The sequence below is a fragment of the Rutidosis leptorrhynchoides genome, chromosome 1 (assembly GCF_046630445.1).
Source record: "Rutidosis leptorrhynchoides isolate AG116_Rl617_1_P2 chromosome 1, CSIRO_AGI_Rlap_v1, whole genome shotgun sequence".
Lineage (NCBI taxonomy): Eukaryota > Viridiplantae > Streptophyta > Magnoliopsida > Asterales > Asteraceae > Rutidosis > Rutidosis leptorrhynchoides.
Genome location: NC_092333.1, coordinates 549356583 through 549428671, shown reverse-complemented (window position 1 = coordinate 549428671; position 72089 = coordinate 549356583). Strand labels below are relative to the sequence as shown.

At 32.2% G+C, this 72089-nt stretch overlaps 2 long non-coding RNA genes across 3 annotated transcripts; one reads left to right on the top strand and one right to left on the bottom strand.

Annotated features, from left to right (window-relative positions):
• The first annotated feature begins 38163 nt into the window (after positions 1-38163).
• LOC139879182 (uncharacterized) lies at positions 38164-39089 on the top strand. Its single transcript, XR_011770040.1, has 3 exons — positions 38164-38290; positions 38402-38454; positions 38966-39089. It is a non-coding gene; the product is annotated as an uncharacterized lncRNA (long non-coding RNA).
• Positions 39090-39276: 187 nt separating this feature from the next.
• LOC139879166 (uncharacterized) lies at positions 39277-40230 on the bottom strand. 2 transcript variants are annotated; one of them, XR_011770029.1, is made up of 3 exons: positions 40077-40230; positions 39913-40002; positions 39277-39400 (listed from the first exon to the last, which is right to left on the bottom strand). It is a non-coding gene; the product is annotated as an uncharacterized lncRNA (long non-coding RNA). The 2 variants fall into 2 exon arrangements; XR_011770023.1 differs by having other exon boundaries at positions 39913-39965.
• Between the last annotated feature and the right edge of the window lie 31859 nt (positions 40231-72089).

Below are 72089 nucleotides of genomic sequence, written 5' to 3'. Positions count from 1 at the left end.
AAAAGGATGTAACACTGAATCCTCTAATGTATCTGTATAACTATCGAAATATATATCTATCTGTTCTTTTATATATATAATGCAACAACTTGTTTCTTTTATATATCTTAATCTGTAATTAAATTTTAATATATAAATATCACACCTTAATAATTATGTAATATTTAGTAGCTATATATATAATGATATGATGAATATTTAATATTTATTACAATATGCATATAGAAATGATCATGTATATAAATATATATATATATATATATATATATATATATATATATATATATATATATATATATATATATATATATATATATATATATATAATAACAGTATTATTATTATCTTATATACTAAATTACATCATGAATTCGTATTTTATCATTTTAAATTATTATATATACATTTTATTTATATATACATGTATATATATTTAATTTCAACAATTGTTCGTGAATCGTCGTAATGGTCAAAGTTTAATTGAATGTATGACAATAGTTCAAAAATATTGAGACTCGGTCTAACTGACTTTGCTTATCGTGTCAAAATCAAATATAAATCAAGTTTAAATTTGGTCGAAAATTTTCAGGTCATCACAGTACCTACCCGTTAAAGAAATTTCATCCCGAAATTTGAGTGTGGTCGTCATGGTTGACATTTAGTATGTTTTCATGACTCATATGAGTAGGAATTTAGTGTTTTATCATCTATGAGTGATATGGATAAAACAAATCGTTTATGTGAGGAGTACGAGTGAAGCTATCACAAAATAGTGGAATAAGGAAAACAAGTTTTGTCATAACTTTGACACGTCATGGTTGAATTTAGAAATTAGGGTGCGTCTTAACTTTTGACGTTGCCTTGGTTGAATTCCGGAATTCAAGGGATTTAAAGAAAATCTTGTAAATCTATAAGATCTGATTCTTTGGTGAATAAGGAAATCGGGATCTCTCTAATTAAATGCGGAGATCTGTCTTGATTACTCTGTCTGGTATTTCCATTATAAATTAAACTCTTCCGTTCCATTATTCTCACCATTCCTATAATTTCTTTCTTAGTTCATACATCCAAAAGATCATGAAAATGTTTAATCTAGTTCTAATCCTTGATATTTTCCTAATTATCATTTCTGTCATCCTTCTTTTCAATCTTTCACCAGAAAATTTTTTTTACTTCTACTATTGCCTTGGGGTGATACTATTCCTAATTATACCGTGTCTTTATATTGCTATTCGTATTAATATCCACGGTTTGTAACTTCCGTGTTGTTATTGGGCTTTATATTTTCTCTTATATTTTGGAGCTCTTTGCCTTTTGATTATCCTCTCGACCTCTAGTAGACCGAGTAACGGTCCAGAATTCATAGGTATAGATTTTCGAATGATCATAATGTTCTAGCAGGAAGGAACATAATAGCACGGTTTGATTTGGTAAATTACCAGAATCACTGAGAATAGAACCATCAAGAATATATTTTCTTGATATGTTTAGAAGTTAATCAGAATGAAAGAGTTATGTAACATGACTCATGATGATGGTATGATCTACTGTGAACCATCATCAGGTTTCATTAGAAACTCAGCATGACTTACTGTAATATAATCACGTTGGCCAAGCGCCATTATATTATACTAACCCATGCTTCAATTCCCTACACTTCTCCACAATTCATTCCTAATTTATACTTGAGTTTTACAGAAGTTTCCAGTATAATGGAATACAGAAAACACGAAGAGGTAGATAATTTCGGACAAGAATATTTATGAAAATATCCTCAGAAGTATCGAAGATATTTTGGAATTTCTAAGTTCGAAGGTTGATGAAGAAAAATTTTCCCGCAAGATTTTAACATGACTTCGGAGCAAGATATTCTCTAAAGATTTCATCGGATACAGAATTACCTGGATTCTTTGAATATAGGGTTTGGTTATTGTATTTGTCCCTGGTCTCCTTCTTAGTTAGCTCAATCTGTTTTTCAGTACCAAATCTTCTATCGAGCATTCCCAACATTCCATTCTTTATTATCAAACTTTTGGCCATTTAGGCCATCTACAATTTTGCTGTTTCCTCTGAATTTAATGCAGCCATATCTGAATCGTCGATTATCAATCCGAGGTGGTTTCAGGAGAATTGTATTTTTAGATGATTAAACGCGGATGGTAATATGGTGGAATATAAAAGGTTCCCCGTTAACAATAATGTTGTTTCAAACGAAAAGTCGAAGTTAACTGGATGGAGCTGTGACAAAATTAGCTACCTTGAAAAGGGATTGTAAAGTTATTTTGGGTAATAATAACGCTAAAGGAATCAGCACAGCTACGTGTTAAACTTTTACTCAGTTTCCGAGGGTTTTTCAGGTGTATAACTATATGCATCAATCTTTTCTTCCGTAGATGAAGTGCGGCTGGTTCATGCTCTCGTTCGAGGTGTTTTCAAGAATCGTGAAAGGTTTGAACGCAGATTGTAATCGTCAAGATACGAATGAGGTTTAAGATGAAATCAAGTGGCAAACTTGAAGAATTATTTAGTTTCATATGTTATAATCGGTATTTTAATTCATTTTAATTGCCCAAAGTTAGCAGTCCAATAGTCCAATTGTCCAATAATCCAATATATTCATACATAATTTAATATATAATATTCGAATTAATTAATACGTTTCGTGACCCGTATACGTCTCAGACTCGATCACAACTCAAACCATATATATTATTGTAGAATCAACCTCAACCCTGTATAGCTAACTCCCGCATTACTGCATATAGAGTGTCTATGGTTATTCCAAATAATATATATAGATGGGTCGATATGATATGTCAAAACCTTGTATACGTGTCCCGATATTTAAAAATGCGTAAAAATAAATAACAGAAATTAAATGACGATAAGTAAAATTGCGAGAATGTAAATTGCGATAAATAAAATGTAACCAGTTAGCTAGGAACAGTTAGCTAGGAACAGTTAGCGTGGATTCTTAACAATATTTCAATTAGTTAGTTCGTTTGTTTCTAACAAATTTTACTTTGTCCGATGTTTTCTTCATTATGCCACTTGTTGGATTCTGATAGATCAAAATCCAAATATGAAATTGAATGAAAATGGTTATTCTGTGGTGAACGGATACGTATATCGGTGGATGTAAGTAGGATAGTAAACGACTGTTGAATCAGCTTCGAAGAATGTACATTGTAACTTATTAATGTGAAATCTGAATATTCCTCGGGTATTACCTACCCGTTAAAATATTTTCACAGTTAACACTTTGTACTAAAGAATTTTTAATTACAATCTTTATGAAAACATATATACATATATATTTTCTTCAGATGCAATCATGGATTTAATGAGTTAATATGATATTAACTCATCAGATTTACCGTTAGAACAAGAATATATAATCTCTAAAACATTAGAAGTTACATAATCACTATGTCGAACTAAGATAAATGATGTAGAACGTCATGTAGAACAATGATTATACTCGAGGTACAGAATGAAATGTCGAAGCTGGTGACGCGAATGTTGTTCTTGGTGGTACTAGTGCTGTTGGTGCTGAGGCTGGTGATGTTACTGGTGTTGATGATACTGCTAGTGCTTGCAAATTGTGTACCGTGCTCTCTAAAGTTAACACTCGAGCTCGGAGTTCTTTAACTTCTTCTACTAACCCTGGTTGGTTATCAGTGTGAGATAGAGGTCGGATATCTTCTCTAGTTCCGTTAATGGTAGCCTCAAGACGAAAAATTCTTGCAAAAAGGGTATAAACGGTGTTGCGAACAGGTTCACTGGTGAGCGGGTCGAGTACTCCAAGGTTAGGTGGTAGATTCGGTTCATGATATGGAGTACCTTCTTCCCTTCTCCATAGGGTGAGTATTTCGCGAACCCATCCCCACTTTCTAAAGAAATCGCGGTAGTTGATCGGTTGGTGCGCTCCCGTCACGCTATCTTCGGAGTCAGAAGAACTTGGTCGATTAGTAGAGGCCATCGTACGCGATCACAGAAAAGATTTTTGGTATGAAAAGCTTAGTGACAGCAAATGATAGTTGGATGGTATTCTCAATGCATAATATGCCTAGATATATATAGTACCAGGATCCCTTAAATTACGGAGAAATTTACGGAAGATATCAGGCAAAGTTTACCGTAATAGATACGCTAAGATATAAATTTGTCTATACACTATCTATGCAATAAAGGCAGTAAGGCATATCTAGACTTAGGAATGATTAGCAGGAAATTTTCCACTAGGAATGATATACAATACTTATAATATGCAGCTAAGGTCGAAGTCCAGACTCGCTAATGCATCCTAACAACTATCAGTTAGACACACTAATGCAAGACCTGGTTCACTAGGACCAACGCTCTGATACCACCTGTAACAACCCGTCCTAATCCACCTGGACGAAGTCATCAACATTTGGTTCCATTGCGATGATCGACTCCAAATAATGTCCTTAAAATGAGCAAATGCACAGCGGAAGACTTAATTCGTACCTGAGAATAAACATGCTTAAAAGTGTCAACCAAAAGGTTGGTGAGTTCATAGGTTTATCATAACAATCTTTTTAATATATTAATAGACCACAAGATTTCATAATCATAAACATAATACACTCGCAAGTGTATGTAAAGCATTCTAAGTGGTTGAGCACTTGGTAACCATACTTAACATTTAATCAATGTCGCATATTCCCTTTATTATGAAATCTCACTACACTGTACCAAGTGTAGTCACCAAAACGAAGTACTGTGCAACCGTTGAATACTGGTCGTCCAGTCCGGTTGGGGTTGTCAGGCCCGATAGATCTATCAACAGGATTCGCGTTTACAATACCCATGTAAATAGTAGTTACCAAGCTACAGGGAAATATGCCAGTGGTACAACTCAACGTAGAATATATTTTTAAGTACTTGCGTCTATTTTGTAAACATTTATAAAAGCAGCGCATGTATTCTCAGCCCAAAAATATATATTGCAAAAGCAATTAAAAAGGGAGCAAATGAAACTCACCAAATTGTATTTTGTAGTAAAAATACATATGACTATATTGAACAATGCAGGGTGGCCTCAGATTCACGAACCTATATCTGTAATATATATTAAAACATATAATCACATAATTCCATTTATTAATTATATGATATTTATTTAACTATCTTTATTGTTTAATAATCATACTCAATTCTATTTTTAAGAGATATATATATATATATATATATATATATATATATATATATATATATATATATATATACTTGTTTGCTTATATATTATATTTTTAATTATGTGTTACATATATTTATTTTGTAAAATATTTAATATTTGTACATATAGTTACATTAATATATGTATACATATAGTTAGTATTATATAAAAAAAATCAGTAATTTGTTATAGGTAATATTTCTATAATTAATGTCAATATGTTCATCCTATAATCTTATGTAATACTAATATAATTATATTATGTATCCAATATATTATTATGTATCTAATATTTATTTGAATAAATGATGTTAATAATAATAATAGTAATAAGTATCATGTTAATGATAAAAATAATAATAATAATAAAAAAAATAGAATAATAAAACTACCTCCATGTAATGAGCTCTTTAAAGAAAAATAACCAGCACCGCCCGGGATCGAACCCAAGACCTCTCGCTTAACCATCAACACTCCTATCCATCCATCTGTTTCTCTATTTTCGTTTTAAACATGATTTTAATTTTATTTATACTATATTTCGGTTTCTCCATCTTATCCTTAATTTCTAATCATCATCTAATCTTTATCATCATCATAATACATTTAACATCATCATTATCATCTTACGATCATCATATTCACCCTATATATCATCATCTCTTTTCATAACATCCTCATCATCGACATCATGTCTTCCACCATCTTTATCATAATCATTCAACTTGCATACGTAGGATATAAACCAAAACAACAGAAATCGATTAGCTGTAATTGAACATGAGGCTAGTGGAGTTTTGACATGGCCCATGAAAGGACCCGTTCATATACATTATAAACGATTCACAATAGTTGATTACATTGCGAGGTATTTGACCTCTATATGATACATTTTACAAACATTGCATTCGTTTTTAAAAGATAAACTTTCTTTACATCGAAAATTGACAGGCATGCATACCATTTCATAATATCCACTATCCAACTATAAATTGATTTAATAATAATCTTTGATGAACTCAATGACTCGAATGCAACATTCTTCAAAATATGCTATGAAAGACTCCAAGTAATATCTTTAAAATGAGCAAATGCACAGCGGAAGATTTCTTTAACACCTGAGAATAAACATGCTTTAAAGTGTCAACCAAAAGGTTGGTGAGTTCATTAGTTTATCATAATCATTTATTTCTATCATTTTAATAGACCACAAGAATTTCATTTCCAGTTCTCATAAATATACGTCCCATGCATAGAGACAAAAATAATCATTCATATGGTGAACACCTGGTAACCGACATTAACTAGATACATATAAGAATATCCCCTATCATTCCGGGATCCTCCTTCGGACATGATATAAATTTTTAAGTACTAAAGCATCCGGTACTTTGGATGGGGTTTGTTAGGCCCAATAGATCTATCTTTAGGATTCGCGTCAATTAGGGTGTCTGTTCCCTAATTCTTAGATTACCAGACTTTAATAAAAAGGGGCATATTCGATTTCGATAATTCAACCATAGAATGTAGTTTCAATTACTTGTGTCTATTTCGTCAAACATTTATAAAAGCGCATGTATTCTCAGTCCCAAAAATATAAAGGGTAAAAAGGCAAATGAAACTCACCATACTGTATTTCATAGTAAAAATACATATAACGTCATTGAACAAGTGCAAGGTTGGCCTCGGATTCACGAACCTAAATTAATTATATATATTTATGTGTTGGTCAATATTTGTCTAACAAATTAGGTCAAGTCATAGTGTACCACAATCCTAATGCTCGAGACTAATATGCAAAAGTCAACAAAAGTAAATTTGACTCAAAATAATTTCCAAAAATCTATACATGATTAATATATAGTTTAAATATCGTTGTTTTATATTTTTAAATATTTTTAAAAGATTTATTAGAGTAAATAATATAATTTATTTATTAATAAATAAAATTTTATATTAAATTTATATAATAAAATATACTTTTATATATATTAAGTAATAAAATTTATAGGGTTCATTTAATATCATAAAGATAATATGATAGGTATTATTAAAGTAAATTATTACACGTAGTAAAATATGTTTGTATCACATATTTATTTGATAAAATAATATCTATAATGATAGTAAGTAAAAGCTGTATTATTTTGTAATAATAATTATTATTATAAAAATATCAATATTTATAATTACTAAGATGACATTATGATAAAACGATAATTCTAATTATGATAACTTTAATATTTATGATAATTTTTAATATTATCTTTAAAATAATAATTCTATTTAAAATAATAATAATAATAATGATATTTTATAGTAACAATGACATTTCTATTAAAATGATAATTTTTGTTAAAATGATAGTTTTAATACTAACGATACTTTTAATAATAATAGTAATGATAAAAATAATAAGAACGATAATTTTATCTAAATCAATATCTTATAATATTTTAATTTCATCATGATACTCTTACTCATTATTTCCTAATCGTTTCGTTTAATAGCTTTTAATCGTCTTTTATATCGTGTTCATAATAATGATAATAATAGTAATCAAAATAATTAGGTGTTACAAATATTTGTTTTAATTACACTAATATTAATAATGATAGTTACTATAACATTATTAACAATAATACTAATAATTATCTTAATGATAATATAGTAATAATAATAACAATAACAATAACCATTTTTAAATAATGATATATATATTAATAATGATAATAATAATAATAATAATACTAATAATAATAATAATAATAATTGGATAATAATAATAATACTAATTATAACTTTAACGATAATAACGATAGTAATAATAAAAAAAAATAACAATTTTTAATGATAAATCCCTTTTATTGATAAAGATAATAATAATGATAATAATAAGATAAAACTAGAACGACGATAAAAACGACGATAATAATAATCATTTTTAATAAAAATATCGAAAATTCAATTGATTATAACTTCTAATCCGTTCATCGAAACCATTCAATATCTAAAGGAAAAGTTCTTAATTTTTCGCTAGCTTTCCAAGGACATGCATATCTTATACCTTATCTCAACCGCAAGTGTAATTAATTCAAGATTCAACCTAACCTGTCTAAGGGCAATATCAAAAGTACAAGCATGCATAATCCTAAATACTCGAGCACTAGTCAGGGATACACTATTAGTATGTAAAAGTTAAATTATGAGTACTCACGTATAAATATTGAGATTCAATATTGCAGGAAAGGTACGTAGACTCAACGGAAATGATAAACACTATATTGACCTCATGAGCATACCCATGAACCATACTCAATCACCTCCATAGCTATAACCCATAATTTCCTTAATCCTATCCTACTCGAAAAACAATTTCGAAATCACTCGGACAGCACTCCGTCGTAATATTTTATGTATACTAAAATATCTTGAAATAATACGGTGTAAATATATATATGTAAATCGATTGAGAGAGTTTAGAGAAAAATATTTTCAAGTTTCTATGAAATAATGAAACCTATTGAATTCTATTTATAATAGATTTTTGAATTATTAAAGTGAATTATTAAAGTATGAATTATTAAAGTGAATTATTAAAGTATGAATTATTAAAGTAAATTATTAAAGTATGAATTATTAAAGTGAATTATTAAAGTATGAATTATTAAAGTGAATTATTAAAGTATGAATTATTAAAGTGAATTATTAAAGTTAAAGTAAAGTAAAAATAAAGTAAAGGTAAAGTTTAAGTATAGTAAAAATATAAAACTATGTATGTATAATACGCGTATAAATATATATAATATTAATTTAAATCATTATATATATTTAATAAAATAAAATATAAATATCGTTATCTTTATCTTTATCATACTAATTAAGTAATGAGTTGTCAAAAGTGGTACTAGATATTTATAAAAGTTATATACGTTTTAATAATAAAGTTCTTTTTAAACTGAAAACGTTTTTGTACGTTTGAAACTAAATAGATCAATCGAGTCTTTATGAGATTCAATCTTCCACTATCCTTTGTCTAGTTCTCAATGATTGACAATTTGTTCTTATTTATAAATCACTTTACCATTTTCCGAATATTGTTAAAATGGAAAGATTTCTCAAATCAACGTGGGCCTTTCAACAGAGACTTGTAATCATAATCCAATATATCTGATAATTCAATCATTTGATCTTATCTTCTAATTCCATTGATAAACATTTTGAAACAGATACAATCATATAAAGTATTTAATCTAATATTTTGTTTACGTTTCAAGTTATAATATATATACACATATACATATATAATCATATTCGTTTAATGGTTCGTGAATCGTTGGAACTTGGTCGAGGTTGAATGAATGTATGAACATAGTTTAAAATTCTTGAAATTTAACTTAACAAATATTGCTTATCGTGTCGGAAACATATAAAGATTAAAGTTTAAATTTGGTTGGAAATTTCCGGTGTCGGAAACATATAAAGATTAAAGTTTAAATTTGGTTGGAAATTTTCGGGTTGTCACAGCCCAACCAATTATAAAACTTTACGGCCCAATTAGATAGTGAAATGTGGTAGCTCAATAAGGAGAACTGAAATTAGCAGCCCAACGTTTTGATTAGTTCAAAAGAACACTCGCTCGTTTAACTGTTTTTTTTTTGAGAAACCGAATACGTGGTACCCATAACAATCAAACACGATGTATATGTTTTCCTTTATTTATCAAGTTGCCAAATATTAAATTATCAATTTGCATAAAGGGTTATCATTGTTAGGTTGTGTCGGCCATGAAGCCTTTACATTATAATTATTTAACTAAATCATCACCCATCTTTATCTCCAACACACTATATCATCACTTTCATCTTTGGTTTTACAATAAACGGGAACCGAAGCAAAATCACGTACAGCAATAACATTTTAACGGATTTTGTTTGGATGTGATTCGAATAATAGAAAAAAAATATATGCATATAGCAGCGTAACAGCATGGGTAACGCCACAGCAGCAACAGTTTAACAGGAAACAAATAAACAGGAAGTCGAGTAAATGACTTACGGTGTTTGTTACAGAATATATATAGCAGCAGTAGACTATTACAGTGGTGATTTTGTTTGGTGGTTTATGGTGAAAGAAAATAGAAGAGAGAGGAAACAACAACTAGATGGAGATGTGATCATAGTGGTTTGTAAGGATGGTTGTGATTGAATGGTTCTATTAGTAGCCAGAAGGTAAAAGGGTTTTGGTGATGGTGGTAACAGTTTTTAAACATACGTCAAGGATGGGAACAAACGGAGCAGAAGTAGTAATAGTATTTAGTAACTAAATATGGGGTTGAATGATAATGTTTAAGTGTGTTAATGGTAGTCGTCGATGGTGATTATAGAAACAGGAAACTGTGGTTGTGATTATGATTTGATGCGGGTTTGGTTTATTGGTTGATGAACCGAAGAAGGTGATCGATGAAGGATGATGAGAGTGGTGGTTTGAGGTTTCATAAATGAGAGTGAGAGGGGGAAGAGTAATGGTTATCGTGAGGGTGTTCGATAGATTTATCACAGAGAATAGAAAGGGTTGTTAGATGGTTGTTTGTCTAGTAATTGGTTTGATTATACATAAAGAAGGTAGTATCGACATATTCTGGCCAAAGGTAAGAAAACAAAAAAAAATATATAGCAGATCAAGAAAGCTACATAATCGTACCAATTTGTTGGGTTAAATTCAATGATCGGATCAGAAGTCCAAATTAGTCACAGTTGAAAAGGATGTAACACTGAATCTTCTAATGTATCTGTATAACTATCGAAATATATATCTATCTGTTCTTTTATATATATATAATGCAACAACTTGTTTCTTTTATATATCTTAATCTGTAATTAAATTTTAATATATAAATATCACACCTTAATAATTATGTAATATTTAGTAGCTATATATATAATGATATGATGAATATTTAATATTTATTACAATATGCATATAGAAATGATCATGTATATAAATCATATATATATATATATATATATAATAACAGTATTATTATTATCTTATATACTAAATTACATCATGAATTCGTATTTTATCATTTTAAATTATTATATATACATTTTATTTATATATACATGTATATATATTTAATTTCAACAATTGTTCGTGAATCTTCGTAATGGTCAAAGTTTAATTGAATGTATGACAATAGTTCAAAAATATTGAGACTCGGTCTAACTGACTTTGCTTATCGTGTCAAAATCAAATATAAATCAAGTTTAAATTTGGTCGAAAATTTTCAGGTCATCACATGTACCAATTATCATTCCAATTAGTTATCTCAATTTGCGATTATAATTTTAAGTTAGTTGTAGTAATAAGGATAGGTTAGTCAAGTGTTTTAAGTTTTACAAGTTTCTTTTATTTTTCCGTCACCTTTTATTTTTCAACTATTTTTCTTTTTCGACCTTTTTCGACGAACTCTTTTTCTTTCTTATTTCTCGCTATTCTAGTTTTAGGACATAGATTTTTATTCTACTTCTTATCTAAATTTTCTTAAAATTACGAAAATTTATTTTAAGTGGTTAAATTGATAGACATCAAAATTTTCTGGTTCGTAGTAATAGTTGGATTTGTACGTGGACCGGGTTATTGGAGCCAAACAGTCCTCAATTATATTGAGACCAAACGAATCCTGCCCCTCTGCTGCATCTTTTGGCTATTCGAAACGTGGGCAAAATCAGAAAAGTCTATTGATTGGATAACTTATTATAATTTTTCTTTCCTTTTAAAAACTAATAGGATATTCAGTGAATGCATCGAGCAAGACGTTCACCACCTTTTGTACGTTCACCACCTGTAACTAGATCAAGACATTTAGCAAATATTACTGCCGTTGATTTTTCTTTAGAATCGTCATCCAGTCGACCAAGTACTTCAGTTCAAATTTCCGATAATCCATTTTTTGTACCCGACCTCACAATTGAGAATCCGGAGAATATTCAGGAACGGTTCGTAGATCCTGAACCACTAAACTTTCCCCCGGAACCACCAATCATTCAAACAGAGATTGTTGAGGAACGAACCATTAAATCAGAATCATCTAGTGATACCTATTCAACAAATTCAATTATGGAGAATCTGGAACCTTTAAGTATGGAAGACCGAATGAGAGCTAAACGCACTGGCCAAGGTCACGCAATTACTCATCCAGACATTAATGCGCCAGATTATGAAATCAAAGGACAAATTCTACACATGGTGACTAATCAATGCCAATTTAGTGGTGCACCGAAGGAAGATCCAAATGAACATCTACGTACCTTTAACAGGATCTGCACACTATTTAAAATCCGAGAAGTGGAGGATGAACAGATATATCTCATGTTATTTCCCTGGACTTTAAAGGGAGAAGCCAAAGATTGGTTGGAATCGTTACCTGAAGGGGCGATTGATACATGGGACGTATTAGTTGACAAATTTCTTAAACAATTCTTTCCTGCATCTAAAGCCGTAAGACTTCAAGCAGAAATTGTTACGTTTACACAGAAGCCAAATGAAACTCTATATGAGGCGTGGACAAGATATGGAAAGTTATTAAGAGGATGTCCGCAACATGGTTTAGACACCTGTCAAATAGTACAAATATTCTACCAAGGATGCGACATCACTACAAGGAAAGACATAGATATAGCAGCTGGTGGTTCTATTATGAAGAAAACCGAAACTGATGCTTACAAAATTATTGATAACACTGCTTCCCACTCACATGAGTGGCACCAAGAAAAAGATATCGTTAGATCATCTAAAGCAGCTAGAGCCGATTCTAGCCATGACTTAGATTCCATTTCCGCAAAGATAGATGCTGTGGAGAGACGAATGGAAAAGATGACTAAAGATATTCACTCAATACGAATTAGTTGTGAGCAGTGTGGAGAACCACATTTGACAAAAGATTGTCTCAGTATTGAATTAACAATGGAACAAAGAGAGAATATTTCATACATAAACCAAAGGCTTGGAAATAATTATCAGAATAATTATCAACCGCCAAGACCGATTTACAATCAAAACCAGAATTATAACCGAAATATTCCATACAACAACCAACAAGGTCCTAGCAATCAACAAGTATCCAATAATACTTACAATCAGCAAAGACCTAATTTTCAAAACAAACCACCACAACAAACCGATGATAAAAAGCCGAATTTAGAAGATATGATGACAAAGCTAGTTGAAACTCAAACGCAGTTTTTCACATCTCAAAAACAAACCAATGAACAAAATGCTCAAGCATTTAGAAATCAACAAGCTTCTATTCAAAATCTGGAACAAGAAGTAAGTAACCTAGCAAGGTTAATAGGTGAAAGAAAACCGGGAAGTCTACCTAGTGATACAAATGCTTACCCCCGGAATGAAACAGCTAAAGCCATTACCACAAGAAGTGGTACAACACTTAAACCACCTGAAATACCTGTAACTTCTGATGAAGCTATTCCTACTCCACAAGAACCACAACCTGATCAAGATAGGGAAAAAGAACCGGTAGTTGAAAAGGTTAATGAAGATAACACAGCTAAGGATAAACCTTATGTTAAACCATACCAACCACCACTTCCTTACCCGAGTAAAATGAAGAAAGAGAAACTTGAAGCCGAGCAATCCAAATTCTTGGATATGTTTAAACAGATAAATGTAAATCTTCCTTTCATTGATGTGATTTCAGGAATGCCTAGATATGCTAAATTCTTGAAAGATCTAATTTCAAATAGAAAGAAAATGGAAGAACTCTCGGCTGTTACTATGAATGCTAATTGTTCAGCAGTGCTGTTGAATAAGATACCAGAAAAATTATCTGATCCAGGAAGTTTCACAATTCCATGTTTTCTGGGTAGTCTTAGTTCAATAGAAGCATTAGCAGATTTAGGTGCTAGTATAAATCTAATGCCGTATTCACTATACACTAAACTAGACCTTGGAGAATTGAAACCAACCAGAATAAGCATACAACTAGCCGATAGATCAATAAAATATCCTAGAGGGATAATGGAGAACATGCTAGTTAAAGTTGGTACTTTAGTATTTCCAGTAGATTTTGTTGTTTTGGACATGGAAGAAGATTCTCAAGTTCCTCTCATATTAGGAAGACCATTCTTAAACACGGCTAAAGCAATGATAGACGTGTTCGGTAAGAAACTGACCCTAAGTATAGAGGATGAGAGTGTTACCTTTTCAGTTGATAGAGCAATGCAACAACCACAATCTGCAGATGATACATGTTATTATATTCAAACTATAGATGCACATGCAGAATTATTAGAAGAATTTCCAGAATTACAAGGAACAGGAGAATGTTCTTTAGGAGAAGGTAATGAACCAATTGATGAAGCTGAAATGTTAGCTACACTTATAGCTAATGGATATGAACCAACAACAGAAGAAATTCAAATGCTAAAAGAAGAAGACAGATATCGATATAAATCATCGATAGAAGAACCTCCGAAATTAGAATTAAAGCCACTTCCAAACCATTTGGAATACGCTTATTTACATGGTGAACCTGAATTACCTGTAATAATATCGTCTTCTCTTACTGAAAATGAGAAATCACAACTCATTTCTGTGTTGAAAGCTCATAAACCAGCCATTGCATGGAAGATTCATGATATTAAAGGAATAAGTCCTTCGTATTGCACACATAAAATCCTTATGGAAGAAGGTCATAAAACGTATGTGCAACGCCAACGAAGACTAAATCCAAATATGCAAGATGTAGTTAAAAAAGAGATTATTAAACTGCTAGATGCAGGTTTGATATATCCAATTTCTGATAGTCCATGGGTAAGCTCAGTTCAATGCGTGCCTAAGAAGGGTGGCATGACTGTCATTACAAATGAGAAAAATGAGCTTATTCCTACTAGGACTGTAACAGGATGGCGTGTATGTATTGATTATAGAAAATTAAATGACGCCACCAGAAAAGATCACTTTCCCTTACCTTTCATAGATCAAATGTTGGAAAGATTAGCCGGAAATAGTTACTATTGTTTTCTAGATGGATTTTCCGGATATTTTCAAATTCCAATAGCACCCGAAGATCAAGAGAAAACCACATTCACGTGCCCTTATGGTACTTTTGCTTACAAACGCATGCCATTTGGACTTTGTAACGCCCCTGCAACCTTTCAAAGGTGTATGATGGCGATTTTTCACGACATGATAGAAGAATGCATGGAAGTTTTCATGGATGACTTTTCAGTCTTCGGTGATACATTTGAATCATGTCTAGTTAATCTGGAATGAATGCTTATTAGATGCGAACAATCAAATCTAGTACTTAATTGGGAGAAATGCCATTTCATGGTTAAAGAAGGCATCGTTCTTGGTCATAAAATTTCAAAAGAAGGAATTGAAGTGGATAGAGCTAAAGTAGATGTAATTGCTAAACTTCCACATCCCACCAATGTTAGAGGAGTTAGGAGTTTTCTAGGGCATGCCGGTTTTTACCGACGTTTCATAAAAGATTTTTCTAAAATTGCCACTCCTATGAATAAACTCCTAGAAAAGGATGCTCCATTCATCTTTTCAGATGAGTGTATCAAATCTTTTAATATTCTTAAAGAAAAACTTACTAATGCGTCGATCATGATAACACCAAATTGGAATCTACCATTTGAACTAATGTGCGATGCAAGTGATTTTGCAATGGGAGTCGTTTTAGGACAAAAGATTGAAAAACGATTTCAACCTATATATTATGCTAGTAAGACGTTACAAGGAGCACAAACAAACTATACAACTACTGAAAAAGAACTCCTTGCTATTGTCTTTGCTTTTGACAAATTTCGATCATATCTCGTTCTAGCAAAAACGGTGGTCAATACCGACCATTCTGCTCTTAGATACTTATTTTCAAAACAAGATGCTAAACCAAGATTAATCCGTTGGATCTTACTCTTACAAGAGTTTGATATTGAAATCCGAGATAAAAGAGGAGCAGAAAATCTCGCCGCTGATCATCTTTCTCGTCTTGAAAATCCTGAGTTAGAAGTTCTAAATGAATCGGCCATACAAGACAACTTTCCTGATGAATATCTATTGAAGATAGATTATAATGAAATCTCATGGTTTGCAGACTATGCAAACTACTTAGTTTGTGGATTCCTTGAGAAAGGATTATCGTACCAAAAACGAAAGAAATTCTTCAGTGATATAAAACACTATTTTTGGGAAGATCCACATCTGTTTAAAAGTTGTCCCGATGGAATAATACGCCGATGTGTATTTGGAGATGAAGCTAGTAAAATATTAAACCATTATCACACAGGACCAACAGGAGGGCATTATGGGCCTAAACTAACAGCAAGAAAAGTTTATGATGCTGGATTCTATTGGCCTACAATTTACAAAGACGCACACCTACTTTGCAAATCCTGTGATGCTTGTCAAAGGGCCGGAAAAATAAGTCAACGTGATGAAATGCCACAAAATGTCATCCAAGTATGTGAAGTATTTGACATTTGGGGTATTGACTTTATGGGTCCATTTCCAAAATCTCATAATAATCTATATATACTCGTAGCCATTGATTATGTATCTAAATGGGCGGAAGCACAAGCTCTCCTAACTAACGATGCACGAGTTGTAGTCAACTTTTTAAAACGTCTTTTTGCAAGGTTTGGAACACCGAAAGCTTTAATAAGTGATCGGGGTACTCATTTCTGTAATAATCAACTTGAGAAAGTTCTTAAAAGATATGGAGTAACTCATAAAATCTCCACCGCATATCATCCACAAACAAGTGGACAAGTTGAAAATACCAACCGAGCTTTAAAACGTATTCTAGAGAAAACCGTAGGATCAAATCCGAAGGAATGGTCCATTAAATTGGAGGATGCACTCTGGGCTTTTAGAACAGCCTACAAAACTCCAATTGGAACCACACATTTTAGACTTGTTTATGGAAAAGCATGTCATCTTCCAGTAGAAATTGAACACAAAGCATTTTGGGCTTTGAAGACATGTAATCTTGATTTACATGAAGCTGGACGTTTGCGATTAAGTCAACTAAACGAATTAGAAGAATTAAGGCATGAAGCATACGAAAATTCGTTAATCTATAAAGAAAGAACGAAGAAATGGCATGATAAAAGAATCAGAAGTTCAAAAGAATTTAAAGAAGGAGACAGAGTTCTTCTTTTCAATTCACGATTCAAGCTATTTCCTGGAAAATTGAAATCAAGATGGTCTGGGCCATTCATAGTCAAAAGAGTTTTCCCATACGGAACGATAGAATTGATAAATTCAAATGGGATTGAATTTAAAGTTAATGGTCACAGAGTTAAACATTACATACATGGTCCGATGGAAGTTGATAATGAAGTTAATCATAATTTCACCACCCAAGAAAACCTTCAAAATGAAAACATAAATATGTTATCAACAACATATGAAAAATCAAAACTGGAATATAGGGAGGATTCAAATTTGAGTGATGAAGAAGAATTCCTATACAAACCTCCCATTCCAAGAAACGAAGAAAAATGTGAACAAGAAATTCAAATAGAAATGAAAGAACCAAGGAAAGAACACCCGAAAAAGGTTTACAAACCAACTCGACTTACTAAAGCAGGAGACCCGGGTGAATTTATCATTTCTTGCTTACTTAATGATGGTGCTGTATATAATGGACTCGCAGATTTAGGAGCAAGTGCAAATATTATGCCTCTTTCCTTATACAAAAGATTAGGCATGGGTAAATTAAAACCAACCAAAATAGGTGTTCAATCATTTGACCAAACCATTAAGCACCCGGTAGGAATAGCAAATAATTTACTTGTTAACGTGGGAAGTTTGACCTTTGTTGCAAACTTCATAGTGATTAATATGGAGGAAAACCTTGATATTCCTCTAATTCTAGGTCGCCCATTTTTAGCAACCACCGAGGCATTCATTGATGTAAGAGAAGGTAGAATAACACTTAGGGATGGTGATACATCGATCACCTTTGTGAACCAAAAGTTTAGATCTCCACAAACCAAAACTGTTAGACCAATAAAAACGCATAAGTGTGGGGAAGATGAAGAAACACTTAATGATGATCCAATCACAAAGAATGCCGTTGATGATACGAAATTAGATGAACCCATTTTTAACAGTTCAACGAAGAAACTTTATAAACGGATTCACGATGCTAAGATTAAAGGAAACTTTAAGTTATATAACCGATTAATATCCAATTTATCGTCAAAAGAAAAGGCAATGTTAGTTGAATTTGTGAAAGTTACGGAGGAAATCAACAAATGGATTGAAGTAAAAGTCAAAGATATACAAGTTGTTGATGATTCAATTGAAAATAATGTTAATCACAATTTCGACACCACAGCTGACTAAGTGTGGGGAGAATCAAAGGGGTTTATGTATTTCTGTTAGAGTTAGATTGTCTGTTTTTGTGTAGTTCTCGAAAATGGAACCCGAATGGTCTTTCCCTAGCAGACCCTAAAGAACTAGTCTTCTCCCCCCATTCTAAATTTTTATTTTTTTTAGGTTTTTACAAAATGAAGACTGCCTGTGAACTAAACCATGGTCTAATGCTACACGCTTTGATCACTAAACGTAATAATGACATACTACCGAGTGAACTAGTATCAGTAATCAGAGAAAGAATGGACGGAGTTAGAAAAGAATCCAGATGCGAAGATAATAAGTTACAATTTGGTAAAGGAAAATCAAAATCCGCAGCGAAAAGAAGAGCACGACACCTAGAAAGATGTCACAAATGCGGAAAATGGTCACATGGAGGTAAATGTTCAAATAATCAAACCTATTCAAACACCGAATTTGTTACTTTATGCAGAGATGGACCATTCATATGTTTAGAAGAAAAGACACTGAATGCTCGAGGTTACGCCTATGTAGCTATGGAAAACCAATTAAACCGACTATCTTATGAATGGGATAGATCATATAACTAAGAAATCTATTTCACAGGTATGTCTGTACAGTTTTTATTTTATTTTTATTTTATTTTTAACCTTTTGATAATAAACGCTAATTTGTTCGCTAAAAAGTATTAAATTGGTATTGAATAAAATTAGGTTTGGCGACCGAAATTATTGATATCATTCAAAAATTTATTACATCACTGCGAAATTTAACGTTTATTCTTAAGGTATAAATATCTTTAATCAATCAACCCAAAATATTTCAAAAATTCGTCATGAGTTAAATTAGGTCTTGGAACCGAAATTACTTTACCGAAAAGAGGGGCGCATATTTCTGATAATATTTGATTGATTAAAGTGGGATAAAAAGCCAAAAAGATTTTTAATTTTATTTTTACCATGTTTTTAAAAATTAATATTTAAATCTTAAATTAATATTTTAAACTTTGTAAAATCAATATTTTTAAAATTGTAAATATTTGAAAAATTAAAATAAGTTTGGTGTGAATTTTTAATATGAATTTTTAATTTTTAAAAATATGAATTTTTAATTTTATGCATTTTAAATTATAAGTTTGGTGTGAATTTTTAATATTAATTTTGAATTTTATATTTAAGTTGTGTGAATTTAAAAACAAAAATTTACTTTATCTCATTAAGTTAAAAATATGATTTTTAAAATTCGTCGTAAGTTGAAGACTAGGTCTTTGAACCGAAATTGCTTTACCCAAGGGAGGGACGAGAACTTTTATTATCATTATTTTTAATCTTATTGAATTAAAGTATGCCAAAAACATTAAAAAAACCAAAAATCTTAGCTTTTAAAACAATCGCTACAAAAAGACAAATTTTAAAATTTTGTCGAGGGACAGACTAGGACATCGATCCGAAACGACCTCGTCCTAAATAACAAGGGAAACAAAATTTTAAAATTAAGTACTTAATTGTTTTATAAGTTAATGATTATAAAAAAAAAAATAGCAAACTCCGCGACTCGCGGAGTTTGGAGGTTTAATCCCCGCGAGTCGCGGGAGGACCAATTTACAGAAAAAAAAATATAACGCAAGAACTGATCAGTCCAACCCACAACACAAAACACATACTGCGAAATACTGCTCGAAAATACACGAAAAACACCCCCAAAAATCACAATTTTTAACCGTTAATCATCAAATCTTTTACTAAAATCATGTTGAGAATGATGCTATCTAGGAATTACTCAAGAAAAACGGTAAATTTCTACACCTAAACACCATTTAATCCGAAATTAGTGTTCTTGAGCAATTTTTTTTCCCCAATTCGATTTTGATGCTTTTTAGTGTAATTAAGCTTAAATTGTTTATATATTATGTTTGTATAACCTAGATTGATGCTGTTTAACATGATTAGAAGCCTTAAACTTCAAATTTTGAGTAATCTAGAGTTTGTGTTCTTGAGCAAATTTGGGGCTTTTTGATATAAACAGGTTATGGCCGATTTTTGTCATGAATTGTTGCTAAATTAAGTAGTGTAACATGTCTAGGTAGTTAAATGATACAAACTTTGAGCCTAAACATGATTTTGAGAATTAAAGTGGACTTTTTCAAGTCTAAAATTCATGAACTTGATTTTTGAGAGATAATGCCATTTGAAACTTGTTTAATTGCTAGTAATGATTATTTTGACATGTTATTTGAGTTGAATGCCTATGAACTTGACGAACATTTTCGTATATGCTTATTTGAAAAAGTGTAGATTTGATGAAAATATGAAAATGAGCTTAAGTTTGATATAAATTGATCATGTCACTGTAATTATTTTGATTGATGATTTTGCTGACACTAATGCATATTTGGATGCACAAAAATTGTGTTTGATGTGTTTTGCAGACTGAAAGGGGTGAATCTTCATCCCAAGCCCGCAATGCTCCTGCTGAGAATGTGGAACAACAGGAGGTGGATAACTACTACAAGCAGGATATACCTCATCCAGTCATGACCTTTTCTAATATGCACTTGGAAGAGTTGCACCCGAACCTGAGATTTGACAGACTTTGGATAGATTATCCAAAATACCAAAGGGGTTTGCATACTCTTCATTCTAAGGTTGTTGAGGTACCAAGGGTCATAGAATGGGGACCCTTAGAAGCTGTAGAATTGGCCGGGCCAATTAGGGAATTACTTGTATAGAGGTATGGTAATTCTACTTTTAATGACTGGGTACGTTTATTCACCATGCGTAGACCTGTATATAAAGTATGGTGTGAAGAATTGTTGTGTAGTATAGAGTTGAATGATCGGGTAGCTAGTTTAACCGATCGTTCTTTTATTAGATTTTTGTTAGGCGGTTCGATGCGCCACATGTCTTTACTAGACATGGCTCAGGCTTTACGTATATATACGCCTGAGGAGTTAGCATCTGCTGATTGTAGAGGGTTGATACTAAATGGTAGAAAGATTGATGAAAATTTTGATACACACGGTGTGTGGAGTCAAATGACAAGCCATCACCGTTTCAAAGGGGGAAATTACTCTTATTTGGATATAGATAAAGCTGAATTAAGAGTAATTCATAGGTTTTTAGCTAATTCGATTACACAAAGGGGTAAGAACAAGGAAAAAGTAAATGAACAGGATTTGTTTTACCATATGTGTATTCGAGACCCACAAAGCGCTGTAAGTATACCGTATTGTGTGGGTTATTATTTATCAGCTATGGTTCGGGGGATGAGACCGCATAGCATAATAGGAGGTGGTATTTTTATTACTTTGATTGGTGAATATCTCGGTGTGGATATAAGTCGGGGGGGATTATTAGTGGAAGTACCAGAACCCCGTGATACTATAGGTTTAAATGTATACCATGGTGCGAAAGTTTTGAAGAGGCGAAATAACGCCGCAGTACCATACCATGGTAGACATCCACAGGTTGAGAGAAACCAACAGCAAGGTAATGTAGGAGGGGGGAATGAGATGCAAGAAATGCAAAGGTTTATAGCTTCTCAGGAGTACAAAAATGCTAGACAGAGAGCATTTGAAGATTGGCAAGTTCATCAGAATCAAATCATAGCTCATTGCCAACATATAGGTAGAAACTATATTCCTACACCGAAACCCATCTTCCCTCCCTGGTCTATAGAGATGTAGCCACCGTATCCTACGTATAACCCTGCCGAAGCATTCTATAGCACCTATGGTTATGCCTGGAACCCCTATTGGTATCAATATCATCCCTAGTCTACTTATTATATTTTTTTTTTTTTGTAATTTGTAATGATTGATACGTTTAATACTTTTGTTAATATTGTAATAGTTTTTATAATTGTCTAACTTTTATTCTTAGATTTTAATAATTTTTGAATGTGGGGTAATATACCAAACTTCAAAAATATGTATATATATTTGCAGTTTATCTTATGTACACAACAGAGTAAAACAACGCATTTTCAAAGACTGGCATTAAGTTCAGCAAAAGCAACTAATTTTGACGACAAGATGCAAAATATATGTGAAATAACAACAAGACGGAATGAACAAATGATGTGCACCATTTATCATTCAGCAAACAAACGCCAATATATTTGGAAACTTTGGTAAAAATTTAATCATTTTCACACAAATCACCCTCAATAATTTAAATTCTTACTGATTTCTTGCAAATGAGGGCATTGCAAGATCTTAAGTGTGGGAAGGGGTTAAATTCTTTCGGATTTTAAAATTTTTATCTTAAACACTTGGTTACCATTAAAAATACTAGTAAAGCAGTAGTTGTATTAGAATCTAGTGCTCTCTGATAATAAAGAACAGCCCTAGTCTTATATACTGACTACCCAATTCTAGTAAAATTTTTAAAAAAATTTTCAATTAAATGAACTCAAAATCATGTTTATACATATTTATGAATGATAAAACTAGGTTTTAACACCGAAATTATTGTTACCTCGGAAAGGACGATAAAAAGGAAAATAAAAGCCAAGTGTGGGAAAATTTACCAAGTTATCTTAAACATATGTCACATATATCTGTAACAAATAACTGAAAATACTTTTGCTTTGGACTAAACTAAACTGTTTTACCCGATGAAAGAAAAGAAAGATGGATCTACACGATGAATCAATTCCATCATTAAAAGGAAGTAAAGTCTTCCGAGAAAGACACGCGCTTCTTGATTTAGGTCATGAAGTTGTCGTCCAGACCAGCTGTAGGTTGACGAAAAATTCAGAAAAGTCATCACTAAAATCAGCAGGAAATCCACGGACCTCAGCATTAAACAGGGTCGCCAAGTGGTCAGATTTATCCTAACCATGAGAAGGATTTATCTTGTACAATGGGGGGCACCATGCAAATTAGCTGGATAAGACTAATGAATCAGATCCCCAGAAAGGATAATCTCCTTAAAGATTAAAAATCAGCTTTTAAGACTGATATTACTCAATCCTAGAGATTGACCTTAAAGATTGAGAATTCAAACTCATGGAATTCAATGATATCTAAACTCGAGCTTGAACGAGAAAATATTTTGATCAAAATTACAAACCGATTTGTTTTCTGAAAACCCTATTTTCAATGCGTTCATTACCATTGAACGTAAAATCCTAGGAATTCACCTGGAATTCATTAGGTTACCTGAACCAAATCGGGTGTCAACCGTAAGAACGGTGGTTGCATAGTGGTCAAAGACAGGACCTTGTGCCAGACCGAAAAATTATAAGGGTGAGCCTTACTATTGCTCCTACCAAGGATAGTAATTGCGTCCGACACGTTATAGACCATAATTAAAAGCATGTCAGGGGACATTGCCTTAATAGTTACTTGTTCAACGCTTTCCTTTACAACCGGACAGTAGTTTACCGAAAGGTAATATACGGGACAAGTAAACTGGACGTGTTGCTTTCCAAATACAAGGTTAGCAAGTGGGTGACACAAAACCATAAGTTTTGAGCTAAAATTTTCAAATCTGAAACCCACCAAACCCACAAAAATATTTTGCAAACACCGGTAAAGGGTTATTCCGGAAAACTTATCTAGGGTAAAAACTAGATTTAATTTTCAAAAGATCAAATGTTTTCATAAAGATCCAATTTCCTTAATGGATCTAAATTTTTATAGTCATGTGGGACTGTAAACCATATCGTTACTACCATTGTTTATACCGCCGTATAGAAAATCACTGATGTACAAAGTGTGAAGAATAAAGAAGTGATTCTAGTATTTCAAGACGATATTGCTTGAGGACAAGCAACGCTCAAGTGTGGGAATATTTGATAATGCTAAAAACGAACATATATTTCATAGCATTATTCCTCAAGGAAGACAAGCTTTTAGTTGCAATTGTTCTATTTACAAGTGATATTCGTTTAAATAATAAAAGGTGAAGACAAAAGACAGATTCGACGAATTGAAGACGCAAACGAACAAAAAGCTAAAAAGTACAAAAGACAATCAAAGAGGTTCCAATTATTGACAAGAAAAACGTCTCGAAATTACAAGAGTACAAGATTCAAAACGCAAAGTACAAGATATTAAATTGTACGCAAGGACGTTCGAAAATCCGAAACCGGGACCAGAGTCAACTCTCAACGCTCGACGCAACAGACTAAAAATTACAAGTCAACTATGCACATAAATATAATATAATATTTAAATAATTCTTATAATTATTTAATATATTATATTTATATTTAAAACCGTCGGTAAACAAAGAGCCAAGCTTGTGTGAGCTGTAAAAGTAAACTCCGCGACTCGCGGAGTTTGAAGGCAAAAATGCCGCGAGTCGCGGAGCCCCAAAAGTCGAAAATCCCTATAAAAGCAAACGAATTCTGATCGCAAAAATCACCAAAAATCCATCCATCTCTCTATCTATATCGTATATATTTATTTATATTTTAATTTTAATTTTAATTTTAATCCTAATAATAAGGGTATGTTAGCGAATGTTGTAAGGGTGTAAGTCGAAATTCTGTCCGTGTAACGCTACCCTATTTTTAATCATTGTAAGTTATGTTCAACCTTTTTATATTAATGTCTCGTAGCTAAGTTATTATTATGCTTATTTAATCCGAAGTAATCATGATGTTAGGCTAATTACTAAAATTGGGTAATTGGGCTTTGTACCATAATTGGGGTTTGGACAAAAGAACGACACTTGTGGAAATTAGACTATGGGCTATTAATGGGTTTTATATTAACTAAACAATACCTTGTTAATTTAATATACAAACTTATAATTTGATGTATTTATATATAACCACATACGCTTGACTGGGTACGGTGGGCGGGATATCTATAAATACCAATAATTATTCATTTTACCGGATACGGAACTGGATTAATAGTTAATAAACTTGTTGAAACAGGGGTGAATTACATTCAAGGGTAATTGGTGTAATTGTTAACAAAGTAGTAAAACCTTGGTTTACACGCAGTCGATAACCTGGTGTATTCATTAAACAAAGTATTAAAACCTTGTTACAATTCGAATCCCCAATTAGTTGGAATATTTGACTTCGGGAATAAGAATAATTTGACGAAGGCTTTCGCTCTTTATATTTATGACTGATGGACTATTATGGACAAATCCGTATGGACATATTAAATAATCCAGGACAAAGGACAATTAACCCATGGGCATAAAACTAAAATCAACACGTCAAACATCATGATTACGGAAGTTTAAATAAGCATAATTCTTTTATTTCATATTTAATTTCCTTTATTTTATATTTAATTGCACTTCTAATTATCGCATTTTTATTGTTATTGTATTTAATTGCACTTTTAATTATCGTACTTTTTAATTATCGCAAGTTTATTTTATCGCATTTTTATTATTCGCAATTTCATTATCGTTATTTACTTGCCGCTTTAATTTAAGTCTTGTATTTATTTTTAATATTTTACATTTGGTTTTAACTGCGACTAAAGTTTTAAAATCGACAAACCGGTCATTAAACGGTAAAAACCCCCCTTTATAATAATAATATTACTTATATATATATTTGTATTTTTATAAAAGTAAACTAATATAGCGTTAAGCTTTGTTTAAAAAGATTCCCTGTGGAACGAACCGGACTTACTAAAAACTACACTACTGTACGATTAGGTACACTGCCTATAAGTGTTGTAGCAAGGTTTAAGTATATCCATTCTATAAATAAATAAATATCTTGTGTAAAATTGTATCGTATTTAATAGTATTTTCTGTAAAAATATAAGCTATTTTATATACTACTCTGCTAAAACATCAGGTGTACAAGGGAGATTTGCTATTTTAAAAACTCCGGAACGAGTTATGAGTGTCAACAAAATGAGAAGGATAATGTATTATTGTATTGTTTTACACAACAAGATACAAGAAGATAATGGGCTTGCATTATCTTCACGGGAAGGAGAATGGCTCAATCAAGAAGAAAATATGCCTCGCCGAAATATAAAGAGTAGAGTGAGGGATTGTCGATCAAGAGAAAAGGAAATTGTCGATAGATCCGTATACGATCAACTACGTGAGGATCTAAAGGAGCATATTTGGGGGTTTCCAACCAACTTTTGGTTCTACAAACTAGATGTTATCTATGTTTAATGTTTTTATTTAATGTATTTTATAAATTTTTAGGATTGTTATGTTATTGTAATGTTTATTTTTTTTAAAAATTATTGTAATTTTAATTACTTATGAAATTTAAATTATGATGACGTTTTTTTATTAATATTATGTAGTATCATAATTAATTTTTAAATTTATTTTTTAATACATTTAAGTATTTTATTTAAAAAATATAATCAAAATTAAATGTCACGTCACAGTTATCTAATTTTACAAACTCCCCCATTACAACTCCTTTATCCCTCCATCATTGTCATGTCAGCGTGATCACCCAAAAAGTACCTTTATCCACTCCACATCACGGTCACTATTATCTATGGTCTTAGAGTTGATAGGATGAAGTCAACTAAGGAAGTCAACTTTTGTAGTGGAGCCATATAGATGTCATTGGCTCTTAGAGCACATGGGTTCGGTGTCTAACAGGAGGTGTCGTCAGAGTTCATTTCCAGTGTTCATTTTAATTATTATTTTAATTTGAATACTTTTATTCCTATTTAATTTATTCTAAATAAAAACAATATTTAAAATAAATAAAAAATCAAATAAAAAAAGGTCCAATCTAACCCAAGCCCAATTTAACTCTAGCCCAATTTAACCTAGCCCAGTTATTCTTCTTCAAAACTCATGCCTTCTTCTTCCTCAATTCTCCTGCATTCCAGCAGCCTAAAAAAAATAAAAATAATTAAGTTTTAGAACACAAATGAGATATTAAATATGGGAAACAGGCCGTTAACATTTAAATATGCTCGAAAAAGTCATCAAAAATCAAAGAAAATTAGAAAAATCCATCGTCGACTATGCGGCACTAGCTCACCGACGGTGGTGAGCAATGCCGGAGCGTTGTCGCGTTTTAGTCCGTCCCCGCCATGGATTTCTGAAAATGTCGGAAAACATGACACCCGGTGCTCTTATGGTTTTGATTTATATGATGTAATATATATATATATATATATATATATATATATATATATATATATATATATATATATATATATATATATATATATATATATATATAGGGGCAGGATCAATGTGGAAGTAACCAATCGGGGGGAAGCGGGGGGAGCAAAATTTTATTTTATTTTTCGTTTTTTTGGAATTTTTTTTTCCGGCATCAAGATCACACGAAAATATGAACATTTAGAAGAGACACTTCATGATGAATGTTATTATTTAGGCGGGAAAACGATCAACAAAAATAACATTCAAGATAATATTGTTCGTGAAGAATATAAACGTTTTTTTTTCTTCATGTTTTGTGAAGTAAAATTTAGCTCGATTTAGAGTTTAGGGTTTAGGGTTTAGGGTTTAGGGTTTAGGGTTTGGTGTTTTGGGTTTATTCCATAAACCCAAAACACCAAACCCTAAACCCTAAACCCTAAACTCTAAGCCGTTCGTGTTAAAAACTCAATCTAAATCCTAAATCTAAACCCTAAATCTAAACCCTAAACCCTAAATTTCTAAACCCTAATATCTAAACCCTATAAACCCTAATATATAAACCCTAATATCTAAATCCCAATAGCTAAAACCTCAATATACGCTCGAAAAACACGATAATTGTTATATATTACTTCTTCGAGCGTTTTCCCGCCAAAATAAAAACATTTATCAAAAAGTGTCTCTACTAAATGTTCATATTTTCATCTCATCTATAATGTTCGTGAACAAAGTTTTTTCAAAAAACGAAAAAAAAAAAGTTTTTGCTTCCCCCCGCTTTCCCCCGATTGGTTACTTCCCTCTTGATCCTACCACTATATATATATATATATATATATATATATATATATATATATATATATATATATATATATATATATATATATATATATATATATATATATATATATATATATGAGCTCGTGCGTTGTACGGTGGATAAAATAATTGTGCAAAATTAATTGATTTTTTCAAACAATTATTATTTTGAGTTTAAGAGTCCGTATTGTCTATAAATTTTAAAAATTAAGAGTCTGTGTGATGTTGACAAATTTTAAATGTGGTGTTGACAAACTTTAAATATGATTTTAGGTGGTATTAGTAACTTAACGTCTACAATTTTTTTATTTCTCACCATTAATATATTTTTAATTATATATAAATTATATACTACGTAATATTTAGAGAAAATATGAGTCTGTTGAAAATTTGTCATGGAACATGTCACATAAAAACACGTTAATAAAATAGATGCAATGCCAACGAAGCATTGCTTCAATGGCATCCCCTTCACCTTGTGTGTTGGGGTTGAGGGTTAGGTCATGGGTTCCAGCCTTGCTCTGCCCATCCTATTAATTAATCTGTCTGAAATATGGATATCCAGATTGACCTCGGAGGATTTTCTCCCGGGTCCACCTGCCCCTCGGGATGGTTAAAGGATCGGGTTCCTGTAATGCGATTCGGGTTTCCTCCCAAACGCGTGTGTGTGCAAATGATGAGTGTTGAAATAAATGATACACTAATGGCAAATCTTGCCGTTCAAAAAAAAAAAAAAATAGATGCAACATATACGGAGTATATTATTTTAGCTTAAACAATTTGAATGAACTTTGATAATCAGAATTTCTCTACTCTCAACTTTAGCACCTGCAATTTGCTCAAATAATAATAATAATAGATTGAAAATTATAGTTAGAAACTTAATGTTACTCCCTACCTAAATCTTCTATCTTACTAATCCGGTAACATAAATCCACGTGGCGAGCATACAGATCCCCTCAGCATTTATTTTTTTCTTAGAATTTTGAATTAAAAAAATCATTAATTTTGTATAGCTGACGCGTGTTCGCTTAAATCAAGCCTTAGTGGGCGGTTTCAAGTTTCTGAGAATAGCATCTTCCTCACTCCTCAAACCCTAATTTCCAATCTTCCATCGCTTTGTTATACGATTAATCCAGAATCGATTAATTTTCAATCTTCCACGGGCTCATAATTCAATTTCTAATCTTCCAGAATCGATTAATTCATCGCGTTGTTATACGATTTCATTGTATTCCAATCTGTCACGATTGGGGTCATTCAAAAATCAAAATTAGGCTTCATTCAACTTTTTTTCCAAATTTTACATCGATTCATTCCATCTAGGATTCCAAATCGTTTCTTCTTTTCTCAAAAAAAATCTACTCATCACCCTCATAAAATGTATCGATAATTCGTATTCTATATTCGATTGCAAAGATGAAGCTTTAAATCGGTCTAATCACCATAATTGTAAAATCAATCGACAATGACTCAAAATCAGTATGCTATACGCGAGGAAGGAACATAGTATGATCGATCTTCCATTTATATACGGTATGTTTTAGGGTTTACAATTAGGGCTTAGCGTGTTATACCTAATTAATCGTTCTGTTAAATTAGATATCAAAGTTGCAATTATTGATTTACGATTTCACATACCATCGGTTGATCATTACCAATCAAAGCATGTCTGTTTCTTTATCTTTTTTTGCTTTGTTAAATTGCAAGGAAATATACATTCTAACAGTTAATAAATTTTCGTATAAGGTATGTGATTGAACATATTGAAAGAATTTTTTTAAACATAATTATCAATTTTTAATGTTTTTTCCATCTTTACTATTTATTAATGAATATTGATTATTTACGGTTTGGGGATTACACTCGATATCGGTAATGGATATATATGCTTTAATTACTCGGTTTCTAGGTTATGTATGTGCATTATCATTATGTAAGATTTTTAATAGTGAATTGTGTTAGTATTGTGAGTTTAAATCTTTTTTGTATGTGTGTTTTCAGGAGGTTTCGATTAATCATAAATTGTATTGTATTTTTTTAAATGAAAATGGTGTGATTATGATTATGTACTTTGTTTATTGAAATTGAATTGAATCAAGTCAATGTGATTATGATGATAATCTGTTAGTATGAACAATTGATAGGCGAATTGTGTTTGTGTTTTTGTACTCAAAATTGGATGTGTAAATGTAACCGTAACTAGCCTGCATTGCATACGGTGAGGTGATAGAGGTTGCAGACTTGCGAGTTTGGTTGTCGTTTACCAATTATTGATCTAAAAGTTATGATGAAAAATGTAAGAAAAGATTCGAATTTTATGAAGGTTTTAAGGTTAAGCGTTGGGACATGTAATGATAATGGACTGATAGGTTCTTCAGATAATAATTAATTGCATCCGCATATTGTTGGAAGTATTATGGGTCACTCAAGACTAACCCATTTTGATAATTCTATAGATTTGAGTCTCTTCATAATTATCATGTTCTCTTTTGCATTCAAGCTGTCTAACATCGGAGATGTCTGATTTCTTACTTTCAGTCGAGGATATGGAAAATGATGATGTTTTGATGATAAACCTGAAGGTATATACGATTCTGTATGTCAATTTTGCAAAAATAGTGGTGGTGTTTTTCCGTTTAAATCTAATTCCTTTGTAATTTAACTTAATTTCATGCATTAATTTTTAAAAGTGTATTAGTAATGATTATTGGTGTTCACTATATACTTTGTGTCACTTCTCCATAAATGAATGTTACTTGCGATGGAAACTGTATGCTATATGTTCATTCAACCATTGAATGGGGACTTGACACTCCATATATGGTTGTTGGGAATCTCTTGGTATTTAAATAAGAGCTCGATATGAGGTATAGGAGCATCAGGTCAATCATTCCTCATCCTGAGATTTTTAAGGGCCACACCACGTCTAACAATAGGTAAGCTTCTATTTGTCGATGATTATTTTATTGTTTGGGTAGAGGTGGAAAAATAAGTGGGCCGGGAGTGGGGCAGCGGGTTAAAGCCTATATTAATCGTGGTGTAAGGTTACACCTACATTCATGGTTGTAAAACTCGGCCAACTCGGCCGAGTAATCGGCGATTACTCAGTTGGAAGAACAAAACGAGTAATTGGTGTCTAACTCGTCCAATTACTCGGTCAACGCCGGTCAACGGTGGTCAAACGGTCGTCAACGGTATCGGAAAACTCAGTGAAAAGATGAAGGAAAACAGGAGACGATTTGATGTGTTTGTTTGTTTAGAAAGAACGAATTGAAGGAACATACCTGTAATGTCTCGATTTCCATTCATGAAGACTCTTAAACAAATAATTTAGGGTTTGGTGAATGAGCTAAGGTTGAAGAAGAAGAAGGGAAGATGTAGCGTTAGGTGAAGAATGATGCGGCTGATTGATTAGGGTTTCTAAAATAACACTCATTTTATTATTTTTTAATTTACATTTAAATCCCCTAAAGTTTAACTGTTATAGATTTTAACACCTTAAGTTTAGTTTTTCTTTCTTCTTCATTATCAAATAGATACAAATCTAACCCCTCCAATTAAAACAAATATTTATATGTAACTAAACTTTACATATTTAACATATATATTTATAAAATTTTATATATTTAACATATATATTTATAAAATGTTTGTTTATAGCTAATAATATATTGAAAATATTTAGTTATATTAGAAAAGTCAACAAAAGTCAACATCCGAGTACTCCTCCGAGTTCTCCCCGAGTAGCCGATTACTCCTCAAAAACCTCCGGCCGAGTACTCCCCAAGTCGCGAGTTTTACAACCTTGCCTACATTTGTGTATGGTTAGCAAGTTGGAAAACATGAACTTCACCATCTACACAACATGTACAGTTCAAAAATTTTCATTTTTACATTGAATTTATATGAAGTACTCCACTTGCAGTTAGCCAACTTAAAAATATTATTTTAATTATTGGTGTAGTTTTATTCATTATACGAATCAATCATATATTGTTTGTAACAATTCTATAAGATGATCAACTTCAGGTGGACCAAGTTTAATGCATGCATCACAAAACCTATTTCTAAATATTCAGTCTTTGGTTTTCAACAACACCAAAATGATCGAGAGTATTGAATTTGATAATTATCAAACATTGTCTGTGCTTTATTCCTTAACATATATTCTAAATCATGAGATTTTGTGTGTTGTTTTGCATAATGACATACTGCAGAATCTCTATAGCATAAAGAATTCACAGACTCCTACTTTTATCCCGTCATCTCAACAGAAAACACTGTTCTCATGTTGTACAAACAAGGGTAAACTAACATTTCCTTGCTTTAAGTTTGAATAACTATATTTATATCAATGTACTGTTGTACACGAGTATTGCATTAACCTTTAAATTTTAAAACATGTTTGATGATAGGCGCATCAGATACATTCAACAATCCGATGCTCCAATCCCGACAGTCAGGCACTGGAAGAGGCTCACTATGCAAAACATCACACGTCCATGTTGTACCATTCATTTTTCAACCACTTGATGTCAACAGAAGATGGCTTGATAGCATTATTGGTTAGTTAATGGCAACTCCCAATAACAAGGAAGCAACACCAACTCACATGTCAGATATTAAATTGGTCCCAACGGGTCAGGTTAGTTGGAGTTGGGAAACGGGTCGAAACGGGTCATGGGTAAAATGAGTTAGATTTTTAAAAAAATAAAATTTGTATTAAATTATTTTAGTTAATTTGTATCTACTATATATACCACATGGTGTGAATTACATGTGCATTTGTTTGTTTTGTTTTTTTGTTAATGAAAGTCGTTGTGGTTTGGGTATCTAACTCGGGCTCCTGGATACACATTTGGTCTAAAGGTCTAATTAGGTCTAAAGGTTTAATTAGGTGTAAAGGTCTAATTAGGTGTTGTTTATACAGTTTGTTCATGATGAGTTTTTCGTGGATCAAATAGTACCTCTTCACCTATCAAACTTGAAATTTGGTACATGCAGGGAGCAATATGGGAATTCCAATCTAAGTATATCAGGTACAGTTACAAATTTGTATTGTTTCTCTGTTGTTTTTAATACAATGGTGTGTGTTTAATTTTTTATGGTGGTTTTTTAGTAGTCGTGTCTTCGATTTGTCGCTTTCTTTTCACAAATTTCCTGCTCAAAGGTAATTTTAGATTGTATGCTTCATGTTTTTCTTTTTTATGACTTAACAAGTTTTAGAGTTTCATAAACAAGGTTTTATGACTTCACTTGATTTTTGGCAATAGTGTCGAGAATCAGACATGTTACATTATTAGTCTAAAGTACTTACATTATTGCATGTACCTGTAATTGCATCACTCCCCTAATTGTGCGAAAAATAACATTTACGAATATTATTTTATAGAGCTGGTGAAAAGGGTTAAGGGTACCATTAAAGCTGGTGCAGGTAATCGTTCTAAATGTTGAGTAACTTCTTAAACGGGATAGGGTCCAAATGGGTCATTGTACATATTAAAATTCAGGTGACATATTTATCTTGCAAACTACTTCTATTCCACATTCTAATTTACTTTATAATAATTATTAACCTTAAAACTGGCACTTATAAAGGCTTATTTTATGAAACCATGGATTACAGTACTTGTGAAACATACCTTGGAGCTTTTTGATTAACCAACATATGTAAGTTTTTTTTTTTTTCTTTTTTTATTTGATCTATTTATAATTTAGTTTATTAGTTTTTTGTTTGTGTGTTCCTCCATCCCTTTTGCATACGTTCATTAAATTATGTTTATTACGGTTTATAAATTTTACATATTATTATTGCAGTAATATATCTATTATCTACATATTTACATTCGATAATGTATGTGTTTGCATATTATTTGGTGGGTATTGTTTCATAAGTTTTTAATTTATACAGGGTGATACCTTCGTCTTCAACAATCCGATGAACTAGATGTAAATGATACCACATGCTAGGGCAACTGATGATGACAATAGATTTTTTGAGATATCATACGCTTTTTGTTAAGATCGTTTTTCCCTTCTCATATTTTTTATTTATTGTTCATTTAGATTTGGGTGTTAATTTTTTTGTTTACTTTCTTATTTCTTCTTTATAAAAGTTTAAATCTTTGCTTTGGTGATGAATGATACCGTAATTGATGTAGCATAAACGTTCCAGTTTGTTTGATTAAGAGTCACCGTGCAACGCACAGGCTCTTAAAGTAAAGATTTAGTTAGTTTTGTTTGAAATTATCAGTTGGTTTTGTTAATAATTATCACTCATGTTGATTCTAGACTTGCAGTTATTTTTCGCGCAAAATTTGCATAGCATAGCTTTTGGGTCGAAATTACCATCCAAGTAAAAATATCCTAATGATTATAAGAAATTAGATATGTCCTTTCTTCTGTATGGATTGATATAAGAAAGTTATAATGAAACATTTGCTGGAACAAACATTATGGGTCGAAATAAACACCTGGGCCAAGTTGAATCCAGAAAAGTTTCATGGTTTCTAACTGTAATCATTGGTTTATAGATTTGTGTTTTGAGTTTGTGGTATATTTTGCTCAATTGGTTGTAACTGTATGTATAAGTTCATATATTAAACGACAATATAGAGGTAAACGTTTACCTATATTTCTAACCATTATTTGATACATGTGTTGTTTGACTAATTATTGCTCGAGTATATATTTGTCTACTTAAATGATAGGCTAATGAAATTTATTTTGATGAGCATCGTGTATTAGTAATCGTGTAAACGGGTTGGGTTTGGGTAGCCATCATATATATAGTTTAAGATTCAAGGTTATTTGCTGAAGAATTCTCGTGCAACGCACGGGCTCTTAAATATAGTAATATATAAAGGATTGGATTGAACAACTTAAAACATCAAAATTCCTATATTAAAGTTTGGCACGTGCATTTGTTCAAACAAAAATTCAGAGTTCAAATATTGATGTTAGAAGCGTGCAAGTTAAGAAGAGAAGAGCAAACCACATGTACATGGGCCAAGATTGTTACCTTTAAACTAAAAGCCAATAACAACAGGTAATTAAATTAAATCACAAAATAGAATATTAAACAAAAAGAGTTAAACAATTTAAGAAAATATGCCATTAAACTACTAAAAATTCAATCTAAGGATTCAACAAATAAGATTCAAGTATCGTATATACTGTTATCATACGATTCCAGATATCTGCAACAACAACTTTTTAATACCCATTTACCTGTAATTATAAATGAAAAAAAACACTTAACAACCATAAACACTACCACAGACATTTTAACAAACACTTGGAGTGCATTCAAACATACATACAAATCTATTAACATAGTGCTTGTATTTCGTCAACACAGTTTCATTATCTTCCAAGTGTCTTTCTTTTATCATAGAATATAGAACTGGATGTATGAAAATCAAAACAAAATCAGCAATAATATACAAACTCTTAACCAACAAATTAGATTCAATTATAATAATAACATCACATAAACGAAGTAACAAATCAAACCAATTTGTAGAGAAGAAATCATTGAAGAAGAAACGAAGTAAGAAATCAAACCCCATGGTAGCATCTATAAATTTGTAGAGAAGAAATCATTGAAGAAAAAGGAAGATGAAAGTGAGGAAGATGGAATTGTTTGGGTGTTTTAGGGTTTATTTTCATTTGGGGTTTATTTTGATTCACACACTACTTTTAATTTATGTACACCTAATTACCTATTTTACCTTTAATTATACTTACAATAATAATATAAGTTTAACTTTTTAGATCAATTTAAGAGCGTAACTGTAAGTTTATAAAACAAAAGTGTACATTGATTAAAAAATAGTGCGTGAGGATCACCTCCCGTATTTTATATGGAGTAATTACTATTTAAATTTTAATTGTATAAATTTTATATTAATGACATTATCTACATGCTCTTAAATTTTTTACTTTTTTTTTTTTTATGAAGGAAAATTTATTATTTATGACATCACGGGGTTAATGTTTTAATAGAATCTATAGATAGATAGATAGATAGATAGATAGATAAATAGATATCGAGTAATCGATGCATTGAAAACTGAAAGGATGATGAATGAAAAGTTGGGAAAATGAGAAGTGAATGCAGATTTAAGGTAATCTCGGAATGGGAATTCTCTTTCCCTCCCCCTCTATATATATATATATATATATATATATATATATATATATATATATATATATATATATATATATATATATATATATATATATATATATATATATATATATATATATATATATATATATATATATAATAAAACTTAAATTAGCTTGCATTTAAAAAAAAATTGAGGAGAAATCCCCACCCTTACCATATTTGATCTGATGTTGCATTTGTCTCTCTCCTGCTAATATATATGTATTTGTTCTGTTTTACCCAAGGTTGCAAAACTCGCTATTCCGGGATTAATCGGTCGGTACTATGGAAGGATTAATCGGAAATTCGGGGATTAATCGAGGATTAATCGGATCGTACTTTATACATATTAATATTATATTTTAAAAATTATATGTGTAAATATAGAATAAAGTCATAAACATAAACATAAATTTTAACATAATTATTTAAAATTGTTCATTTTCTTCAAAAACTACATAGTTCTAGCTTAAATTCATGTAAAAATGTTGATCAATATTGACTTTGACCTTTGATTATAAAAAATCGATTTTGACCTATGAATTGGCGTTGACCTATTAATTAAACGGATTTTTGAAAATCGAAACTGATTGCTCTTAAAAATGATTAATCGGAGATTAATCGGCGAGTAATCGGGTTTTTTACAACACTGGTTTTACCCTTACCATTCTAAATCAACTGTTTTCAATTAATACATACACAAAATATATACATTCAACCTACCCCACTAACCGTTTGTGAGAATGTGGTAACCGCATATATCATTAGTTACAAGTTACAACGCTATTGAGTTACAATCCATCAATATTCTTACAAATCATATATATCAAAAACAAATAACTACAATCCGTCGCTATACACTAACAAATAATCGCGTTGCGAGTGCAGTGAGGAAGGGGGGTTTCATCGCCTATGTTCTCGTATTGGGCAGGGTTTCCTCCTGGGCAGGAGTTGGGGACGGGTTATGCAACTGCAGGAGATGAACGCGTGAGTGGTTAGTCCCCGTGAGTGATCCCAAATTACTTTAAAAAAAAAATACCTAAATTTGTTTTCGTGTAAGATATATTGTGTGTATTACTTGGCGTAGGATAGGAAAAAGTTAGTTGAAATAATGTTAGATTTTTTTGTGCTGATATGAAAGAGAGACGTCAGTTAAAAATTGTTAAGATAGGAAGTGGTATAACCAAGTAGGATCATGTCTACTTTGTTATAATCAATATATAATAAAAATAAATAATAGATATTAATTTAAAAAGTATAAATAAATATAAATCTAGATTAATTAATTATTAATTATCTCTCTTATCTCTAATAAGAAAACAGATATGATGTCATATTTATTTAAAAAAAATCTACATATCCAAATTCTAACCTTTAGATTAGTTTTCAATCAATTAATCCCAGCCCTTAAAATTAGGTATGGCGTCATTTCGGATTTAAATAGGCAGTTACGCTTCCTAATTACACAAGTGCCCCAAGTCGGTTTTTCAATTGAAGGTTTTTAACTGATTAATAAGTCAGATCCCTAAAAACTGTATCATAAATCATGCGAGGTTTTCTTCTTCTCTGCCATTTTCCTTTACTTCTTCATAACAAATCAAGTCTTCCCATATACATCGTCTCTTAAATCAGGTATGCAATAATGCAAAAATTCTTGTACAGTGTAAAAATCTATTTCTTATTGATTTGTTTGTTCCTTTCACTAGGGGATTTGTTAAAAAATTGATTGATCATTAATCACAGATAGGATTACGAAAATTGAAGATATCAGGGAATCGATTGATCATTAAATCAGGGTTAGTGTTCTTATCAATTTTTATTGCATTTAATCTGTTATGAATGCTAATTTTGTGTACTTCGAGCGTGGTTATGCTGAAATAGTGAAGGAATTGGAGAATGATTTACTTCGGTATATATGTATTGAATTGGTTGGGTACTACAATTTGAGTTAAATTTTTGAAAACTGCAATTAGGTAGTTCCACGCATGAATTTTGTTTTAACAGAGTTCCAGGTTTGAATTGGTTAAACTTGAATGGTACGATATGCTGAGTTATTATAATATTTCAAAACTGATTTTGTTTATACAATGATTTTTTATCTATAGAATGATAACATTATGATGATGTAAATAAGATTGTGGCAACACTTATGCTGATGTCGTTGTTAAGTAGTCACACACTTACGCTAATGTAGTTATCGATCATAACAATATCTTTTGCCACATTGACATGTCTATAAATGGGTCAGTAGTTCAAGTACTTCTGTACTTAATTGCTAATGATATTAGTTTTGGAAAAAAAATGCAGCTTACAAGGAACTATGTCAGCTGGGTAGCTAAAAACATATGCATCATCAGCCCTTGGAGCTATCCGAATTATATGTAAGCTTACACATAAGAATGGCATAGTGTTAGAGCTGGTTACAAGAGGTTAACATGTTTTATTTTATTCACATAGTTTGTATAATCTTGGAGGCGACAAACTTGGTAGATTGATAGTGGGTCAGTTTGCTATCAGTTTGACTCGTACCTAATATAACCAAACTGACCCACTATCAGTCTACCAAGTTTGTCGCCTCCAAGATCATACAAACTATGTGAATAAAATAAAACATGTTAACCTCTTGTAACCAGCTCTAACACTATGCCATTCTTATGTGTAAGCTTACATATAATCCGGATAGCTCCAAGGGCTGATGATGCATATGTTTTTAGCTACCCAGCTGACATAGTTCCTTGTAAGCTGCATTTTTTTTTTCCAAAACTAATATCATTAGCAATTAAGTACAGAAGTACTTGAACTACTGACCCATTTATAGACATGTCAATGTGGCAAAAGATATTGTTATGATCGATAACTACATTAGCGTAAGTGTGTGACTACTTAACAACGACATCAGCATAAGTGTTGCCACAATCTTATTTACATCATCATAATGTTATCATTCTACAGATAAAAAATCATTGTATAAACAAAATCAGTTTCGAAATATTATAATAACCCAGCATATCGTACCATTCAAGTTTAACCAATTCAAACCTGGAACTCTGTTAAAACAAAATTCATGCGTGGAACTACCTAATTGCAGTTTTCAAAAATTTAACTCAAATTGTAGTACCCAACCAATTCAATACATATATACCGAAGTAAATCATTCTCCAATTCCTTCACTATTTCAGCATAACCACGCTCGAAGTACACAAAATTAGCATTCATAACAGATTAAATGCAATAAAATTGATAAGAACACTAACCCTGATTTAATGATCAATCGATTCCCTGATATCTTCAATTTTCGTAATCTTATCTGTGATTAATGATCAATCAATTTTTTAACAAATCCCCTAGTGAAAGGAACAAACAAATCAATAAGAAATAGATTTTTACACTGTACAAGAATTTTTGCATTATTGCATACCTGATTTAAGAGACGATGTATATGGGAAGACTTGATTTGTTATGAAGAAGTAAAGGAAAATGGCAGAGAAGAAGAAAACCTCGCATGATTTATGATACAGTTTTTAGGGATCTGACTTATTAATCAGTTAAAAACCTTCAATTGAAAAACCGACTTGGGGCACTTGTGTAATTAGGAAGCGTAACTGCCTATTTAAATCCGAAATGACGCCATACCTAATTTTAAGGGCTGGGATTAATTGATTGAAAACTAATCTAAAGGTTAGAATTTGGACATGTAGATTTTTTTAAATAAATATGACATCATATCTGTTTTCTTATTAGAGATAAGAGAGATGATTCAAGACCTAAATCTATGCTATCATCGTATACATGGCACTTTAGTGAAATGTTTGAATATATGATTTTTAAAGCTAATTGGTAAAACTCATATGACCCGTTTTTTAGCTTTATTAAACAGAATCCAAACGGCCGACCAGTGATAAAATTATAAGCAAATGGAATGGTCTACTCGCTAAGGTTATCTACGAAAAATTAGTATCTAAGGACTATTCAAATGCTGAAGACGTTCAGATAAATGACTTCCCAAAGTCATAAGAAGTTGTTGACTAATGATTATAGTTTATAGTTTATACCCATTTTGTCACCTTTTTACAGTAACATAAAATGGAATCTGAATTTGTAGAATGATCTCTTACTATTTGTCACGGGTCAAAGAAAATTTTCAAATCATACAATACCCTTGGTAAGCATTGTATCTTTTATGGATTCTTTTCATACAATTTGATCTTTAACACTTCTTACTTGATTTGGCTAGAAAAACATGTGTCAGCTTCAAAAATGTATTCTGGATGTGAAACTTAAAGTGCCAGCTATTTTGATATGCTCTGCTATTTTGATTGTGCATTTGGTTTTCTGTAATTCTGTTGGTGTTGTGATGATATGTTTGTTGTTGTTTTTATTGTCGCTGCAAGTATTATTGGTTATTTTGCTTCATGGTTCGAGAGTTTGAATTGTACCATTTTGTATAGATGTGCTATATTTATTATGTGCTTAGTTGTTGCTAATAAGTTCTTATTATTGATATTGATTATTATTTTGCTTATTGGTAAAAGAGTTTTAGCATTTGATATGGTCCATAGCATGGTTTACTATTTTTGAAAAAAAAAAACAAAAAACAAAAAAAAAAAACTTGTGAATGTTTACTTGATGTTTGTTGCAGGTCATGATGGTGGTTTTGTTGGTAGATTTTGAAGATCATAAGATGATAAAGATATGTAATCAAAACGTTGAGTTATTGTTCGGTTCAATGTAATGTAAATAATTAGAATATGAATAATGATGAACCATTACTGAGATACGAAAACATGTGGAGTGTTACTACTAGAATAAGAAGCTCCACATTAGACCAAATGGAAGTAGCTCTACTTCATATTATGGAAGTAGAGATAGTTTCATAAGTATCAAGCACAAAGACTATCTATTTTAACAGTATTTTTAATAGAGCTATAAATTTTTATGTTTTATACCAATTTTTAAGTATCAAGTTCAATATGTCAAATTTTTAGGTATTAAATTACTATTACTTATATATCATTAATAACATAAATAACTTATTAAGTATATATTTTTAGAATCTTATATGATATAATACCCGCGAATGCGCGAGTTATAAACTAGTTAATTAAATAATATTAAAACACAAACAAACCCTAAGTCCCTAATTAATCACATAAGGGCCTCGTGCGCCGACTCATTGAAAAACCCCAACTTAACCCGCTATGTACACACACACACACACCCATAGTCACATTGTTTACATTTTGTTATCACCTTCTCATATCTTACTCGATTCTTTATTACATTGTTTTTACTTTTATTTTATTTTATGTTTAACGGCAGATTTTTGCATCGAATATTCTCATTTTATGTATTTTAATTATATGTATACGATTTTAATGTTTGATGTATATCAAAAAATCATAATATGGTCGAGATGATGGAAAAGTTCTATATAACTTTTGAGTTTTGATCATCAAATCTTTTTTCTAGAGGTTTGCTTGATGTCTAATAATCCTGTTTTATTTTTATTAAAGATATAAAATGGTTTTCTTTGTTGCTTTTATATAACATTGAAGTGTTTTTAGATATATAACCATACCTTGGGGTGAGCTTCATTTAGCGACTAATTGACTAGAGGATGCTTTGCCTGGTAGCGGTGGAGGCCTGGCTATTTACCAACTAGAGGGGAGCCATTATGGCTCGTCGCTAGGGGGTTCCTCGCAAAAAAAAAAAAATAAAAAAAAATAAAAAAGAAAAAACTCTTCAATTCCAACTTTAGAAAATTTGTTATCGCTGTGGAATGCTTATAGATATCTTTTGATATGTAGATTTGAAGTTCATCTCAAATCTTTTGAAGAAAACTTTTATTATTAATCTTAATAGATTCTCAGCCTTTAGGTTTTTAATATATATATATATATATATATGTATATATATATATTTTGGCAAAAAAGGATATATTATTAAACACCAAAAACAATACAACGGCAGGGCATACCCTTACCAGAAATACAAAACAGCCCTACAAGAAGGCAACCAACCCAAAACAACAAACAAGCTAGACAAAATGCAAATTATGCCCTACCCATTTTAACCCCCAAATTCCAGCAACTCTATCAACATTTCTAGTCTTGTTCACTTTGAGACTAATAATCTTGAGCTTTATCTGCACATCAATACCATTAATAATCTGATCCACATTCTTAACCTCCTGCTTGAATAATCTTCTGTTTCTTTCAGTCCACACAGAGTATACAGTAGCAGCCAGAGCAATTCTATTAATCACATTCCATATATTATTCAAAGCAGGATACCTAGCAATTCCATGCACACAGGATAACAGATCATTCTGCAGCCCCTTAAACAGCAATTTCTTCTTAACATGGCCCCATACCTTAGCAGGAAAGTCACACTTAAAAAACAAATGGCTATGAGAATCCACACACTGCCTGCAAAATACACATTCATATCTCTTATTGGTAAACCATTTCTGTAATCTGTCTTGAGTACTTAATCTCCCATGAACTGCAAGCCAAAGGATAAAAGCATGCTTTGGTTCAAATTGTGGAAACCAAACAACTTTGTGCCAACTAACAATAGGATTATCAACCCTTAAATCTTGCCAAGCTTGTTTAGTAGAGAATTCAACCTTACTTCCATTTCTAGTAATCCAAACAGCTTTATCATTCTCAAAAGAATTGATTCTAGGGGTCACCAAATTACACAACAAAGGAAACTTAATTATCAGTCACTTGGCCATAACCACTGACCATTACTAGTCAAATCAGCAACTTTCATATCACTAGTAAGCCTAGCTTCAAAAATCTCCCTTCTACTCACAAACTCAGCTAAAGGGCCCACCTCATGCCATTTATCAAATCACAAGGAAGCAGTTTGACCATTACCTACCATCCAAAACACATTATTTTTAATTTTGTCTCTAATTTTCAGAAATTGCTTCCATCCCCAACTGTCAATACTAGATGGTTTAATTTCCCAAAACTTAATCCTTTAAGCTTGACCTTATTCACCGAGTCAACCCATAAAGAATTTTTCTTAGCAATAATTTTCCAGACCTGTTTTACCAGAAGGACTTCATTCCATTTCTCCAAAGGTCTTATGCCTAAACCACCTTGAAACTTGGGCATACAAACCATTTTCCAAGAAATTTTAGCTTTACCCCTAGCATTTTCACGGTTACCCCATAAAAAACCTTTCATAACCTTTTCAATATCATTAATCACTTCTTTGGGGAGCAAATAAACCGATGCCCAGTAGATTTGCATAGAGCTAAGCACTGAAGAAATTAACTGCAGCCTCCCTGCATATGAAAGGGAATGATTTCTCCAGCTCAGCACTTTAGCTTTGACCTTATCCACCAAACTTTTACAATCTTTGACTCCTAATCTTTTAGTAACAAGAGGCACCCCAAGATACTTCATAGGAAGAGTCCCAACTGCAAAAGGTAACACCTGGCATATCTCAAACCTAACATTCACAGGCACACTCCCAAAGAAAATTGTGCTTTTCATTAAATTTGGAAGTAAACCAGACACCCCACTAAACTCTTTTAGACTTTTCTCCACTACTTTTATAGACTGCACATCCCCATGACACACCACCAGCAAATCTTCAGCAAAACAGAGATGTGAGAGTTGAATCTTTTTACACCCAAAATGATACTTAAACTCAGGGCACTGATTTATATTTTTAGCCATTATAAGAGTAAACACTTCCATTATTAATGTAAACAAATAGGGAGAGATAGGGTCACCCTGCCTCAACCCTCTCCCTCCTCTTAAAAACCCATGAGCTTCACCATTAACCACAATAGAGAAGGAAGAAGTAGAAATACAAGTAATATATATATATATATATATATATATATATATATATATATATATATATATATATATATATTACTTGTATAATATAAAAGATACTAGCTTTATGAGCCCGTGCATTGAATGACAGTCGCATAAATTAGTATTCGAACATTAGTATTGATACTTTATCTATAATACAATTACAATGAAATAATCCTTTATTGGTGATAATACAATTGCTATTGAATTTTAACGCATAGATAATGAGCTTGTATGTTAGAACTATTATAACTTCAATTGATAAATAATCGATAAAACATCAAACATGAGCCTGTAAAAAGTTATTTTAAAATTAATCGTTAATAATATTATTTTATGTACATCTCTCTAATTGTATATGCTTTTAATACAAAATAATTTCATTATGTCAAAATCTCAAACGAATCAGTAGATCTAAATATTTATAAGGATTATTAAATAACAATTTTAACTTCAATCGACAAACATGAGCATGTAAAAAGTTGTTTTACGTGTTTACCGATGGCAATGACTAAACAAACATTAACTAATACTCGATAAATATATCCACATATATATCTACAGTAATAACTTAAGTTGTAGCTCCAACATCATGTAAGCATATAAAGTATATAGTAGTAGTACCTACTCCGTTGTAATTAGTAATTAATTGATATAAAAATCAGTATAAATCAAACTCGAAAGGCCTATTTGTAATTATATATAGTTGAAGGGTAGTAATATAAAAATTTAATGAATATATATACTCCGTATAAAAATAGTATAAAATTAATATAACTATAACTATAACTATAATTATAATAATACAGTAATATAGATATGAACAAGTAAAGTGGTTAGCGCGCTCCGCTGGGCGATCACATTTTGTTTTTTATATAGCATACCATTGTCATATTCATATATTACATACACTGTTTCGAATCGCTAGTGTAGCTAAAGTTGTTGTTCCACTAAACTAACTTTTGAGAAACCTAATCTACAACTTCCAGAAGTGTCGATTTGCATCAAGTCAAGTACAACACGAGTTTAAAAGTTATCAACATACATCAAGCGAAGCATTAAATCAACTATCCTTAAGTGCAACGTACCCAGTTTGCAGTCGTTGAACAAATTGTTAAGATAAGATGAAACTCCCAAGACTATTAATCCGGAGTCTGAAAATGAATGTAAAATTAAACCTCGAAGAATAATTTATTGAAATGGATAGCTAATTTAACCTATCCATTTGAATATTGAGTTACACAAACAGATATGAAAGTGATAGATTACAATAGATAAAACATATATGCTATTTAAGTAGAACATCAATTAAATTGAGCAAACTAAAACATGGAAATTAGCAGCTGAAAATTGTCGGTATTTGGAACGATACATGCTTTAACCCGTCCAAAAGGCTTTTCTTGTTTTGGAATTGCAATGCTTTGATGTGTTGCCTATCATTCAGTTGATTTACGCAACCAATAGATCATTGCGATCAACCAACATCATTTTTCGTCCATTCCGCTACAGAGCTAATTTATCTCAAGAAGTCAAGAACTATAAGATAAGATATAGCATAAAGTTGTGATTTTGTATTAATACATGTCGAATAAAAGGTGAAAAAAAATGATTCATATACTAACAGAAAAAACTTCTCTTGGCCTATTGGTGCATCATTAAGCTTCTAATTGCTCTTAAATATAAAGAAATTTTTGGAATTTAAAAACCATTATACTTGCCTGAAGATCAAACCAAAACTTTAATAGTGTTAGTAAAACTTCAAGGAATGCACACACAAAAGCACCAATATTCATAATAACTTACTGGATATTTCATCTTATAATATTATTTTTTCAAAACTGAACTTCGCAGGTGACAAAAATCGTATGATTTTGAGTTCAAATTATTGACTATTAACCCATATTACCATTTTGAAGTTGTATACGTAATTTATTGTCTAACCATTTTGCATGTTAGCAACAAAATACAACCAAACTTAACCCATTTTCATATAAGTGGGTTAGATTACCACCTCAAAGGCCAGGAGTTTTATTTTTAAGAAGTAGGGATCAATATTTGCCTTCTAAGCAAAAGAAATTGAATTAAATAAATGATGTGCAATATATGTATGGTCAACGATTTACCAGAATTGATCTAATTCATTGCTCTCTTAACATGCTCATCTAGTTCTATCTCAACAATCCATGTCTGACCAATCTCGTATCCCTATGCAGACATAACCTGCAAGAAAGATCAACAAAATATATCTCATGCCGACAATTAACATATCAAAAACCAACACAACTATTAATTGTAGAACAAATATTATTTTACATTTTCAAGTTCTTCCTCAATATCCTTAGCAATTTCATTCTTTTGCTCAAAATCATCATCTAAGTTAAGCTCAAGTACGTATGCCCTTTTAACTACAAATCGACAACAAAGTATACTATAACAGTAACATCACTATCATTATACCAAAATAAGTCATCTTTATATTGATAAAACATTATCAAAATCAAAGTGGCTAAACTATTTAACATGAAAGGTGACAAATTATGGTGTAATATATACGACTGCACCAAAAACAGAATATTAAAATAAAAAACAAATTACAATCATATAGCAGTAACATTAAGGAAGATAAGCAAAATATGATGTGCGATGCACACAGCGAAACAGTAAGTTCAAAAAATTAGCACAAATGAACAACCCTAACAATAATACGATCTATGTTTCGAAATTTAAAAGAAGCTGTAAAAACAAATCCCTAAATCAAAGGCATGAAAAAAGTCTTACTTTGTCAATTTAGAAATCCGGTAAAATAAATTGTTGTTCATCACGCATAGCGACTGCAAAGGGTGAAATAGAAAACTCGAAACGTAACAATTTATGTCAGCGGCAACAAATCAAGAAAATGATGAAACAGATAACTCGAACCCTAATTTGGCGAAGACAGTCATAGCGACTACAACAGCCATACAAAAGATTTAAGATAAACCGAATCCAACCCTAACTTCTAACCGTATCTTCGAGATTAAACCCTTACTATGCTGAACGAGGAAGGAAATACGTTAAGTGTGGTTGTCTCAGATATGTTTTTTGAAATTTGTTCTCATCCAATGAGATCATTGGTTACAAAAGCATTTCCTGCAAAAAATGAAACAAACAGCAGCAGAGGCCTGCTATTGCTATCGTGTGATGTAGATAACAAAAATATTCAGGAAGTAAGTGATAGCAACCAATTTCGAAAGCTGCTATTCGGACATGTTTTTCTGGTTGACGGAAATGGTGTTCCAAGTCCCTAAAATTCCGGTAGAAGTCGATGTCATTCTTATCGCAGATGAACACTAAACAACAACACAAATTCACAAAAATCAATTTCGACACATTAATTTTATATTCTTAATAATGAAAAACGCTAACAAAAAATCCCCAAATCAAAGTGAATGAAAAATTATATTATACAATTAGAGTTCTCCCAACCATGACAGAATGTCAGGACTAACCAACCATTCAGCGCCACATCAGCACCTCTATCCCGCTTCCTTCCCATGACTAAACCCTCACAACAAAGACACTCCTCCTTCCATTTTTTTATTTTCTTTTTTAATTTTTTTATATTATCAAATAATTATTATTATTTATATTATAAATTTTAAATAAAAAACATAAAACTACCATTTCATTAAAATTAAAAAAAATTACAATAATTAAAAATTAAAACATGACGACAATTGAAAATTAAAAGATTACAACAATTAAAAAAATACTAGAAACCTAAATAATCAAACTACTCCTCGTCGTCGTCCATGTTTTCCAATTGCTTCGCATATCTTTTTTTAATTTTTTCTCAAGCCCGTATTAACATTTCGTATTCATCGGGAGGCAAATCTGGTGACATCAGTTTGGAAAGAAGCTTCAACCCTTTAAACATAGTCCGCATGCTGCTATCATCTTGTAGCTTTTTCATGGTTTGATTCGCCACATCTTGTGAAGCTTGGGCCAATTGAGCAATTTTAAAGCGAACTTCATCGAAAGACAAACGATTCGCGGCATCGGATGAGTAAGAGTCCCTTTGACTTTTAGCTCGACTTGGAGGACGTCGGATTGGGTCGGTATCCTTTAATAAATTTTCCATTTGGGTTGGGTCGAGGTTCATGCTTGTGTTCGGGTTGGAACTTCCTCGGTTGGATCATTAATTGGTATATGATCGGGTTCTTTTCTTTTGTTGCTACTCGAAATACTTTCGCCTTCAAAAAACTTCGGGAAATTCCTTAACATTCACTACGCATCCTCAAACGCAAAGTGTCGGCCCTTTGTTTTCGCTTTGAAAGCAGTTCGGGCCGCGGTCATAATGTCGTCGTTATTACAACCACTTTCCCACATTCTCTCGTATTTGTTGTAAATCCCGATCCATATCTTGACATCCCTTTGCATTTTCAACCATTTTCCACTTATTTGATCCGGACGTCTTTTCACCGGAACAATCGAATTATATTGTCTTCGGACTTCTCCCCAAAATGAAGTATGACTTTGGTCGTTTCCGATACTCGGATGTTCGAAAACATACACAAAACGCTCGGCTAAAATTTTTGTCTCCAAGTCGGTCCACGCTGTCTTCGGACACCTCACTTTCTTTCCTTTTCCTTTTCCTTTTCCTTTCTGATCACGTTCGGGTTCGGCTTCGGGTTCGAGCTCGGGATCGAATTCAGGTTCATTTTGGAGTGATGTTTCGGGAACTTCTTCGTCGGACGATTCGTCACGGAGACTTGGATAATAAGGTGTTTGTTTCGTTTGTTGTTGGTTCGGGTAGATTGGAACATTTTGAGATAGTTGGTTCGGGTAGATTGGAACATTTTGAGATAGTTGGTTCGGGAAGAGTGGAACATTTTGAGATTGTTGGTTAGGGTAGATCGGAACATTTTGAGATTGTTGTTGATGGACATTTCCGAACATACCCGCAAATGCATTAGTATTTGCAAAATGAGAAAACCCGGTAGTTTGTTGCGAGTTATCGAGTAGCATTTGCATCATATCTCGACTCACCGCATTTGGATCTTGAACTACCGGACGTTGTTTCGTTTTTCCTTTGCTTGGTGTTTTTTTGGAACTCATTTTTGTGGTGAAAGATGTGAGAAAAATGAATAAAAAGATAAGAAATATGAAAGTTGTGTATAAAATGAGGTTGAGATATGAGGTTTATATAGAGTAAAAAATGAAATAGAAAATAAAAAAAATGGAAAAAGGCAATTAGTCGTTGGGGGTAGTCGTTGGAGCCCTCAACGGTCGAAAATGTCGCTCACAAATATGCTCAAAAAAGACAAACAGTTGGACGGTAGGCCCTGGGCGAGCCCTGGGCGGACCCCTGGGCGGGTTTGTGCCAAGGGCGCCCAGGCTGGGCGGCTGTGGGCGGACCATGTGGGCGGACCATTGGGACTGCTCTTATATCATTCAAAGAACATACCTTTACTGTTCTTCTTAGTCAATCGATTTTATGAAGCCTTGGCGAATACAATAATAGACCGATGGTGACACAATGGTGGCGATGGCGACTATGTTTGGTGGCAGTGGGGACGATGATGGCGATGGGGGCGATGGTGGTGATTGGGACGATGGTGGTGATGGGGATGATAGAAATCGCTAGAATCGTCTGGGAGCGCAGGTGGGAAGCAAATGAGAGGGAAAAGGGAAGTAGGCGACGGGGATTGGATTCTAATGATATAAAATTGAATAACAGAGCAAGAAGATGATGGTGGAAGTCGCTGGAAATCGCCAGACAACCATGGGCAGAAGCTTCTGGGAACTGTGGGGAGCAGGGAATAAATAGATAGGGTTGGTGTAAAATTACAAAAGTACCCTTTTGAATATAAAAATGTCGTCTACAGTAACGGTGATTTGCTCAATTGTAATAATAATAATAATAATAATAATAATAATAATAATAATAATAATAATAATAATAATAATAATAATAATAATAATAATAATATAAATATAAATATAAATTAAAATATAAATATAGATATGATAAATATAATAAACTTGATAAAGACCGGCCACCCGTTGTTGCTGCTAAATCGTAGAATTCTGATTGATTTCCGATGGACAACATTTTTCTCACTTTTGCTCTTTTCTCCAACCAGTCGCGAGGGCTCCGAGCATGAGAACGGGATTGTCAGAATCAAACAAAAGGTCCGAAAGTCCGAGGATGAAAGAGAAAATTAATGAAGAACAAATTCTCCATAATCAATAAAAAAAATATAAAGCATGGACAATCTGAGCAGTTTTATAAAAAAAATAAATAAGTTATTCGCCAATTAAACTCAACATCTGTAAGTACTCAATTTTATAAAACCCAAATTGAAATATAAGATTCATTAAGATATCAATATGTCTGTCCTCCTTCCATCCTTCCCTGTTTCACCTTAATTTTATACGGAGTAAAAATTGAAGGACCTTAATTTTTTCACCTTCATCTCAAGTTCATTACCTATCATTCAATACAAAATAATTCGAAAAGATCGTGACCAAAACGCAACAATCACAATTAGCAGCAAACAAAACAAAGTCGGTTGTGGACTTTTATTCTTTATTCACGTTAAACAAAAAAGCTGCCTCTTAATGAAATCAAGAGGTTGTTTAAATACTGAAAGAAAACCTAAACAATTAAGGAAACTAGATAATTCATAAAAAGAAAATAACAATTGTAATCCAGCTTGCATCTCTATCCTTTATCACGTACATACTTTGCCTTGGCACAAATTCACACATAAAAACTCCCAAACTTAATGGACTCCCTGTTGGGCCTGTGAAGTAGCTGCTGCCATCCCTTGGCCTAATGCTCTTTATCAACAAACTAGACTGGCCAGGATCATACGGATATGCATCATCCTCCCCTTCTTTGAAAAGACTCGACCTCGAGTCTAGATCATCATCACCAACATACGGGGAGAGATCCGCAACATTAAAGGTAGCGGATTACTTGTAATGTCCGGGCAAAACAATCTTATAAGCATTATCCTTTATTTACTGGAGAACACGGAAAGGCCCATCGGCACGCGGTTGAAGCTTACCAAACCGACCACCCGAAAAACGTTCTTTACATAAATGAATCCAAACTAGATCGTCTTTCTTGTATACCATCTTTTTGCGACGTTTATCCACCTGTTTTTTATACAAGTCATTTTTATGAGTTATACACTTACTGACTTATTGATGCATAACATGATCTTCAATTTCCTTCGGATTCAACCAATAGGCGGGTTTGTTTGGGATCATCGAGCCCGTTACAAAGTTTACGCAATGTTGTATATCTCACATGAGTGGCAAACCTGCTGAAATTTCTTCGAAAAAAACATCGTTGAATTCGGTCAACAAGGGTTGAATGGGATCAGCAAGGTTTGCTGAAATTTCATTCGCCTCTTCATCAACTAAATTACACAGGCCAAAATTGTCATAGGATATAACCGGAGATGCATTTAGGGCCCTTCGAGTAACTAGATACTGCTCTAGATTGGGATAAAGCACCTCGTCACCTAATGTATTAACATCTTGTATATCATGCTCATTGTCGGTATCATAAATAGGATCTCCAAACTCGTCACAGAAAGCAGCTCGCTGTTTTAGACATTCACGTGAGGAATGCCCATCTTCTTTACATGTAAAACATTTAATCGTACGACTGCTTGATCTTTGACCCGACGTCTTTTGCTCATTCTTTCCCTTATCAGTCATTGTTGGCCCAGTTTTTCCTGCTGAATTGGAGGTGATTTTAGGAAACAGATACTTGGCCTGTCCTTTCCCTTGTTGCTTTTCAACTTTGAGGGAAAGTCCACAAACGTCTGTGTAAGTCCAGTAGGGTTGTAAACTAACGACGTTGGCAATCTCCGCGTTTAGTGACCCCAAGAATCTAGCGATTGTTTGCTCCTCCTCCTCTTGTACATCACACCTCATACGTAACCGATCAAATTCTTGTATGAGCTCCATTACACTCATATTTCATTGTCGTAAATTATAATTGTCAAGAAACAATTCTTGCCTACATTTTCGGGACGAAACTTAGCACGTAATAGTTTCTTCATCTTATCCCATGTTTTTACTTTGGATTTTCGGGCATACACCCTATTCTTTCGAACATGTTCCCACCACAAAGAAGCGTGCTTCCGCAATCTCGTAACCACAAGCTTCACTTTGAGGTGTCGGGGATATCTTTGATGTCAAACACACGTTCAACGGTGCTCAACCAATCTAGAAAATCGTCTGGATGCATTGCTCCTGTAAACTCGGGGATCTGCACCTTCATTCCTAGATTTCGTAAAGGGTAATCTTGATGACCTCTACGATGGTGTTTTGGCTGATGGGCAAACATATTCTTCTCATCCCATTGAGTCTTGGTATGATCGGAATTATAATACTCATCGTACTGATAGGTGTTTAGCTCCAATTCTGCGATTCTTCGGTTTAATCGTTCGATCTCAGCATCTCGTGGATCTATCTCGCTGCCTCGCTCGACGTGTATGCAAGGGTGTCTTCCACGATGGTTGCGTTCAGCCATAGCCTTAGCTCTGATACCAAATAACCTGAAAAGATCGTGACCAAAACGCAACAAACACAATTAGCAGCAAACAAAACAAAGTCGGCTGTGGACTTTTATTCTTTATTCACGTTAAACAAAAAAAGCTGCCTCTTAATGAAATCAAGAGGTTGTTTAAATACTGAAAGAAAACCTAAACAATTAAGGAAACTAGATAATTCATAAAAAGAAAATAACAATTGTAATCCAGCTTGCATCTCTATCCTTTGTCACGTACATACTTTGCCTTGGGCCCAAAGTCACACATAAAAACTCCCAAACTTAATGGACTCCATGTTGGGCCTGTGAAGTAGCTGCTATCATCCCTTGGCCCAATGCTCTTTATCAGCAAACTAGACCGACCAGGATCATACGGATATGCATCACAAAAATTATCAAACAAATGTAAATCAAAACCCAAATTTGAACAAATAACTTAACATTGATAATAAGAGTAACCTATCACCCACCAAAATATGAAGTAGATTACCCCATTCATCATTTCAAATTTGAAACCAACATAAGGAATATAAAATAAAACAGATGTTGTACTTAGTGTTGAAATGACACTCACATTGCTATATAGGATTAACTAGTGAAATGACCCGTGGAATCACATGTTTATTTAAACGAAACATTTAATGATATATTTTAGCTATTAAGTGAACGTAAATGTTAAAGTCATTTAGTTTAATGACCCGTGAAACCATATATTCCGACTAAGAAACTTGTCGTTGTTTTTTACTTGGGATTGGCTAACGCATGCCCTAAGGGCACATATTAAGCCTCATTTATTACACTCAAACTTTCCAAATATATAACAAAAATGATATATTAAACTCACAAATTTCTAAATTTACAAATGTATTAACTACATTTTTATATTATTCATGGAAACTTTGACATCATTAAAGATTCTTAACAAGTGCCCTTAGGGCACAAGTTAGCTTTTCCCTTTTTACAAACATATTGATATACTTAACTTAGTCGGAATAAAAGAACTACATTTATTCTCTCACCACTTTCTTCCAATTCTTATTACAATTATTATTTTTCTTGTCATAAAAGCTACGTTACAACATTTTATTAAGACATGTATTTCACATACATATGTAACATAATTAATCCCGTAAAAAACCTATATTTGAATAATAATAATATAATAATACTATAAAGTTTGCTCTAAAATTGAGTATTTATATTTTTAATAATTATTATTAGTAATAACAAATGCCTCTTTAATTTAAAAAAAAAACTAAAATACAATTATTATATGAAGGTTGTACACTATGCTTTAAGGTTTGTACATGTGTTCATGATGTGTTTTGTAAAAGATTGTACAATTTGTTTTAAAGTTTGTACATATGGTCATGAGGGTGTTTTACTATAAGGTTGTACATAATGCTTCAAATATTGTACATATAGTCATAGGTTATTTTATCATAAGGTTACATAATGCTTCATGTTATAATTCAGTAGGCTTATAACTACCTTTAGTGGTTTGGTTAGTGTTATAATTCAGTAGGCTTATAACTACCTTTAGTGGTTTGTTCTTGACTATAGGCTACTTAAAATAAGAGAGAGTAAAAGAATGATATATGAAATATATTCTATATGTGCATCTTATGCAAATCACATCCTCTGGTATTTATAATACAATAATTTACTGTGCAGTTAGGTAGAATAATAATACATCCGTGATTTGCTCAATATTTGTCAGCTACATGTGTGTTGTCTTTATCACAACACTCCCCCTTGGATGACAAATTGTATTAAAGAGAAACTTAGTACTGCCTCGTTAAAAACCTTGCTAAAGAAAATCCAGTGGGAAAAAACTTTAGCTAAGGGAAAAAGAGTGCAGCATAGAGTTGACTCCCCCTTAAGTAGACATCATTGAGCTTTTACATCTTTTGAACATGCCTCATGCCAATATTGTGAACGTGTGTTCTGAAAATAGCAGTTGGAAGTGCTTTGGTGAAAAGATCGGCAGAGTTTTTACTGGATTGAACATATCTCATTTCAATCTGATTGTCTTTGATGAGATCTTGAGTGTATGAGAAGAATCTAGGAGGTATATGTTTCGTTCGGTCACTTTTGATATACCCTTCTTTCATCTGTGCTATGCAAGCTGAATTATCTTCATATATAGTTGTTAGGATTTTATCGTGTTCTAGTTCACAAGAATCAGTAATGAGTTGTGTCATTGATCTCAACCAAAAACATTCCCGAGTAGCTTCATGTAATGCAATCACTTTGGCATGATTTGATGATGTTGCAACAAGTGTTTGTTTTTGAGAACGCCATGATATTGCGGTACCTCCATTTAGGAATACATATCCATTTTGAGATTTAGCTTTATGTGGATCAGATAAATAACTTGCATCTGCATAACCAACCAAAACTTGTTTTGATTTGTTAAAATAAAATAATCCTAAATCAGTAGTTCCTCGAAGGTATCGAAATATGTGTTTGATCCCATTCCAGTGTCTTTTGGTAGGAGCCGAGCTGAACCTTGCCAACAAATTAACTGTAAAAGAAATGTCAGGTCTTGTACAATTTGTAAGATACATAAGAGCTCCAATTGCACTAAGATATGGTACTTCTGGTCCCGGGATATCTTCATGATCTTCACAGGGACGAAATGGATCAGTGTCAACATTAAGTGATCTAACAACCATAGGAGTACTTAATGGTTTTGCCTTGTCCATGTTGAAACATTTTAAAATCTTTTCCGTATAAGTTGTTTGATGTACAAGTAAACCATTAGGCATATGGTCAATCTGCAAACCAAGGCAATACTTGGTTTTTCCGAGATCTTTCATTTCAAATTCTTTCTTTAGAAGTTGAATGGTTTCATGGATCTCTTTATTTGTACCTATGATGTTAATATCATCAACATAAACGGCTATGATCACATATCCAGATGTTGTTTTCTTAATGAATACACATGGGCAAATAAGATTATTGGTATACCCTTTGCTTATCAAGTAATCACTTAATCGTTTATACCACATGCGACCCGATTGTTTCAACCCATATAAAGACCTTTGTAATGTAGTGACCCGAACTTTTCCATGTTTATATATATTAATTGAGATTGATATTTACATGATTAAATGTTTCCAACATGTTAAGCAATCAAACTTGTTAAGACTTGATTAATTGAAATAGGTTTCATATAGACAATTGACCACCCAAGTTGACCGGTGATTCACGAACGTTAAAACTTGTAAAAACTATATGATGACATATATATGGTTATATATATAGTTAGCATTATATTATGATAATTAAACATATCATTAAGTATATTAACAATGAACTACATATGTAAAAACAAGACTACTAACTTAATGATTTTGAAACGAGACATATATGTAACGATTATCGTTGTAACGACATTTAATGTATATATATCATATTAAGAGATATTCGTACATCATAATATCATGATAATATAATAATTTAAAATCTCTTTTGATATTATAAACATTGGGTTAACAACATTTAACAAGATCGTTAACCTAAAGGTTTCAAAACAACATTTACATGTAACGACTAACGATGACTTAACGACTCAGTTAAAATGTATATACATGTAGTGTTTTAATATGTATTTATACAATTTTGAAAGACTTCAATACACTTATAAAAATACTTCTACTTAACAAAAATGCTTACAATTACATCCTCGTTCAGTTTCATCAACAATTCTACTCGTATGCACCCGTATTCGTACTCGTACAATACACAGCTTTTAGATGTATGTACTATTGGTATATACACTCCAATGATCAGCTATTAGAAGCCTATGTGAGTCACCTAACACATGTGGGAACCATCATTTGGCAACTAGCATGAAATATCTCATAAAATTACAAAAATATGAGTAATCATTCATGACTTATTTACATGAAAACAAAATTACATATCCTTTATATCTAATCCATACACCAACGACCAAAAACACCTACAAACACTTTCATTCTTCAATTTTCTTCATCTAATTGATCTCTCTCAAGTTCTATCTTCAAGTTCTAAGTGTTCTTCATAAATTCCAAAAGTTCTAGTTTCATAAAATCAAGAATACTTTCAAGTTTGCTAGCTCACTTCCAATCTTGTAAGGTGATCATCCAACCTCAAGAAATCTTTGTTTCTTACAGTAGGTTATCATTCTAATACAAGGTAATAATCATATTCAAACTTTGGTTCAATTTCTATAACTATAACAATCTTATTTCAAGTGATGATCTTACTTGAACTTGTTTTCGTGTCATGATTCTGCTTCAAGAACTTCGAGCCATCCAAGGATCAATTGAAGCTAGATCCATTTTTCTCTTTTCCAGTAGGTTTATCCAAGGAAATTAAGGTAGTAATGATGTTCATAACATCATTCGATTCATACATATAAAGCTATCTTATTCGAAGGTTTAAACTTGTAATCACTAGAACATAGTTTAGTTAATTCTAAACTTGTTCGCAAACAAAAGTTAATCCTTCTAACTTGACTTTTAAAATCAACTAAACACATGTTCTATATCTATATGATATGCTAACTTAATGATTTAAAACCTGGAAACACGAAAAACACCGTAAAACCGAATTTACGCCGTCGTTATAACACCGCGGGCTGTTTTGGGTTAGTTAATTAAAAACTATGATAAACTTTGATTTAAAAGTTGTTATTTTGAGAAAATGATTTTTATTATGAACATGAAACTATATCCAAAAATTATGGTTAAACTCAAAGTGGAAGTATGTTTTCTAAAATGGTCATCTAGACGTCGTTCTTTCGACTGAAATGACTACCTTTACAAAAATGACTTGTAACTTATTTTTCCGACTATAAACCTATACTTTTTCTGCTTAGATTCATAAAATAGAGTTCAATATGAAACCATAGCAATTTGATTCACTCAAAACGGATTTAAAATGAAGAAGTTATGGGTAAAACAAGATTAGATAATTTTTTTCATTTTAGCTACGTGAAAATTGGTAACAAATCTATTCCAACCATAACTTAATCAACTTGTATTATATATTATGTAATCTTGAGATACCATAGACACGTATACAATGTTTCGACCTATCATGTCGACACATCTATATATATTTCGGAACAACCATAGACACTCTATATGTGAATGTTGGAGTTAGCTATACAGGGTTGAGGTTGATTCCAAAATATATATAGTTTGAGTTGTGATCAATACTGAGATACGTATACACTGGGTCATGGATTGATTCAAGATAATATTTATCGATTTATTTCTGTACATCTAATTGTGGACAACTAGTTGTAGGTTACTAACGAGGACAGCTGACTTAATAAACTTAAAACATCAAAATATATTAAAAGTGTTGTAAATATATTTTGAACATACTTTGATATATATGTATATATTGTTATAGGTTCGTGAATCAACCAGTGGCCAAGTCTTACTTCCCGACGAAGTAAAAATCTGTGAAAGTGAGTTATAGTCCCACTTTTAAAATCTAATATTTTTGGGATGAGAATACATGCAGGTTTTATAAATGATTTACAAAATAGACACAAGTACGTGAAACTACATTCTATGGTTGAATTATCGAAATCGAATATGCCCCTTTTTATTAAGTCTGGTAATCTAAGAATTAGGGAACAGACACCCTAATTGACGCGAATCCTAAAGATAGATCTATCGGGCCCAACAAGCCCCATCCAAAGTACCGGATGCTTTAGTACTTCGAAATTTATATCATATCCGAAGGGTGTCCCGGAATGATGGGGATATTCTTATATATGCATCTTGTTAATGTCGGTTACCAGGTGTTCACCATATGAATGACTTTTATCTCTATGTATGGGATGTGTATTGAAATATAAAATCTTGTGGTCTATTATTATGATTTGATATATATAGGTTAAACCTATAACTCACCAACATTTTTGTTGACGTTTTAAGCATGTTTATTCTCAGGTGATTATTAAGAGCTTCCGCTGTCGCATACTTAAATAAGGACGAGATTTGGAGTCCATGTTTGTATGATATTGTGTAAAAACTGCATTCAAGAAACTTATTTTGTTGTAACATATTTGTATTGTAAACCATTATGTAATGGTCGTGTGTAAACAGGATATTTTAGATTATCATTATTTGATAATCTACGTAAAGCTTTTTAAACCTTTATTGATGAAATAAAGGTTATGGTTTGTTTTAAAATGAATGCAGTCTTTGAAAAACGTCTCATATAGAGGTCAAAACCTCGCAACGAAATCAATTAATATGGAACGTTTTTAATCAATAAGAACGGGACATTTCAGTTGGTATCCGAGCGTTGGTCTTAGAGAACCAGAAAATTTGCATTAGTGTGTCTTATCGAGTTTGTTAGGATGCATTAGTGAGTCTGGACTTCGACCGTGTTTTCTTTAAAAATGATTGCTTAACATTTTTGTTGGAAACTATATATTTTTAACATATGAATATTATGTGATATATTAATCTCTTAACGTGTTTGATATTATGTGATAGATGTCTACCTCTAGAACAAGTCCCATCGACTCACCTAATAATAATGAAGAGTCAAATGTAAATTGGAATGATTCGTGGACTGATTCACAAGTTCCCGAAGAGGAACCGGAAGAAGAGTCGGAACCGGAAGAAGAATCAGAACCGGAAGAAGAATCGGAACCGGAAGAAGAAATAGAACCGGTGGGGGAAATAATAAAACGGTTAAGTAAAAGAGAATCCTCAACCAACCGACCAAGGTTAATTATGGTCAATGGTGTTTCCACCAAGGAAGCAAAATATTGGGAGGATTACCAATTCTCCGATGAATCGGATTCCGACGAGAATTCCGATGATGTTATAGAAATTACCCCAACTGAATTTAAAAAGGCAAAAGAAAATAATAAGGGAAAGGGCATAAAAATAGAGAAATCTAATTCCAACCCCGATGAACTTTATATGTATCGTCAACCCCCGAAGTCCTTAAGTTGTAACAATGACCCGGGAACCTCTAAACCACCAGGTTTTTCTAAACCAATGTGGACAACGAAGGCTCGTATTAGGGGAACATCATATATCCCTAGAAACTTGGCAAAACGAACCAAAACCGAACAAGAAGAAACGAGCGAGTCGGAATAAGATAGTTATATTCGTGTGGTGTAATATATGTAATATAGTGTGCTTATGCTTTATGATATATGTAAAAATTGCTTGTATTAATAAGTATTTTTTTTATGAATCTAACTCTTGTCTATTTTACAGTATAAACACACAAAATGGATAGACAACCCAATATTTTAAGAGACCTACCCGGAGACATGATTGATGAAATCTTGTCTAGAGTCGGTCAGAATTCCTCGGCACAACTATTTAAGGCGAGATCAGTTTGTAAGACATTCGAAGAACGTTCCAAGAATGCCTTGGTTTATAAAAGGCTTTCGTTCGGAAGATGGGGGATATCACATTGGGAAATCCATAAGTTACGATGTGTTTACTTTGACGCATATATTGCGGGGAACCCAAATGCTATTTTACGCAACGGGTTAAGAAATTATTTTGACTCAGTATATCCGAATATAGGACTTCGTGATTTAGAAAAAGCGGCTAACATGCAACATAAGAAGCATGTTATGCTTACGGGTTAGTAATGTTCGCTTCTCACCAAAGTGAGAACAAGAACATCGGGCTACAACTATTAAACAAAACGTTCCCACAAGTAACGGAGTCGGTAATTGGGATAAGAAATGAGGTTTTTAGGTTATTACGAGACTGTTGGTCATTACGTAACCCTCGCCCCTTTGACGACGTTACAACACGCTGTCTTATCAATGGCCATAACGGTTATGTTCCACAAGACCAAGGATGGGAAGTAGTCCTAGTAAAACCAGAATGCATGACTTGTTTCTGGACGTATGAATTACGTGTCTTTATTGCCTTTGCTGAACGACTTGTGTACTAGCTAGAATTATCTTCACAACTATCTTGTATCAAAGTTATTGTGTGCTATATTTCATGCTTTATGTAAAATAAGAGGTATTGTAAGTTTGTAAAATATTGTATAAAAGTTTGAACGTGAAATATTATTACAATCAGTTTTTCATATAGAATTGTAGTAGTTGAATTGTATATTAGCTACTAAGTATGAACTTAACGGGTAGGTACTACCCGAATTTAAACTTATAAAATGCTAATATGAAGAAAAAGCTTTTATAAATGAGTTCATATTATGCTAAGAAATACTATTAACTACTCTTAATATTCTGTATGATTAACTTGTTCCATTTGACTATTTTGAAGGAAATGGCACCGACTACTCGACACACCGTGAATATGAATGAAGAGGAATTCCGTACTTTTCTAGCTTCAAACATAGCCGCGGTACAGGCTGCGCTACATACCAACAATAACCTTGGATCTGGCAGTACAGGAAATCGTGTAGGATGCACCTACAAAGAATTCACTGCCTGCAAACCTTTGAAATTTGATAGAACTGAAGGACCGATCCGATTGAAACGATGGACCGAGAAGGTCGAATCGGTGTTTGCCATAAGTAAGTGTACTGAAGAGGACAAAGTGAAGTACGCTACGCATACCTTCACAGGTTCTGTGTTAACATGGTGGAATACCTATCTAGAGCAAGTGGGACAAGATGATGCGTACGCACTACCGTGGTCAGCATTCAAGCACTTGATGAACGAGAAGTACCGTCCCAGAACCGAGGTCAATAAGCTCAAGACAGAACTTAGAGGGTTACGAACCCAAGGATTTGATATTACCACGTACGAAAGATGATTCACAGAATTGTGCCTATTGTGTCCGGGAGCATTCGAATATGAGGAAGAGAAGATCGACGCGTTTGTGAAAGGATTACCGGAAAGAATCCAAGAAGATATAAGTTCACACGAGCCCGTCTCCATACAACAGGCATGTAGAATGGCTCACAAACTAGTGAACCAGATTGAAGAAAGAATTAAAGAACAGACTGCTGAAGAGGCCAATGTGAAGCAAGTCAAAAGAAAGTGGGAGGAAAACGGTGATAAGAATCACCAATACAACAACAACAGCAATTACAACAATAATCGCAACAATTATCCCAACAATCGCAACATCAATCGCAACTACAACAAACGGCCCAACAACAATAACAACAACAACAACAACAACAACAACAACAACAACAACAACAACAACAGCAACTACAACAATCATCCCAACAACAATAATAACCGCAACAACTGTCACACCCCCAAATTAGGGCCTAGGGTATTTGTGACTAATTATATCAAATCACAGTTGTATATACGAGAACGACTCTATATGAGACGTTTTGAATAAAAGATTTATTAATAAAACAGCGGAAGCATTAAAAGTTTTACATCAAATTTAAACTGAAATAATAATAATAGTCTTAATGCAAAGTAAATGTAATGAAATGAAGACTCCATGTAGCAGCATTCAATTCATCAGGTAGCAATCATGGCAATCATCTTATTCGTCCCCTGAGACAAAACATGCTTAAAGTGTCAACCAAAAAGGTTGGTGAGTTCATTAGTTTATCAAAATCAATCATTTCCGTTATAATAATAGGCCACAAGATTTCAGTTTCATAAATATCCGTACACTAGCAAGTGTATAAAAGCATTCTATAAGTTGTAGGCACCTGGTAACAAGCCTTAACGTTCATGTTTTACCCTCTGAAGTACACCAGATCAGGTGTGTTTAAAATAACCTCGAAGTACTAAAGCATCCCATAGTCAGGATGGGGTTTGTCAGACCCAATAGATCTATCTTTAGGGTTCGCGCCTACCGTACATAGACAAGTAGTTTAATGTTACCAAGCTAAGGGTATATTTCTGGTTTAAACCCACATAGAATTAGTTTTAGTACTTGTGCCTATTTCGTAAAACATTTATAAATCAGCGCATGTATTCTCAGCCCAAAAATATATATAAAAAGGGAGCAAATGAAACTCACCTTAAATAGCAGTTGAAGTATTCCACGCAAGAAAGGAAAGTAAAGCAAGTAAGTGACCGAGATATCAACTAGAAGTAGTTCTTTAAGAGAGAAATGAGAGATTAAGGTGTAAGTTTGAAATGAGAAATGTATGTGGTATTTATAGTTGAAAATGTTAGGTAAAAAAAAATTAAAATAAAATAAGTAAATCTTAAAAGTTAAAATAAGAAAAAGTATTTTGTATTTTTATTAAAAGTAAATCTTAAAAGTTAAAATAAGAAAAAGTAGTTTGTATTTTTATTAAAAGTAAAATCTTAAAAGTTAAAATAAGAAAAAGTATTTTTTATTTTTATTAAAAGTAAATCTTAAAAGTTAAAATAAGAAAAAGTAGTTTGTATTTTTATTAAAAGTAAAATCTTAAAAGTTAAAATAAGAAAAAGTAGTTTGTATTTTTTTTAAAAGTAAAATCTTAAAAGTTAAAATAAGAAAAAGTAGTTTGTATTTTTATTAAAAGTAAATCTTAAAAGTTAAAATAAGAAAAAGTAGTTTGTATTTTTATTAAAAGTAAATCTTAAAAGAAAAGTAGTTTGTATTTTTATTAAAAGTAAATCTTAAAAGAAAAAGTAGTTTATATTTTTGTTTTTATTTATTAAAAGTAGATATAGTTTTTATTTTTATTTTGTATAAAATTCTAAAAAAAAATTGTTTAATATATTTCTAAACATTTTATTTCTATATTTGTTTAATTATTAAATACGAATTTTATATACAAAATTATTATTATATTTAGTTTTTATAAAAATTAAAATTTATGATTATTAATTTATAGTTTTTATTAGTTTTATAAATGTTATAATATTATTTATTATTTAGTTAATTATATATTCTATTAACTAAATAACAAAAGTAATATAAAGATTATATATATATATATATATTCATTTATGTAATTATGTTATATTATATATCATAATCTTATTTATAATATTTATAATTATATTATTTATTTTAAGCGTACGTTTATTCGGTCAACGTTAAATTTATTCGTATATAACAACTCTAGGTATTTTAGTAAAATCGGAAGTCGAAAAGTGAGGGTTGTTATAGTACCTACCCGTTAAAAGAAATTTCGTCCCGAAATTTAGTTTTTGCCATTAATCGGCGTTGTTCGTACCTAGACGAGGATATTTACGTTTTATCTGGTCTTCACGTTCCCAGGTAGGTTCGGGGCCTTTCGTGAATTCCAACGGATAGAATATTGTTCTGTTTCATGCATTTAAATAATACGAACCCTAATTTCTTATAGGTTCTTCTATAAAGTGCATTTTATCATTAATGCGGAGGTTATCTAAAGGATTAATAAGAGTGTCATTTGACTAGGTTATCCTCAAAAGGGATGATGGTGTTATACGAGCATTTTAGTAAACTGAACACATGAAATGTGTTATGAATAGTATTGAGCTTATTTAAAACTTTGAGTGTTTATGTCACAATATTAGGGTAGACAAAACAGAGAGTAGTTCATGAAAATTATAGTCATGAAGTTTGATAGAGATCATCATTGTTTACAACAAGAATATTGTAATGATGAATAAAGTTGAAAAAATAAAGTTTTATCACTACTGAATAATATGGATAAAACGATTTGATTATAGGAAGCGTATAAACGAAGCTATTGTAAAAGAGTGAATGAGAAATTAAATGTTCGCCTTAACTTTTGACGTAGTCACGATTGATTTTTGGAATTCAAGGGATTAAAGGAAATCTTCGTAATCCATAAGATTTGATTCTCCGGTAATTAAGGAATTTGAAATTTTCTTTGATTAAATGAGGTGAATTGCTTTAATTGCTGTGTTTGGAATTTTGCTATAAATTAGCTTCTTTCATTTCATTATCTTCACCACTTCTATACTTTCTTCCTCAATTCATACTTCCAAAGATTGTGAGAATGCTCCATCCAGTTCTTATCCTGGATATTTTTCTGACTATCATTTCAGTCATTCTTCTTTTTCATTTACCACTAGAGGAATTTGTTTTCTTCTACTATTACCTTGGGGTTATAGTGTTTTTAATTCTCCCATGTCTTTACGTTGCAATACGTATTGATATACACGGTTTGTAATTTCGGTATCGTTATCGGGCTACATATTTTCCCTTATATGTCGGAGCTCTTTGCCTTTTTATTCTCCTCTCGACTCTAAGTAAAGCGAGTAATGGTCCAGAATTTGTAGGTATGAAGTTTCGAATGGACCTACTGTTCTAAGTGTAATATCACGATTTGATTTGGTAAATTACCAGAATTACTGAGGATAGAACTATCAAAAATATATTTTCTTGATATGTTCAGAGATTAAGTAGAATGTAAGAGTCATGTAACATGGCAAATGATGATTATAAAGTCTATGAATCATCATCTTCCATTAAAAATTTAGCATGACTTACTGTAATATAATCACGTTGGCCTGACGTCATTATATTATACTAACTCATGCTTCAATTCTCAACACTACTTCAAATCATTCAAAATTTGAATTTAAATTTTACGGAATATAGAAACTTAAACAGTTTTCCTTTATGATGTAATAAAGATATTGCAAAGAGATAATTAATTGTGGACAAGAATCATTATGAAGATATCTTTAGAAATATCGAGGATATTTATAACGAAAGATACGATGATATTTTAGAATTTCTAAAATCGATGGATAATGAAGAAATTCTTCTGTAAGGATTTAGAATGCGTAAAAAGATCTTCTGTGATTTCCTTCAGATATCGAATCATCTAGATTCTTTGGTTATAGGTTTAGTCCTTGGGATTTGTCCTTGGTCTCCTTCATGTTTTGCTCAATCCATCTTTCAATACCAGATTTTCTTTTGAGCTTTTCCAACACACAATTCTTTATTATCAAGCTTCTGATCATTAAGGCCATCTACAGCTTTTGCTGCTTCATCAGCATTCTCAAGGTTAACTGATCTGAATCATTGATTATCAATCCGATATGTTTTCAAGGATTTTGAAGAATGTACAATGTAATATATTAATGTGAATGTTAGATATTTCTTGGGTATTACCTACCCGTTAAAATATTTTCACAATCAACAGTTTGTACAAAAGAATTTTTAAATACAATCTTTATGAAAATATACATACATATATATTTTCTTCAGATGTAATTATGGATTTAATAAGTTAATATAATATTAAACTCATTTGATTTACGGTTGAAATGAGAATAAATAATCTCCAAAACTTTACAGATTACATAATCGTCGCGGAATATTTCTTTAATGAAGTTATGAATCAATACTTCATCGTTCATTGTTATTAATATACCTCAGTATATGATGTTGATGCTCGTGGATTTCTTGTGAAATTCATAAGGCACAAATGATGTTTTCGAGAAATTTTCAAGTACATCGAAAATAGGAGTGTAAAATCACACATGCATTTGAATAATACACTTAGTTTATTATGAAATGGAGTTTATTGTACTGAAGCAGTGATTAATGATTGTTAAGTCATTAACGAAGGATGTACATCATAGCGTATTAGTGATATGAATTAACCAAGTAGTACATACTAGTTAAGATTCACACGTAATAGTTTAGTACGAAAAGATTTATTATTGTTCCAAACCATATATATATAAAGTATACATATATAATTCTTCAGGAAGAATGAGTCAATACATCTTAACTCATTATTACTAATATTCCTTAGTATCTATGGGCGTATGATGTCGATGTTTGAGGTACCGATTATGATGTTGAGACGTGGGATGCTGATGTTGTTGTTGGTGAAGCTGATGCTGTTGGTGGTGATGCTGATAGTACTGGTGGTGCTGGTGCTGCTGTTGGTGCCGCTTGTGGTACTTGGTTAGTAAGTGTGAGCCTAGCTACCAAATCGCGCACTATTTCCTCCAGGGTTTCTACTTTACGCTCGAGTCTATGGATTTGTTCTACCCATTCCTCTGTAAGGTTTGTCAATTCTTGATATTTAGTTGGAAGTCTTCTAACTTCTTCTAATAACCCTTTCTGGTTAGAATTCAGGAGTAGAGGACGAATATTGTCGTTGGTTACATCGAGTCAACCTTCGAGGCGGAAAATCCTTACGAAAAGAGTGAAAACGGTATTGCGAACAGGTTCCTCGGTAAGTGGATCGAGTACTCCGACGTTTGGTGGTAAGTTTGGCTCGTGATAAGGAGTACCTTCTTCATTTCTCCATAGGGTGAGTATTTCGCGAACCCATCCCCATTTTCTAAAGAAATCACGGTAATTGATCGGTGGGTGTGCTCCTGTCATGCTATCTTTGGAGCTAGAAGAACTTGAGGAATCAGGTGAGAAATCCATATTATGTGTTTGGAATAGGGTTTGATATGAAATGGGTGTTGAATATTGAATGATATATTCGTCTCCTTGAATACGTATATATAGCAGAAAGATATTCGTAATTTACGGAGGAAATTTAGGAAAAGTGTTAGACAAGGTCTATTGGGAATAGATATGCTAAGATATGATTTGTCTATACTCCAATAATGGCAGTATGACGTGTCGAGATTATAAAATGATAAGTATGTAATCTAATAATCTTTCGATTAAAGACTTTCAATTCGTATACTGTGATAACCCAATGACATTTCCCGGTTCGCAAACCGATGCATAAAGGCATAAGGCATATAGGTACGTGATATAACAGGGAGTTATATACGTTTGAGTATGAATTATAGGAGTTTCAAAAATCTTGGATAATATTTCATGTAATACATATGTAATACACAAAACCAGGATAGATGACTAAGTGAGTTGTTCTTAATAAGTTCACCACTTATTAAGTGCGTAAGTGACTAAGTGTTGTATGATCACTATAGTCAGGTTTGATATTGTGCACCATACCCAAACATCTATGCCACTGCCGAGTCACTTGAATGATCAATTGTTACCGGTTGGCCCAGGAATTCTCGACCAAAATCTAAGTTTGGCATTCGAAATCCACAAGCGTCCCATAGTGGTACCAAGGATCACCCTAGGCCTTAAGTAGCGTTGACGTTCGAGTAATTTCACATTATCGTGTATGTTATAATCTTAAGATTTAAGTATAGTTTCTAAGGTATAGTGTAGCATTTATCAATTAAATGCAACAATTAAAGGCACTATGGTCAAGGAAAGTTGTAGTCCTACATTGCTAAGGTACCTAATTGTATAAGGCACACATAAAATGCAATCCTGGTTCTCTACAAAAACCTGCTCTGATACCAATCTGTCACACCCCCAAATTAGGGCCTAGGGTATTTGTGACTAATTATATCAAATCACAGTTGTATATACGAGAACGACTCTATATGAGACGTTTTGAATAAAAGATTTATTAATAAAACAGCGGAAGCATTAAAAGTTTTACATCAAATTTAAACTGAAATAATAATAATAGTCTTAATGCAAAGTAAATGTAATGAAATGAAGACTCCATGTAGCAGCATTCAATTCATCAGGTAGCAATCATGGCAATCATCTTATTCGTCCCCTGAGACAAAACATGCTTAAAGTGTCAACCAAAAAGGTTGGTGAGTTCATTAGTTTATCAAAATCAATCATTTCCGTTATAATAATAGGCCACAAGATTTCAGTTTCATAAATATCCGTACACTAGCAAGTGTATAAAAGCATTCTATAAGTTGTAGGCACCTGGTAACAAGCCTTAACGTTCATGTTTTACCCTCTGAAGTACACCAGATCAGGTGTGTTTAAAATAACCTCGAAGTACTAAAGCATCCCATAGTCAGGATGGGGTTTGTCAGACCCAATAGATCTATCTTTAGGATTCGCGCCTACCGTACATAGACAAGTAGTTTAATGTTACCAAGCTAAGGGTATATTTCTGGTTTAAACCCACATAGAATTAGTTTTAGTACTTGTGCCTATTTCGTAAAACATTTATAAATCAGCGCATGTATTCTCAGCCCAAAAATATATATAAAAAGGGAGCAAATGAAACTCACCTTAAATAGAAGTTGAAGTATTCCACGCAAGAAAGGAAAGTAAAGCAAGTAAGTGACCGAGATATCAACTAGAAGTAGTTCTTTAAGAGAGAAATGAGAGATTAAGGTGTAAGTTTGAAATGAGAAATGTATGTGGTATTTATAGTTGAAAATGTTAGGTAAAAAAAAATTAAAATAAAATAAGCAAATCTTAAAAGTTAAAATAAGAAAAAGTATTTTGTATTTTTATTAAAAGTAAATCTTAAAAGTTAAAATAAGAAAAAGTAGTTTGTATTTTTATTAAAAGTAAAATCTTAAAAGTTAAAATAAGAAAAAGTATTTTTTATTTTTATTAAAAGTAAATCTTAAAAGTTAAAATAAGAAAAAGTAGTTTGTATTTTTATTAAAAGTAAAATCTTAAAAGTTAAAATAAGAAAAAGTAGTTTGTATTTTTTTTAAAAGTAAAATCTTAAAAGTTAAAATAAGAAAAAGTAGTTTGTATTTTTATTAAAAGTAAATCTTAAAAGTTAAAATAAGAAAAAGTAGTTTGTATTTTTATTAAAAGTAAATCTTAAAAGAAAAGTAGTTTGTATTTTTATTAAAAGTAAATCTTAAAAGAAAAAGTAGTTTATATTTTTGTATTTATTTATTAAAAGTAGATATAGTTTTTATTTTTATTTTGTATAAAATTCTAAAAAAAAATTGTTTAATATATTTCTAAACATTTTATTTCTATATTTGTTTAATTATTAAATACGAATTTTATATACAAAATTATTATTATATTTAGTTTTTATAAAAATTAAAATTTATAATTATTAATTTATAGTTTTTATTAGTTTTATAAATGTTATAATATTATTTATTATTTAGTTAATTATATATTCTATTAACTAAATAACAAAAGTAATATAAAGATTATATATATATATATATTCATTTATGTAATTATGTTATATTATATATCATAATCTTATTTATAATATTTATAATTATATTATTTATTTTAAGCGTACGTTTATTCGGTCAACGTTAAATTTATTCGTATATAACAACTCTAGGTATTTTAGTAAAATCGGAAGTCGAAAAGTGAGGGTTGTTATAACAACAACAACAATCAGAAGCAGCTATGCCAAAGGTGTGAAAAGTATCACTCGGGGTTCTGCACCAAATTTTGCAACAAGTGTAAAAGAAATGGTCATAGCGCGGCGAAGTGTGAGGTCTACGGACCAGGGGTTAATAGAACGAAAGGAACAAATGGTGTCGGAACGAGTAATGGCGGAGCAAGTAGTGTCGGAGCAAGTTATGCCAATGTAGTTTGTTATAAATGTGGAAAACCGGGCCACATTATTAGAAATTGCCCGAACCAGGAGAACACGAATGGACAAGGCCGCGGAAGAGTTTTCAATATTAATGCGGCAGAGGCACAGGAAGACCCGGATCTTGTTACGGGTACGTTTCTTATTGACAATAAATCTGCTTACGTTTTATTTGATTCGGGTACGGATAGAAGCTATATGAGTAGAGATTTTTGTGCTAAATTAAGTTGTCCATTGACGCCTTTGGATAGTAAATTTTTACTCGAATTAGCAAATGGTAAATTAATTTCAGCAGATAATATATGTCGGAATCGAGAAATTAAACTGGTTAGCGAAACATTTAAGATTGATTTGATACCAGTAGAGTTAGGGAGTTTTGATGTGATAATCGGTATGGACTGGTTGAAAGAGGTGAAAGCAGAGATTGTTTGTTACAAAAATGCAATTCGCATTATACGAGAAAAAGGAAAACCCTTAATGGTGTACGGAGAAAAGGGCAACACGAAGCTACATCTTATTAGTAATTTGAAGGCACAAAAACTAATAAGAAAAGGTTGCTATGCTGTTCTAGCACACGTCGAGAAAGTACAAACTGAAGAAAAGAGCATCAATGATGTTCCCATTGCAAAAGAATTTCCCGATGTATTTCCGAAAGAATTACCGGGATTACCCCCACATCGATCCGTTGAATTTCAAATAGATCTTGTACCAGGAGCTGCACCAATAGCTCGTGCTCCTTACAGACTCGCACCCAGCGAGATGAAAGAACTGCAAAGCCAATTACAAGAACTTTTAGAGCGTGGTTTCATTCGACCAAGCACATCACCGTGGGGAGCTCCTGTTTTGTTTGTCAAGAAGAAAGATGGTACATTCAGGTTGTGTATCGACTACCGAGAGTTGAACAAACTTACCATCAAGAACCGCTACCCACTACCGAGAATTGACGACTTATTTGATCAACTACAAGGCTCGTCTATTTATTCAAAGATTGACTTACGTTCCGGGTATCATCAAATGCGGGTGAAAGAAGATGATATTCCAAAGACTGCTTTCAGAACACGTTACGGTCATTACGAGTTTATGGTCATGCCGTTTGGTTTAACTAATGCACCAGCTGTGTTCATGGACCTTATGAACCGAGTGTGTGGACCATACCTTGACAAGTTTGTCATTGTTTTCATTGATGACATACTTATTTACTCAAAGAATGACCAAGAACACGGTGAACATTTGAGAAAAGTGTTAGAAGTATTGAGGAAGGAAGAATTGTACGCTAAGTTTTCAAAGTGTGCATTTTGGTTGGAAGAAGTTCAATTCCTCGGTCACATAGTGAACAAAGAAGGTATTAAGGTGGATCCGGCAAAGATAGAAACTGTTGAAAAGTGGGAAACCCCGAAAACTCCGAAACACATACGCCAGTTTTTAGGACTAGCTGGTTACTACAGAAGGTTCATCCAAGACTTTTCCAGAATAGCAAAACCCTTGACTGCATTAACGCATAAAGGGAAGAAATTTGAATGGAAGGATGAACAAGAGAAAGCGTTTCAGTTATTGAAGAAAAAGCTAACTACGGCACCTATATTGTCATTGCCTGAAGGGAATGATGATTTTGTGATTTATTGTGACGCATCAAAGCAAGGTCTCGGTTGTGTATTAACGCAACGAACGAAGGTGATTGCTTATGCGTCTAGACAATTGAAGATTCACGAGCAAAATTATACGACGCATGATTTGGAATTAGGCGCGGTTGTTTTTGCATTAAAGACTTGGAGGCACTACTTATATGGGGTCAAAAGTA